Consider the following 72,089-nt stretch of genomic DNA (forward strand, 5'->3'; position numbering starts at 1 on the left):
AAGATGAGGAGAAAAGGATAGAAACCATGATTTAAAAAGTATGTCAGAAAACTTCCTGAACATGAAGAGAGAAAAAGTCTCACAAGTACAGAAAGCACAGAGGGTCCCAATGAAGATGAACCCAAAACAGCCAACTCTAAGGCTCATAATAATTAAAATGGCAACATTCAAGGACAAAGAGAGAATTCTAAAGGCAGCAAGAGAAAAAGAGCAAATAACATACAAGGGAGCTCTGAAAGGCTATCACCTGATTTCTCAATAGGAACACTACAAGCCAGACGGAATGGCAAAAAATATTTAAAGCACTGAAAAATAAAGGCCTACAACGAAGACTACTCTACCCAGCAAAGCTCTCCTACAAAATAGAAGGTGAAATAAGGACTTTCCTAGACAAAGAAAGATTAAAAGAATATATCTCTACCAAACCTGCATTCCAAGAGATGCTAAAAGGCCTGCTTTAAGAAGAAAAAGAAAAAGAGAGAGGGAGAGGAACAAAGGCACAAAGGAAAATTAATAAATGCCTGTCAATAATAACCTTAATGTTAATGGAATAAATGCTCCAATAAAAGGACATAAGATAATGGAAAGGATATGAAAACGAACCACGTATATGCTGTCAACAAAAGACCCACCTCTAAACAAAATATCTATGCAGACTGAAAGTAAAGGGATGGAAAAAATAATTTCAAGCAAATAAACATTTAAAAAAGCAGGGGCAGCAACACTTATATCAGACAAAACAGATTTCACAGCAAAGGCAATAAAAAGAGACAAAGAAGGACACTTCATAATACTTAATAAAAAATCCACCATGAAGATATAACCCTGGTAAACGTATATGCACCCAACATAGGAGCACCTGAATATATAAGAAAAATCTTGGAAGACTACAAGAAGTATATTGACAGCAACATAATCATGGTAGGGGACTTTAACACCCCATTGTTAAAATGGGCAGATCTTTGAAGCAAAGAAACACCAAGGATATTGAGACATTGATCAACACTCTAGATCAAATGGACTTAGTTGATATATATAGAAGTTTTCACGCAAAGAAGCAAAATAGATATTCTTTTCATACATTCTTGCATAAGGAACATTCTCAGATATAAGCCACATGGTAAGACACAAAACAAGCCTAAACAAATGCAAGAAAATTGAAATTATATCAAGCATCTTCTCAGATCACAATGGCTTGAAACTGAAAATCAACCTCAAGAAAAAAAAACCTCAAAAACATTCAAACTAATGAAGAATTAATAACATGTTATTAAATAATAAATAGGTTAACAATAACATCAAGGAAGAAATCAAAAAGTTTCTGGAAACAAATGATAACAAACACACAACAGCCCAAAACCTATGGGACACAGTGAAAGCAGTCTTGAGAGAAAAGTTCATAGCAATTCAGGCCTACCTAAAAGGAACAGAAAAAAATCAAATAAAAATCTAACCCTGCAGCTATGAGAACTAGAGGAACAACAACAAACAAAACCAGAGTGGGTGGAAGGAAGAAAATCATCAAGATCAGAGCAGAATGAAATGACATAGAGACTAAACAAACAATTCAAAAGATCAATAAAACCAGGAGATGGCTGTTTGAAAAGATAAACAAAATCAACAAGCCTTTAACGAGGATCCTCAGGATAAAAAGAGAAAAGACCCAAATAAACAAAATCAGAAAGGCAAGAGGGAAAATCAGAAACAAAAGAGGGGAAATCACAACCGATACCACAGAAATACAAAGGATTATAAGAAATTACTACAAATAATTGTACGGCAAGAAATTTGACAACCTAGATGAAATGGACAAATTTCTAGAAACATATAATCTTCCAAAACTAAATCAAGAAGAAGCAGAAAGCCTTATGATTGATAACAACTAATGAAATTAAGGCAGTAATCAAAAAACTCCTGGGACACAAAATCCCAGGCCAGGGTGGCTTCACAGATGAATTTTACAAAACATTTAAGGATGAACTAACTCCTATCCTTCTCAAACTATTCCAAAAAATCCAAGAAGTGGGAAGACTCCCAAACTATTTCTATGAAGCCAGTATGACCCTAATTCCAAAACCAGGTCAAGACACAACAAAGAAAGAAAACTACTGGCCAATATTGCTGATGAACATAGAGCTAAAATCCTCAACAAAATATTGGCAAACTGGATCCAGCAACTCATTAAAAAGATCATACACCATGATCACGTGGGATTCATTCCAAGGATGCAGATAGTTTAATATTTACAAATCAATAAACATAATATATCACATAAAAAATGAAAGACAAAAATCACACTATCATATCAATATATGTTAAAAAGCATCTGATAAAGTACAACACCCATTTATAATGAAAACACTCAGCAAAATGGGAACAGAGGGAGCATACCTCAACATAATAAAGGTCATACACGAGAAACCTGAAGTCAACATCATACTCAATCAGCAAAAACTGAAAGCATTCCCCCTGAGATCAGGAACAAGACAAGGATGTCCACTCCTATTCAACATAGACTTGGAAGTTCTAGCCATAGCAATCAGTCAAGAAAAAGAAATAAAAGGCATCAAAATTAGAAAAGAGGAAGTAAAACTGTCATTATTTGCAGATGCTATGATAGTGTACATAAACCACCCAATAACTCCACAGAAAAGCTACTCGACTTAATAAGTAAATTTGGTGAATTAGCAGGGTACGAGTCAATATTTAGAAACTGAAGACATTTTTGTACACCAACAATAAAATATCAGAGATAGAAACTAGAAAAAAAATTTCATTTACTGTAGCAAAAAGAAAAATAAAATACCTAGGAATAAACTTAACCCAGGAGATAACAGACCTGTACTTGGAAAACAATATAACACTAAAGAAAGAAATTAAGGAAGATACAAATAAATGGGAGCATATACTATGTTCATGGATGAGAAGAATCAACATCATTAAAATATCCCTACTACCCAAAGCAATTTATATTTCAATGCAGTCTCTATTAAAATACCAGTAACAAATTTCACAGACCTAGAACAAAAACTTCAAAAATTTATATGGAACCAAAAAAGACCCCAATAGCCACAGCAGTCTTGAGACAGAAGAACACAGTAGGAGGAATCACAATATCTGATACCAAACTATACTACAAAGTCACTGTTATCAAAACAGTTTGATACTGACATAAAAACAGACATATAGATCAATTGAACAGAATAGAGAGCCCAGAAATAAATCCAGGTCTATATGGTCAGCTAATATTTGACAAAGGGGGAGGGAACGTAAAATGCAATGAAAAGAGCCTCTTCAACAAATGGTGTTGGGAGAACTGGACAGGGACATGCAAAAAAAGGAAACTAGACCACCAGCTTACATCCTACATCAGAATAAATTCAAGATGGGTAAAAGACTAAATGTAAGCTGTGACATTATAAAAGTCCTAGAGAAAAACATAGGCAGAAAAATTTCATATTTATGTGGCACTATTTTCACCGATATATATCTTAAGGCAAGGGATATAAAGGAAAGAATAAGCAAATGGGACTACATCAAACTAAAGGGTTTCTGCTCAGCAAAATAAAACATCAGCAAGATAAAAAGTAAACCAACCATATGGGAAAACATATTTGTCAATGATATCTCAGAAAGGGGACTGATCTCTAAAATATATAAAGAGCTTATATGACTCAACATCAAGAATACAAACAACCCAATTAAAAAATGGGCAAAGGACCTGAACAAACACTTCTCCAAAGAGGATATACAGAGGGTCCATAGGCATGTGAAAGAATGCTCCACATCACTAGCCATCAGAGAGATGCAAATAAAAACCACAATGAAATATGACTTCACACCAGTCAAAACGGCCATCACCAACAAATCAACAAACAAGTGCTGGTGAGGATGTGGAGAAATGGGAACCCTAGTGCACTGTTGGTGGAGATGCAGACTGGTGCAGCCACTATGGAAAATAGTATGGAATTTCCTTAAACACTAAAAATGGAACTGCCTTTTGAACCAGCAATTCCATTGCTAGGATTATACCTGAAGAATCTTGAAACACCAATTCAAAAAACCTATGCACACCTATGTTCATAGCAGTGCTGTTTACAATAGCCAAGTACTGGAAACAGTCTAAGTCCTCATCTGTAGGTGAGTGGATTAAAAAACTGTGCTACATTTACACAATGAAATACTGTACAACAGAAAGAAAGAGGAAACTCCTACCATTTGCAACAATATGGATGGAACTAGAGCAAATTATGCTTAGTGAAATAAGCCAGGTAACAAAAAACAAAAACCACGTGATATCACCTAATACAGGAAACTAATGAAAAACACAAACAAAAGAGCAAAATTGAACCAGAGGCAAGTAAACAAAGAACAGACTTACAGTGACTAGGAGGGAGCGGGGAGGGAAAGATAATAAGTAAGGAAGGGTCTAGTCAAGGAACTAGTGTAAATGACCCATGGACATGGACAAAGAGATGGGGTTGGCTGTTGGAGAAGAGATGGGTGGGTGGGGTGGGGGGGCAATGGGGGAAAAAGTGGGACAACTGTAATAGAAAAACAAGTAAATAAATAAAAAGAGAAAAAAAAAGATTAGTTTCATGAGTCCTTTGTTTAAGGTTAATAACTGCTTTCACATGAAGCTTACTTTCAGAGACTATTTACAATGCACTTAGTTAAAGTAATAATTGGAAAAGTATAACATTTAAGATTCTCAAAACTGAAATGATAAATAATGATGTAAAAATTTCAGAATCAGCAAAAATAATAGACATATTGAGGCAAAGCTATTTTCATGTCAGTGAAATAAAGCTCAGTATGCTAAAAAATGTCACTGATTATATACATTTTTCAGATGCTTATAGGATGAAAATTTCTTTACTATAGACATTATATAGAGGGGCTTACACTTTGCCAAAACAAATGCATCTATGAGGACAGAAAAATAAGTGAAAGAAAAGTGACAGAAAACAGAATAACTCTGTTATAGTACCAAATCTGTAAACTCACTATCAGTCCACCACTGATTATGAACTTCTGTGCACATGTACTCATTAAATCCCCAGCTTCCTTAAGAGGATGCCTCCAAGAGATTATGTTTTTGTCCCAGGCTGTACACATTTGCAGTGGCAGAGACAAGATTGAAACTGGTTACCTGATTCTAAAGCTCACCTTCACCATAAAATACTTAAAGAAATAAACAGGAGGGTGAAGAAAGTGACAAAATGGAGAAAAAGAGCAGTTTTCCATTTCTAATAAAGTTTATGAATAAACAAATTTATGAAGAAATCAATGTTGAGAAGATTGAGTCAAATATGCAGTTATATTTATTTTTTAAATAATTTATTTATTTGTTTGTTTGTTTGTTTATTTTTAGAGAGAGGGGAAAAGAGAACGAGAGGGCGAGAAACATCACTGTGTGGTTGCCTCTCACTTGCGCCCCCAACTGGGGACCTGACGTGCAACTTAGTCATTTGCCCTGACTGGGAATCGAACCAGCGAAAATTGGTTCGCAGGCCGATGCTCAATCCACTGAGCCACAGCAGCCAGGGCTTGCAGTTATATTTCCTAAGTAATTAACATACTAATCAATAGCCATTCAATACCTAATATTTTTAAGACACAATGCCAGTCGTTTGGGAAGATACAATAAATATCTTTGACTTTATCTCTCGTGGGGGACTGCTCCTTGTGGTTTCAGGAATTGTAGCCCAAGCCATGAGCCAGGCAGCCTCCCCCCTGGCCCCCACTCCCCAGGGAAGCCCTCTAAATCTCAGGAAAAGACCAAAAGGCTGTGAGGCAGACAGGAAGGACCAAAGGCCACTCACAGGTTTCCCATGGGAACTGGATTTAAAGAATGCTTATTATGCTTTAGAGCTTGCTCCACTTTTCTTATCTCTTAGTTAACTATAAAAAATCTCTAGCAAGGAATTTATGAAACCTTGTACCTAATGCCTGTGTGGCATCAAGATGTTTAATAGACCCTGACGCAGACTGGTCACTGTGCCCTCTATATTGATACTTGTAATCTGTAATCCAGGCACCTAAAAGCTTATTGATGATTTATGAATTTTGACCTTGTATCTCCCCTGCATACCCTTCTCAATAAAAAGCATGGGGTATGGAGGTCTTGTGCTTTCTCCACTAGAGGGAACAGCCACCTCCTTCCCCCATCCCCAGAGAAAATACAGTGTCCTGGATAAATTTTTTCCGCCGTTGTTGTGAAACCTCTGCTAAACAGAGAAATTTCCATCCGAGCTTGGGTGTTGGAGGAACTTCAGCCTCAATCTCTCTTCTTGGGATCCCCAGTGGCTCCCTGATGCCTCAGGGAAAAAAAAGAAAAGAGAAAAAAACCGTGAATCCTTAATTTGGCATAAAGCCCCTGTTGTTATAGCCTCACCATCGACAATGTTCTTATAGCTTTTTCTCAAGTCATTCTGAAATAACCACAATCATCTCTCATGTCTCAGTGAATTTCCATAGGGTGTTCCCTCTAACAGAAACTCTCCCTTACATGCCATTCCTACCTAGGCATCCCTACTTTCTGTTCTCACAGCCAGTCACATTACCCTTTTCAGTTTATTTTTGTCTACCACTAAAATTTATAATTTTTTCAAGCAGGTATTATATACGATTCACTCCTTTGCTACCTGCACTAAGGTTGGCCATAAGAGCCATATAAAATATTTGAATTAATTAACAAAAGAATTCCAAATTTTAAATAGTGAATATATGATGCACACATAATAGATAATTGTCAAATTTTAAAAAGAAATAGAAAATCAAGGGAAGTAAAAAAAAAAAACAATATTTGAGTTATTCTTAAATTCCCCTTTCTGACTTCACAAAGGATTTGAAGGATCTTAGAAAAATGTTTCAATACAAAAGATAGAATATATAGTTAAGGGAATTACTACAGAGGGCAATCACATCTTGAGTTAGATACGCATGCTAAGAAAGCATTTCATATTATATGATAGAAGAGCCTGGCATGAGGGTCCACAAATATAGCTCCTAGTGACCAAAGCATGATTTGTTACCAGATTCACAAGGGCTATAATATAAAATCAAATCAGTCTTTCAGTAGAAGCAGAGCTCTTCTTTATTGGTAAACCTGAGGGAAATTTCTTCCTTGTTTTCTCATAAAGAGGACTCTGTGTGATAAAGAGCTTGATGTTTCCTGTGCTTCCTTATGTTTCCTATAATAATGCATTTTACACAGCTGCTTCAAATAACATCTTTCAATGTAGGTCAATGACCTAGCAGTAAAGTATAATTCAGTGAAAGTAAACCTAAGAGAGGTCAGAATAATACTCCCCAGCACCATATATTAGAACTATTATGATTGGACTTCATCCAAAGATAACATTTAGGACAGCCAGAGGAGCATATGTTGTATCACCTTTTGAGCAATTTCCCATTAATGTTATATCTCACAATGGGAATTTAATAATAATCTGACAGCAAGACTTTCAAGGTATTGTTTGGCAAGAATCTAGAGAAGAGAACTTCTCTTATTCTAATCAAAGCACATCCATATGCATTGCCAAACAATTGAGAAGAATAAATAGAAAATGAGGAGTCTAATGAAGATTTATGCCTGAGTGTATGACAAACCAACCATTTTAGAGGTTTATACTGAGTGAAGTTTGAACTTTTTATCCTTAAAAATCAGTCCTGGGTCTACACCAAGAAATAAGTAATTGGACAATTGATGGAAAAAGTTCTAGGACACAGCATCATCAATGTTACTTCACTCTAAAGGTTTCTTGAGGTTAGTATTATCAATATACAATCACATTCTTAAATTACAAAAAAGAGTGTGTGTGTATCTGTGTTTCAAGGAAGTCTACATGAAATTTTCTAACAAAATCTGTCTTCCTGGTATACTCTCCAAGATGAGTAAATTATAAATTAAAATAGTCTATTTGGGAATTATGTTTGAAAAGAATATCTGCAAAGTTAAGTTATTTTATTTTAAAACACCTAAAATTATGTCCATTATCGGTAAGGATATGAAAGTAATGAAAGAGTATCTTTGAAAACTAAGAACATTGGAGATATGCAGCTCTCTGTCCTCAGAAATGGAGTAGCCCAAGCTCAGTTTTATGATGAAAGTAATAGGTACAGCTTTTAGAAGCAAAGGACATAAAACCTGGGAATGTGCAAACAAAGATGGTAAATAAAATGTGTTGGAAGTTTATCAAAACATAAACAATATCTGTTACATTTAGATTATCATTATTATTTCATAGATGTGAAAACAATCAGAGAATTCTGCCAAAACATATAGGGTTGATAAGTGGCAGTACCATGAGCAGAAGTCAAGTGCAGTAAACATTTATTGGTTGTCTTCTCCAGTGTCTGTTCCCCCCCCCCTTACCTGACTTAAAAGGAATTTCACTTTCTCAAATATAACTCGTCAAAGCCAATCAGCATGTCACATTTCTCTGGCAACATTAACTGGTTCAGTATTGAATGCAATGGGCTACAAGAGAAGTAACCTCTCTGTACCGGGCAGAATTACAAGATAGCCCATTATCCCTATCCTCTTAGTTATTTCCATGACATTGTTACATTACGCAACAATATGTAACAATATAATTACTATTACTAATCAGATAAGCTTTAAGGTAGGGACCTTATCTAAGTGGACCAAACTTAATTACATAAGTTCTTTAAAGAAGAAAAGTTTTCTCAGGCTTAGGGTAGAAAAGAAAACCAGAGAATCGCAGGAAAGATTTGGCATGTGGTTGCTATCTTGAAGTTGGAGGACTAATATGGTAAAGAATGTGAATAAACTCTAATAAGATGGGACTAGTTTACATCCAGCAAGAAAATGGCAACCTCAAGTCCTATAACCATAGAGAACTGAAATCTTCCAACAAGTAGAAGCTTGAAGACTATTTTTTCCCCTAGAGTATTGTTTGTTTGTTTGTTTAATCCTCACCTGAAGATATGTTTATTTTTAATTTTTTATTTTTATTGTTTATGCTATGACATTGTCCCAATTTCCCCCTCTGTGCCCCTCTCCAACCAGCCCCCCCCACACTATTCTTCAGACAATCCCCACACCCTTGTCCATGGGTCATGAATATATGTTCTTTAGCTAATCCCTTCATCTTTTTTTCAACAAGTCCCCACCTCCCCCTTTTCCTTTTGTAGCTGTCAGTCTGTTCTATGTTTTTATGTCTCTAATTCTATTCTGCTCATTAATCTATTTTATTCATTAGATTCCATACGTAAGTGAGATTATATGGTATTAGTCTTTCACTAACTGGCTTATTTCACTTAGCAAAGTAGTTTCCAAGCCCATCCATTCTATCACAAAATGTAAGAATTCCTTCTTTTTTATAGCTACGTAGTATTCCATGGTGTACATACACAACACTTTTTTTTATCCACTCATCTACTGATGGACACTTAGACTGTTTCCAGATCTTGGCTATTGTAAAAAACACTGCTATGAACATTGGGGTGTATACTTGTACATTCTTTTGAATTGGTGTTCCAGGATTCTTAGGAATATATTCCCATATGTGGAGTGGCTGGGTAAAAAGGAAGCTCCGTTTTAAATTTTTTTGAGAAACTCCATACTATTTTCTACGGTGGATATACTAATCTGCATTCTCATCAACAGTGCACTAGGATTCTCTCTTCTCTACATCCTCACCGGTTACTTGTTGGTTGTTGATTTATAAACAATAGCCATTTTGGCAGGTGTGAGGTGGTATTTTATTGTAGTTTTGATTTGCATCTCTCTAATGGCCATTGATGTTGAGCATTTTTTCATGTCTGTGGGCCATCATTTGTATGTTCTCCTTGGTGAAGTATCAATTCAGGTCCTTTACCCATTTTTTAATTGGGTTGCTGTCTTCCTGGTGTTGAGTAATATAAATTCTTTATGTATTTTGGAAATTAAACCCTTATCTTATGTATCATTGGCAAAAATGTTCTCCCATACAGTGGGTTCCTTTTTCATTTTGATGCTGGTTTCTTTAGCTGTACAGGAGATTTTTAATCTGATATAAATATATAGATCAATGAAACAGAACAGAGAGCCCAGAAATAAACCCACATCTTTACAGTCAATTTATACTTGACAAAGGAGACAAGAGCATACAATGGAGCAAAAGACAGTCTCCAATAAATGGTGTTAGGAAAACTGGAGTGGTATAAGCAAAAGAATGAAACTAGACCATCAATTTACAACATACACCAGAATAAACTCAAAATGGATAAAAGATTTAAATATTAGTCATGATACCATAAAAATCCTAGAAGAAAACATGGGCAGTAAGATTTCAGATATCTCGCTTAGCAATATTTTTGTTGATATATCACTTAGGGCAAGGGAAATGAAAAAATAAACAAATGGGACTAAATCAGATTTTCCCTAGAGTTTACAGGTGGCAACTCAGTTCAACTAATATCTCAAGTTTATTCTTCTAAAGCTCTAATCAGAGAACATCTGACTTACAGAAACTGAGATAATTAATTTGTATTATGTAATTCATTAAGTCTGTGGTTATATTAATCAACAAATAAATTTCCAATGAAGTTTGACACACACCTACCTGATACCGACTCTTAGGGATATTTATTTAATAAAAATAAATATATATGTGCACAGTCTTTTATCACCGTATTAGTGATATTGCCAAATTGTAAACAATTCAAATATCTGTGAATAATAGATTTATTAAGTTACTTTGTAAAACTCATTACTCATAAATAAAAAAACAAGCTATAAAAAGTAAAAAAAGTGAATAAACTTCAAAAGTTAATTTTAGTGAAAGAAGTCAAACACAAAAGAATATGTACTGTTCTGTTCACATCAAGTTCAAGAATAAGTAGAATTAAAATTTTTATGATAGCCCTCAGAATAGTTGTCACCTCTGAGAGAAGATATTGAAAAGATAAGGAGATATGGGAGTTTAAATACAGGTAAAAACATATTTCAAAATCCATTTTGCTTTACATTAAGATTTATGTTATAAATTAATTATATCTTAATAAAATACATTCAATAATAAAAATATAGCTGATAGGTCCAATTGTTAGTTTAAAACAGATCAATAAACAATTTTACCAATGTAGAAATAATTACTTCCCTTAATAGTCCTTATATAACCATGTCATTTAAAAACAAAAAATTAAGATGATGGTAAAACCAATGAGATTAAAATACAATTTTAAAGGAAAAAAATTGCAAAAATATATCCCTTTATTATAATACAGCTATGTTATAGAGTATAACCCTTAAGTTTCTACTGGATTCAATTTTACTTAAGTCTTAGTATTCAGAAATCAATAATGACTTCTTATACAGTGGCACATAACTAGTTCTTTTTCACTGTGTCAAAGTCTAAAAACAAAGTAAGTTAACAAACAAAACATAGATACAGAGAACAAACTGATGCCACCAGATTGGAGAGGGTATGTGGGTTAAAAATATGAAAGGGATGAAGAAGTACAAATTGTGAGTTATTGAAATAGTCATGGGGATATAAAATACAGCATAGGGAATATAGCCAATAATATAATAACTATTAATGGTGGCAAATGGGTAAAAGACTTACTGGGGTGATCACTTCATAAGTTATATAAATTTCTAATCATTATGCTGTACACCTGAAACTAATATAATACTGTATGTCAACTGTAACTGAAAAATAAATTAAAAAAAAACATAAGAATCAATAAAAATTAGAAAATAAGTTATATTGAATGTACATAAATAAATTAGTCATAAATACCAGTATTTTAAATAATAAACTGTAAAATGTACTGGCAACAAAGAATAAGAGGGAGAAGTAATCATCTACATGTTTCTGATTAAAAAATTAAAACAGTTGAGATTACAATAAAAAGCAAAGTTCATTTCAACAAATGACTACAGGAAATTCCTCAGGTGAAATTTTATGTCAGGTTGCTGTGCGGTATCATAATATAAACTATGGCCCTATAATATTTGTGCAACAAGTATACTATCAATATATTTTCTACAGTGTTCCCTGATGAAAGCTTTAACATGACATTACCAAACATACTCTCAAGAGCAATTGTGAAGGACTCAAGATAAATATCATCTAAGAATACGGAGAGTCAATCTCAAAATAAAATTTAGACTATCTACGAAGAGTGGACGCTAGCATACCAATTTTACCTGCATATAGAAATATCAAAATAGAGAGGAAAAATAATGTATTTTTGGGATGTCACATTAAGATAACACAGAATGAATTATATGAAAGTTATTTATACAGGAAGTGCATTTGTGTGCAAATAATCCACTTCTGCAACTGAAATATAGCCACTAAAATAAATAGAACATACTATGCTTTCATATCTTCAACAAATGTATATACCGTCTGTTCCTGGATTCCTGAAGCTCCTGAACTATCTTCAAACCAGCAAGTAGTTGTCATGGTTTATGAAATGTAGCAACTGCAAATTGCCAAACCTTTTAAGTACAAAATGGATTTTAGTTGCAGTCTTTAGACCAGAGATTTTGCCTTAACTATATCAATCACATTAACAACTTCAGGAATGAGTCAAGGCTCTCTGTTCATATAAAAAAAATTGAGAGAATGAGACAAGAAGAGTTGTCTCCCTCTATTATATTACAGTATAATGTATAAAAATAGTGCTTATGAAATGGAATCTGTGCTTTCTAGATATATGTGTTATATGCGATGTGTCTAACAGGTTGTCTATAATTTCAGATGACATTTTTTATGATACTTTTCAAAACAGGGAAATAAAAGTTACTACAATTATTAGCTGAAAATCTTGAAAACCTAGTAGTATTACAAATACACAGGTGAGTATGAAACTTGTGAGCTCTGTGTCTTCCATTATCCATGTGTATTTGTGTATTTGTGTGAAAAAGTATGTACATGTGGCTTCTTGTTCTGGTAGCTATTATCATAAAACCACCACAGAATGTTAGCTAATTTCTATAGTCAGACACACCTTAACTATTCAATGAAGTATTTTTTTGTGAAGAAAATAGGGTTTTATTTTGCGTGTAATCCATAGATTTTTGTCTCTGAGTATTTTCCCTGTACTATAAGTGTTCTCTATTCCATATAGTTTTACTAAGATGATAAGTATACAGTAGTCCCTCTCTATAATGTGGTTACTTATCACAGCCTCACTGTATCACGGAATTTTTAAAAACATTGTATTTAATTATTTATCGTGGATTTTTTACTATATTGTGGGATTTTGTGGTACTGTATACATATGTAGTTAAAGTTACATAGGTTTAAGAGTGTAGAATAAATGTAAGGTTCCTACTTTGTGGGGGGTCTAGAACATAATATCCGCAATAAGTGAGGGAATACTGTAATTTTGTCAATTACTGTTCACTCTCAAGAAAGGTCAAAGGGGTTACAGAATGTTCTATAAAAATAAAGTAGCATTATTTTCTATCCAACAAAAAGTATATCTAACTTTATATTTGTTCCTTTTTGAGAGAAGACTCAACATCGCTCACACACACACAAATAAAATACTGTTGAATTTTCTTGCAATATTAGTCAAATAATAAAAGATATCTTTATCCCCCCCCCTCACCTTCAAAGTGTGATTAGCAGTTCAACTATTAGGGCTCTATTATAGACAGTCTATGCAGTGGGATGCATAAATACAAATATTGGTATCATGGCAGCCACTATTGCAGAGTTTTTGTCTATTTTAAGAATCACCACAGAAATGTGTAGGTTAACTAAAAAACTCTCTGGAGATAAGGTAATGTCACTGTAGTTTTGTTGCTCTAAAGTGAATGTTAAAGTCATACTAGACATATTATGAGAAAAAAATTGAAATTAGTTAGTTTTATGAATCTATGGCAATTAAGAAAAGATAAAAACACAAATAAATATTTATTGTAGATAAAATTACATAAAGCTAATGGAAATTTATTATAAAAAGGTTATCAAAGATAAGTTTAACAGTAAAAACTAAAAATACAATGTAGACAATGATTTGTAGTAGGCAGAGTTTCAAAATATATTATTAAACATTCATAACAATGTACCATGGATAAAACAAGCCACACTAATTAGTGACTTTATATATATATATATATATATATATATATGCATATATATGCATATGTATATGTGTGTATGTGTGTGTGTATATATAAGCATATATATATATATATACAATCTGTCCTGAAGGTATCCAGTTATGTAACATGAAAAATTGAGACACTTACTGAAAAAGATACAAGATACAAAAAAACATCGTTCATAGGACAATGATGGTTCACTCAGTTCCCTTCAAAGTAGGCAAGTTGAGACCTCACATGGTTCTCCCAATCACCATCAGCTGACCCATCCTATTTTCCTGAGTGTCATTGATGGTCTGAAATCTCTTCCCTTTCAAAAGTGTTTTAGTTTTTGGAAAACTCAGAAGTTGCAGGGTGCCAAATCTGGGCTGTAGTGGAACTGAGTCACCTGGGTAATTTGATGTTTCTCCAAAAATACTCTGCAGGAGATAAGTTTCATGAGAGGGAGCATTGTTATGATGAAGCTGCCAATCACCAGTTGCCATAGCTACGACCTTCTGAATCATCTGAACAGTTTTCATGGAGGAATGTTCAAACTTAATGCAAAATCTGATGTTGATTCATTGCCCTACTTGTTCTTTTTGAATGCAATGGCCACACTGTATACATGCTCACTCAATGGCATCTACTACCCCTATTGACTAGTACAGTAAAGTTGTCATTGTTCACATATGTGCATTCCAGTCCACTTTCCTTGGCTGCCAGGTTACACTAATGTTGCACAAACCATTCTTGTTACACAATGACTGGACTTTTTCTGGACAGGTCTTGTATATAATATCCCAAAATGCTTTATGAGCATTTAATTAAAATATGGCAGTAATAAAATATTTTTATGCACACAAACTGCTACCCACAGTCATAAATTAGTTGCAAGTATGTCAGTTATCTGCTCACAACAGGTAAGAAATTAGTATTAAACAAAAGCTATTTAAAACCACCATAAGAAAATAATAAAATCAGCTTATAAAATGTAGTATTTCATTAATGAATTAAAATTATTCATTCTTAAAAATATAATTAACTTATTTCATTTTAATAGAAATCATTTATGTTTGTAAAGTGCTGCAGATTTTGGAAAGAGTGACCTGTACCAAATGCAAATAAGATAGCTCCATATCCTATTTTATAAATTTGCAAATTGTAGAACTGAAAACACTTGATATCAGTATACATTTGAGGTGTAGTAGTTTGTGAAAAGCTATTTAAAGCTATATAGAAAACAATTGACATATGTAAACCCTGTGAAACTAACCCTGCAATCAAGATATGGACATATTACTCCTCACGGAAGTTTCATAGTGTCCCTATGTAATAATCACTCCCTTATTCTACTACCCAGGCAACCACTCACTGATCTATCACTATAGACTCGTTTACATATTCTAGAAGTGCATCTACAGGGAAGCATATGGTACCTGTTCTTTGTCTAGTTTCAATCCACAAAACTATTTTGATATCCATTTATATTATTGCTTGTGTAGATAGGTTGATTTGTTATGTTTTGCTTTTTTCCTATGTAACACTGCCTTATATGTGTATACCAGAACTTGTTTACCCATCCACTTGTGTACATTTAAATTGTTTCTAGTTTTGGCTATTGCAAATTAAGTTGCTATTAATTTGTTTTCAATTAGTATAGACATAGGTTTCATTTCTATTGGGTAAACTCCTAGGAGCAGAAAAATTGGATCATATAACATTTTAAGAGGCTGTCAATCCATTTTCCTAAAAAATAGTACCATTTCACTTTCTTAGCTGTATTATATGAGAGTTCCAATTGTTCTACATCATTACAAACAAATACTACAATGGCATAGTAACTGTTCACAAATATGTGAAACAACTACAAGCTTTGATGTTGTGTCCATTTCACTTAAGCTGATAAATTTTGGGCATAAACTGGTTCAAGATATTCCTTTATTTTTCCTTTAATATTTGTAGAATCTCTACTACTATAAATTTTCTCATTCTTTATACTACTAATTTGTCATTTTTCCTCTAATATTTTACTAGTTTTATTGATCTTATAAAACCAGCTTTTAGTTTCTTTGATATTTCTCTACTGTTTGCATGTTTCTATTTTAAAATCTTCATCCCTGGCAATACCTTTTTTCTATAAAATCTACTTTATTTGATATTAATATAGTTCCTCTGGATTTCTTTTGATTAGTGTCAGATAGAATTTATCTGATTTGTATTTTTTAATCCTCAACTGTGGACATGCTTATTAATTTTACAGAGGGAAGAAGAAAGAGAAAGAAAGAAAAAGGCATCAATGTGAGAGAGATGTATCAATCAGTTGCCTCTTATTCATGTGGAAATGGAGACTGTACATGCCCTAACCAGGGACAGAACCCACAACCTAGGTATGTGCCCTAACCAGGGATCAAAATTATGGCCTTTTTGATATTCAGGACAATGCTCCAACCAACTGAGCCACCCAGCTAGGGCCAGATGGTATTTATTTTTATCTATTTATTTTTACCTATTTCTTGTTTATACAGGTGTATATTTTTTGTAGACAGATTTTATCCAATTGATAATTTCTGACTTTTATCTTTGTTCTCTTCTTCCTCTCTACTCTAACAAGAAGTGGGGGAAGGCAGAAGAGGGTACAAGGGGGATAAATGGAGATGAAAGGAGAATTGAGGTGGTGAACACACAACACAATATACAAATGATGTATTATAGAAATGTACACTCGAAACCTATATAATTTTATTAAGCAACGTCACTCCAATAAATTCAATAAAAAAGAAAATTAAAGATAAATAAAGTTTTCAATTCTATTTTCCCTCCCTTGGTTTAGTATATAGAATTCTTTGTTTTTTATGCTAGTTGTAGCTTTAGTATTTATATTTTATACATTTTACTTAGCACAATCTATTTTCAAATTATACCACTTGACATATAACACAAGAATTTTACAATACTTCATTTCTTCAGTCCAGATCTTTGTGCTCCTTCTGTCATATATTTTATATTTACATGTATTATGAACTCCATAATACACTGTTATTTTATTTATAGTTGTACATATATTTTAAAGTTATTTAAATATAAGAAATCGTCGGTCGTCGTCGTCGTCGTCGGCAGCCGTCCGTCTCGAGAGACGATGGTGTAGCTTCTTAAGAGTCTATCTGCACTGCCGAGAATGGCTGTGCAGTTCGACTCAGGAGTGACATGGTATCTGTCTCCTCTCGTGTTGAATCGACATCTTGCGATGACGCTGGAGTGTCCTCTCCAGTGAAGCTGAAGCTACAGAGCCTGGGCAGGGTGATATGGAGGGTCTGCTGTTGCCCATGCAGCAGACCCACCCTCTCTTCGCAGCTGAAGGGTCCAAGGGAAAGACGGAGTCAATACAGCTTGGCTTCAGGTGCGCCGCAGGAGTTGCCGGTGTTGACTACAACGTCAAACCGCCTTAGGGACTCCGGCTCCGGATTTTCTGTTGGGGTTTACTCCCTTAGCCTTTCCCCTGAAGAGGTATGCCGCAAGGCAGCGGAGGTTTTTTGGAGTCAGAGTTTTCCTTCTCTGTAAATATAAGAAATAACTATATATTAACATATATAGTTACCATTGTCAGAATGCTTTCCTTTGTGTATATGTTCCAGTATTATTCCCCCTCTGCTTAAATAACTTCCTTTAGTTATTTCAGTGTTTCTATTTCTGAAAATATCTTCATTTTGTCTTTTTTCTGAAATACGTTTTTGTGAGTATAAAAATTTAAGTTCACAGATTTTTTTCCCTCGGTAATTTAAAATATTGCTCCACTTTCCTCTCCCTTTCATTGTTTCAACCAGAAATATGGCATTCTTATATTTGGTCCTCTGTACATATCTTCAAATATATATGTATATGCAACATATATCAAATATATATTTAATACATATGTTATATTTTAAATACATTTCAAACACATACACATTATATGACATATTTATATATAATATATACATCTGTATATAAAACCTGTATTATATATACAAACAGCTTACACAATTTCCATATTTATACCCTCTCTCTATTATTTCCTAGTTTCATGGATATTGAGGATTGCTCTGAACATATGGAATTCAATTATAATGACAGTTTCAATATTCTTGTTTGCAAATCCTAACATCTGTATTAGTTCTGTCAGTTTTAAATGATTGATTTTTCCCCCTTACTATTAATCATGGTTTCCAGCTCTCTTATTTACCTGCTAATTTTTGACTTCCAGACACTAAGAATTTTACTTTTTTAATGTGTGTGGGATATGTTTATATTTCTGTAGATATTTTTGAACTTTGTTAAGAAATATAATTTGCTTACCTAAAAACTCTTGTTACTTCTGAAAATTTCTTTACAGTTGGTTAGATAAGACTAGAGCTGTGCTCAGTCTGAGTAATCCATTTAAATTCCCTATAAATCCTGAGGTTTTTAGTCTGGCTAATAGGAACAGAGACTATTCCTAACACGTGTGTGAGCATAGAGCACTGTTTCCACCTCCTTTATAGTGTGCTTTTCCCCCAACCTTATGTAAATTCCTTACAGGCATGTGCTAGTTAGCACTCCATTGAATCCCTACATATGGCCCTCTGCTAAACTCTAAAGTGTATGTGTAGCTTTTCCTCTCCAGTATCCTTATCTGTAAAATTTAGCTTCCTTATTTACTTCAGACTCCCCTAAAGTCTCCCTTTTTAACTTCTGGATTCTGTCAGGTTCCACCTAGATTATCTCTTTGAGAGGACATACTGAAGATGATATCAAATCAGTAAATGGCCACCTCATTTTTTTTTCTACCTGTCTGTTATAGCTGTCTTTCATTACCTGAAGTCTAGTCTCTTAAAAGTCATTGTTTTGTATATATTTGCTTATTTTAAATGTTTTTAACAGAGAATAACTTTGAAAACTTTACCACAACTTAGCTGGAAGTGGAATACTCATTATGTTTTATGAATTTTAGCAATATTAGTGGAGAAGATTAAGATCACCTTTTAAATATACACATAGAGAGATCAAAAAATTTCCCACCAGATATTAAGAGTAAAGAAAGAAAATCATTACTGACTCACATATGCTTCATCAAACTAGATGATAATTTTCTGCCAAAAATTTTATTCTGGGTTTTTTGTCATCTATTTCTCCTTTTTAGGACATTCAGAATTTCTCTGCTACCAGAAGATTAATCATTTGCATTCAAAAGATCTTGTAATATCATTCATTAATTAAATTATATACATTTCAGTGTTCCTCTGAAGGTTTTGAAATTTTATTCTTGTTAGTTTTGTTTCATTTTTATAATTTCACATTTCAGATTATACAAACTACAGTATTCCCTCACTTATTACGAGTATCACGTTCTAGACCCCCCCGCGACAGGTGAAAATCTGCAAAGTAGGAAGCTTAGATTTATTTTTATAATTCATATATATTTTAAGGCTTTATAAACCCTTCCCACACACTTATAAACCATTTCCAGTCCCTTATTAACCTTTCCCACCCCCTTATTAACCTTTTCCACACTTTTATAAACACTACTTATGTTCTTAAACATATTCTACACTCTTAAATCTACATAAATTTAACAACATACATATACAGTACAACTAAATCCCATGATATAGCAAAAAATCTGTGATAAATAATTAAATGTAATGTTTTAAAAATCCCGCAATACAGTGAGGCTGCGATAAGTGAACCGTGATATAGAGAGGGACTACTGTAAATCCAAATGGTCATTAGGAGGCCCATCTTCTAGCTTCCATAGGACTCCTCAAGGTTATTTAATTTCTAAGGTCATTTTTACCATTTTGTCTAAAAATGAGTAAACTTCTAATGACATTTTTACATAATAACTTAGCTAGTTAAATAATTTGCTGTATGCAGCAGCAAAATAATTTTGTCCCAACATTTATCTCTATTTAGTAGTCATTTATTTATTTAAGTGTTCTGGCACATGGTGTTATTTTTCCTAATTGCATAACTTAATGTTTAATTTAATAAGTGTAAAATAGAAAATTGGAAAAAATAATACAGCATTTGTTTCACTTGCAGTGTTTTAACAAGATGGGTTTTACATTTTATTCAGTCTATCTGGTTCTGTTGTTTAGATTTATGCAAATATGACCCTTTAAAATTAATTTAATTTGCTTCAATTTTGGAAATATTAATATTTATAGCCATATATATTTCCAAATATCAAATGCAAGATGCTCTTTAATATGTATTTAAACAGAATTAAAAACTTAATTTCTCTCTGTGAGACAAATTGTATGTCCTACATAAGGAGACAGACCAATAGAATTAACTTGGAAATAATCAGGAAAATACTGTTTAATATTTACCTTTTAAAATTTACCTAATATATAATTTTTATAACTTAATGGCTATTATAATTAAATATTATACATAAATATATAATGTTAACATCTCAACACTTCATGACTGAAATTTCCTTAATCTTTCAAGTTATAGTCATTTATTCTGTTTATAATCCACACCATCTTGAAATACTTGTCTAAACTGGAATTACAAAAACTCCAAATGTATTATAAGCATTTATTTGGTGAACATTCACTTGATAAAGATACAATATAAATTAATGCTTCCTTGATCTCAGAAAATATTTTGAGTTATACCTTAAATTAGCAGCCATCATTATATTTCTCGTTTGAAAGTATATATAGAAAAGTATTTGATTATAGCAAAAATGTAGGAGTTGAGGGGAACAGGGTAGAGACAGTATACTCTGTAAGAGAGTGATTTGTGTAAACACAGCAAAATTTTAATTTATTACCCTAGAATGCAGCGTATAATTATGAGAAGAATGTGTGGCTATGAAGAGAACCTCTATTTTTTTTTACTTTATTTTTATTATTAACATTATTAAAGATGTCCCCATTTTCTCCGTTTTGCCCACCTCTACCCAGCTCCTGTGCTCCACCCCTTCCTTCTATCAGCACATTGTTGTCCATGTCTATATTCTTTGGCTAATTTCTTTACCTCTTTCATTCAGTCCTCCCCTCAACCTCTGACATCTGTCAGTCTGTTCAAGGTATTCATGTCTCTGTTTTTTTGTTCATTTATTTTGTTCACTAGGTTTCACATATAAATGAAATCATGTTATTCATCTTTCTCTTACTTATTTCAGTTAGCACTGTATTTTCTAGGTCCATCCATGCTCTTGTTGCAAAAGGTAATATTTTATTTTTTATGGCCACAGAGTATTCACTTGTGTAAATGTACCACAGCATTTTTATCCACTCATCTACTGTTATTTATTTTTCTAATGTTTTATTTCATACTCTTCTTCAAATTCACTTCAGCTTGAAGCAGTCACCAGCCAGACTTACTGAATGTTTACTATTTTCCAGGTAACACTAACCACTTACAAGCTCTACTAACTAAATTAATTCTGACAATTCTGTGAGGTATTAATTAAGTCTATTTACAGAAGCATAAAAAGGGTAAGTAATTTGCCCTTTATATAACTTAACAAGATTATTAAGTGATAGAACTAAGGTTTGATACCCAATATTCCTAAATCTGCCTGTAAATACTATATGGTCCTGAGTTTGTGACTCATCCTTAAAGCCTGAAATGCTAAATTAAGATGACATTAAAAATAAACTCATGGCTTGTCTTGAAGTTTTATTATAATGTCATCTTAACATGTCATTAACAAGTGTTGGAAAGGTTGTGTAAAAAAAGAAACCCTCATTCACTTCTGGAGAGAAGGTAAACTGGCACAGCCACCATGGAAAACAGTATGGATTTTCCTCAAAAAATTAAAAATAGAGTTACCATATGACCTAGAAATCCTTCTTCTGGGTACTACTTGATAAAATTGGAAAAAAAATTGCAAAGATACATACACCCCTATGTTTCTTGTAGCATCATTCATGATGGCTAAGACATGGAAACAACTAAAGTGTCCTTTGATAGATGTTTGGGTAAACAAGATGAGGTCCATATACACAATGGAATATTATTCAGCTGCAAGGAAAGATGAATTACTGCCACTGGCGACAATATGAATAGAACCTTGAGAATATCATGCTAAGTAAAATAAGTCAGACAGAAAAGGTTAAGAACAATATAAATTAATTCATAGGTGAAATATAAAACTGAAAGCAACAAATGTACAACCAAGAAAAACAAACAAACAAAACCTCGTAGACATAGACAAGAGTATGATGGTTATCAGGGGGAAGAGAGCTTGGGAGGAAGTAAAGGGTAAAGTGGGTTAACATATGGTGCTCAAAGATGACTTTATATTAGGTGAGTGGCACACAATGCAAGATGAAGATCATGTGCTACATCTACAACTTCATCATAAAAAAAAAAAATCCAGATACTTTCTAACAATTTTTAAAATTATACTGATGGAACAAGGAAGTAAACAGAATGAGTAAACTTTTTTTTCTATACCGAAAATGTGTCCTTATCCAGACTACTTTAAATGTGATCATGCTCTATGTTTTAAAGGTAAACAGAAATGGTTTACTAGGGGGGAGAAGATGGCGGAGGATTGAGGAGGGGAGGCTGCACTTTCTGGCTCCTGAGACTCGTCTGTAGTTTGGATTAATTGCAGACAACATCCCAGTGAGCAGCTGGACACTGGCAGGAGTCAAGCCTTGGCACTGCTGGATTAGAGAAAACCATCTGGAATGACTTGTTTGGTGAGGATAGCTGAGGAAAAAGGGACGAGACAGGATTTCTGACTGGTGTGGCTACCAAGCTGTGGCTGAAAATACACAAAGGCTTTTTGGTGACCACAGTCTTCCCCAGAGAGGAATCAGGAGGAGAGAGAATCTCTGCCCGCTGGCAGAGACAGAACTGGACCAGGTGGCATTGGTGCTGAAGAACAATAAATAGCATACTGCTGTGCACGTGAGAAAGTGATTTTCCTTTATATTTTTCTCTTGTAAACCTGCGGAGAGAGGAGGAAAGGTTGGGGGTGATAGGACCTTCTTGAGGAGGGGAGGTGCAGAAGTGTGCTCGCCCAAGCCCCAACCCTCCCCTTGGGTTGCGCGGGCAAGCACAGGGAAGTGCCCTCATTCACTGGCCCAGGTGTGCGGGGCCGCGCATCCAGGTACCCCTCAGACACACCCCAACAGACATAAGATCAGTACCCCAATGGACACAGGGAGGGCCCGCTGGGCACGCAGAAGACCCTGCACAGAGACCCCTGGACAGCTACAGTGGGCACAAGGCTGGAGCGCAGACCCCTTCCTCAGGTTCTGCTCATGCCTGCCCAGGCAGGTGCAGGAAGGTGGGCGACTGCAGTGTGAGAACAGGCAGTCAGTGGTGACTCACAGATGCTCATTTCCACTGTGCACAAGAGACTGTGGGCAACCAAGGGACGAGAGACCAACTCCTGGAGCACGGCTCAGCAGGCCTGAGACTAGCGCTCAGGCCACCTTGCGAGCGTGCACAGGCGTGCCCGCAAAGGCACCATAGCCTGCTCCAACAGGCCCTAAATGAATGCACCGGCCACCGCAGGTGCACACCGCTGCTGCAAGGAAGGGGAACCTCTGGCCTGCCTCATTAGACCAGCTGTGGATCGAGAAAAAAAAGATGACACACAAAGGCTGAACTGAGTAAAAACTTTGCTTTTGTATATTTTTTAAATATTTATTTCTATTTTAGTTTTTTATTTGTATTTTATTATAATTTTTTAAATTTCTTATTTTAAATTTAAATTTAAATATTTAATTTTTAAAAAATTTTTTTCCTTAAAAAACTGTATCTTTAATTTGTTTCATACCATCTCTCCTTATCATTCTTCCTCTTTAATTTTTGCTTATTTGTTTGCCTAGTTTAGCCTCCCTTTCACACTAAATAGAATATAACTACTATATAAATCTAATATTATACAATCCCACCTTCTTACTATATTCTGCATTCTTCCCTCCTTTTCTTCTATTGTTATTAACATACAATGTAAATATTACCTACTCTCTTGCATAGTATCAACACTACTTGCGGATATTATTAATCTACCATCCCCTCTCTCAAAAATCATATTTTTCCTCCTTAAAAACAACGCTTATCTATTCTTTCTATAGTATAAAAGCTCTAACCTCTCTACATTTATATTAATACTGCCTCATTGGCTGACGATAGTGAAATAGAGGGTGGGGGATATTTTTGAGGGTGTGAGTTTCCTGCCTGGGCTGTGTGTTTATGTTTTTAACAGCATCTCCACAAAAGAGCTCAAGACAAAGTGGATAGAGTGACTCTCAACAACTAGTCAGAGGGAAAATCCTAACAAAGAGCATCTGAAATATAATGAGACAGCATAAACAAATGACATAAAGGGTACCCCAAGAACATCAGGCTCAGGAGATCAAAGAAACTGCACCATTGAAACCCCCAATCTCCTATGAAGAATCTCATACCACAAAGGTGGCAAGTCAAAGCAGACATATCCAAAAAACAAAAACAAACAAGAAGAATCCAACATAGTAAGATGCAGAAATAAACTCTCAATGAAAACAAAAGAGGAATCTCCAGAAAGAGAGGTAGATAGAATAGATATAGCCCAAATGTCAGACATGGAATTCAAAACAATGGTGGTGAAGAAGCTCAATATACTTGACAACTTCAAAAACAACTATGGCAACCTCCAAGAAAGTTACCAAGAGCTCCAAGAAAATTAAAGGGAACTTGCAGAGAACTACACCAGCATAAAAAAGGACATAGAAACTATTAACAAGGACGAGGAAGAAATGAAGAATACAATCTCTGAATTAAAAAACAGTAGAATCCATCAAAAGCAGGCTAAATGAAGCAGAGGATCAGATCAGTGAGTTAGAGGACAATGTAGAAAAAAATTCCCAGACAATAAAACAAAATGAAAAAAGTTTGAAAAAATATGAACAAGATGTAAGGGAATTACAGGATAGCATGAGAAGAAACAATATGAGGATCATCGGAATAAGACAGGGAGAAGAGGAGCGTGGAATATAAAAGCTGATAGAAGAAGTATTGACAGAAAATTTTCCGAACCTGATGAAAGAAAAAGTCATGCAAGTTCAAGAAGCACAGAGTCCAAGTGAAGAGGAACCAAAAAAACCCAACTCCAAGGCACATCATAATTAAAATGGAAACATTCAAAGACAAAGAGAGTATCCTAAAAGCAGCAAAAGAAAAACAGCAAATAGCATACGGGGAGCTCCGATAAGGCTATCGACCGATTACGCAACAGAAACACTGCAAGATAGAAGGGAATGGTTAAAAATATTTCAAGCAATGAAAAACAAAGGCCTACAACCAAGAATACTTTACCCAGCAAGACTCTCATTCAAATTGGAAGGCGAAAAAAAGTTTCCCAGACAAAGGAAGACTAAAAAATACATCTCCACCAAACCAGCACTGCAAGAGATGCTAAAGGGAATGTTTTAAGAAAAAGAAGAAAAAAAGAGGAGAGGAACACAGGTACAAAGGGAAATGAATAAATACATGTCAATAATAACCTTAAATGTAAATGGTTTTAAATGCTCCAATTAAAGGACTAGGGTAACAAAATGGATAAGAAAACAAGACCCACATATTTACTGTCTACAAGAAACACACCTGAAAACAAAAGATTTACACAGACTGAAAGTAAAGGGATATAAAAAAATATTCAAAGCAAATGGACATGAAAAAAAAGCTGGAGTAGCAGTCCTCATATCAGACAAAACAGATTTCAAAGCAAGGGCAATTAAAAGAGACAAAAAAGGACATTTCATAATACTTAAGGGAACAACTCATAAAGAAGATATGACACTGATAAACGTATATGCACCCAACATAGAAGCACCCAAATACATAAAGCAAATACTAGAAGACCACAAGAAGGATATTAACAGCAACACACTCATAGTAGGGGACTTTAACAATCCGTTATCAACAATAGACAGATCTTCAAAGCAAAGGAACACAAAGGATATACAGGCATTGAACAACACACTAAACAACATGGAGTTAACTGATATATACAGAACTTTCCACTCCCAAGAAGCAAAGTATACATTATTCTCAAATGCACATACGACATTTTCAAAGATAGACCACATGATAGGACACGAAACAAGCCTCAACAAATTCAAGAAAATTGAAATCATATCAGCATCTTCTCAGACCACAACGCTTTGAAAATAGAAATTAACCTCAGAGAAAAAAATGAAACACCCAAACTCATGGAGATTGAATAACATGCTATTAAATAATGAATGGGTGAACAATGACATCGAAGAAGAAATCAAGAAATTTCTAGAAACTAATGATAATGAACACACAACAGCCCCAAACCAATGGGACACAGCAAAAGCAGTCCTAAAAGGAAAGTTCATAACAATACAGGCATATCTGAAAAGGATAGAAGAATCTCTAATAAAAAATTTAACTCTACAGCTACAAGAATTAAAACAACAACAAACAGAGCCTAGGACAAGAAGAAGGAAGGAAATCATCAAGATCAGAGCAGAATTACATGACATAGAGACCAAACAAACAATTCAAAAGATCAACAAAACTAGGAGGTGATTTTTCAAAAAAAATAAACAAAATCGACAAGTCTCTAGCCAGACAAATAAAGAAAAAAAGAGAGAAGTCCCAAATAAATAAAATCAGAAATGAAAGAGGGGAAATCACGACTAATACCACAGAAATACAAACGATTGTAAGAAATTGCTACGAACAACTGTATGGCAAGAAATTTGACAATCTAGAACAAATGGACAAATTACTAGAAACATATAACCTTCCAAAACTGAATAAAGAAGAAGTGGAAAGTCTCAACAGACCAATAACAAAGAATGAAATTGAAATGGTAATCAAAAATCTCCCAGCACACAAAAGCCCTAGAACGGATGAATTCACAGGCACATTTCACAAAACCTTTAGGGAAGAACTAACTCCTACCATCCCCAAACTATTCCAAAAAATCCAAGAAGAGGGAAAAATCCCAAACTCTTTCTATGAAGCCAGTATTACCCTAATTCCAAAAACAGGTCAAGACACAACAAAGAAAGAAAACTACAGGCCAATATCACTGATGAACATAGATGCTAAAATCCTCAACAAAATACTGGCAAACAGGATCAAGCACACATCAAAAAGATCATACACCACGATCAATTGGGATTCATCCCAGGGATGCAAGGATGGTTTAATATTCGCTAATCAATAAATGTAATACATTAAAAAAAATGAAAGACAAAAACCACTTGATCCTATCAGTAGATGCAGACAAAGCATTTGATAAAGTACAATGGCCATTTATGATAAAAACACTCAGCAAAATGGGAATAGAGGAAGCATAACTTACCATAATTAAGCCTATATATGAGAAACCTAAAGCCAACATTATACTCAATGGACAAAAACTGAAAGCATTTCCCCGAAATCATGAACAAGACAAGGCTGCTCCCTCTCTCCACTCCTATTCAACATAGTCTTGTAAGTCTTGGCCACAGCAATCATACAAGAAGAAGAAAAAGGCATCCAATTTGGGAAAGAAGAAGTAAAACTATCATTATATGCAGATGACATGATAGTATACAAAGAAAACCGTATAGACTCCACTAAAAAACTATTTGATATAATAAGCGAATTTAGCAAAATAGCCGGGTACAAAATAAATATACAGAAACCTAAGGCATTTCAGTACACATACAATAAAGTATCAGAGATAGAAACAAAAAAGGAAATAACATTTACTATAGCAACAAAAAAAATAAAGTACCTAGGAATAAACTTAACCAAAGAGACAAAAGACCTGTACTCTAAAAATTATGTAACATTGAAAAAAGAAATTAAGGAAGATACAAATAAATGGAAGCAAATACCATGTTCTAGGATGGGAAGACTCAACATCACCAAAATGGCCATACTACCCAAAGCAATTTACAGATTCAATGCAATCCCTATTAAAATACCAATGACATATTTCAAAGACCTAGAACAAATACTCCAAAAATTCATATGGAACCAAAAAAGATCCCAGATAGCAAAAGCAATCTTGATAAAGAAGAACACAGTAGGAGGAATCACAACACCAGATATCAAACAATACTACAAAGCCACTGTGATCAAAACAGTCTGGTACTGGCATAAGAACAGACATATAGATTAGTGTAACAGATTAGAGAGCCCAGAAATAAACCCAGGCCTCTATGATCAACTAATATTTGATAAAGGAGGAAGGAACATAAAATGGAGTGAGAAGAGCCTCTTTAACAAATGGTGCTGGGAGAACTGAACAGGAACATGCAAAAAAATGAAACTAGACCACCAACTTACACCACACAGGAGAATAAACTCAAGATGGATCAAAGACTTAAATGTAAGCCATGACACCATAAAAGTCCTAGAGGAAAACATAAGCAGGAAAATTTTAGATGTTCCACATTACAATATTTTTACAGATACATCTCCTAAGGCAAGAGAATTAAAGGAAAAAATTAACAAATGAGACTACATCAAACTAAAGAGTTTCTGCTCAGCAAAAGAAAACATCAGCAAGATGAAAAGGAAACCAACCATATGGGAAAACATATTTGCCAATGATATTTCAGACAGGGGACTGATCTACAAAACATATAAAGAGCTTATATAACTCAACATCAGGAAAACAAAGAACCCAATAAAAAAATGTCCAAAGGACCTGAACAAACACTTCTCAGAAGAGTACATACAGAAGGTCCATAGGCACATGAAGACATGCTCAATATCAATAACCATCAGAGAGATGCAAATAAAAACCACAATGAGATACCACTTTACACATGTTAGAATGGCCACCATCAACAAATAAACAAACAACAAGTGCTGGCGAGGATGTAGAGAAATGGGAACACTACTGCACTGTTGGTGGGAATGCAGACTGGTGCAGCCACTATGGAAAACAGTATAAAATTACCTCAAGACACTACAAATGGAACTGCCTTTTGAACCAGTGATTCCACTGCTAGGATTATATCTGAAAAATCCTAAAACACTAATTCAAAATAACTTATCCACCCCTATGTTCATAGCAGCACTGTTTACAACAGCTAAGTGCTGGAAACAGCCTAAGTTCCCATCTGTAGATGAGTGGATCAAAAAACTGGTACATTTACACAATGGAATACCATGTAGAAGAGAGAAGAAAGAAACTCTTGCCATTTGCGACAACATGGATGGAACTAGACAGAATTATGCTTAGTGAAATAAGCGAGGCAAAGAAAGAAAAATACCATATGATATCACCTAATACAGGAAACTAAAGAACAACATAAACAAACAAACTAAATAGGACAAGGAGCAGAATAGTAGTCAATAGGGGGGAGGGGAGTGGCATAGAAGGAGGATGAGTAAGGGAAGGGTTTAGTCAAGGAATGTGTATAAATGACTCATGGACGTGGACAACAGGGAGGGATATGATTGTGGGGGAAGGGGTGGACTGGGTGGGGGAGAGCAATGGGGGAAAAATGGGATAACTGTAATTGAAAAACCATAAAATAAAGTAAAATAAAATAAAAACAGAAATGGTTTTCTAATATTATTTTCAAGTTTTCTTCATTTTCCAATCAAAGTCAATGAACCAAGAGAATCTTATAAACTTTTTTCTATTTATTTTGTTTTTATATCTTATTCCTTTTTGTTTTATTATAAGATTATTAAAATTATTATAAAAATTCAAACAATATGGAAGAATGAAAAGTAAAAAGATAAGAAATCCTTTCCTTTTCTTTCCACAGTTAATCCCTGCTAAGACTTTCTAGTTTTTATTTTTTATTTTTTTATTTTTTTATTTTTGGTTTTTCAATTACAGTTGTCCCCCTTTTCCCCAATTTCTCTCCCCCACCCAACCCACCCCCTCTCTCGCAATCATATCCCTCCCCGTTGTCCATGTCCATGAGTCATTTATGCGGGTTCTTTGACTAAACCCTTCCCTTACTTATCCTCCTTCTCTCCCTCTCCCCTCCCCCCCCATTGACTGCTATTCTGCTCTTTGTTCTATTTAGTTCCTTTGTTTGTGTTGTTCTTTAGTTTCCTGTATTAGGTGATATCATATGGTATTTTTCTTTCTTCGCCTGGCTTATTTCACTAAGCATAATTCTCTGTAGTTCCATCCATGTTGTTGCAAATGGCAGGAGTTCCTTCTTCTTTTCTGCTACATAGTATTCCATTGTGTAAATGTACCACCATTTTTTGATCCACTCATATACAGATGGGCACTTAGGTTGTTTCCAGCACTTAGCTATTGTAAACAGTGCTTCATTGAACATAGGGGTGCATAAGATTTTTTGAATTGGTGTTTCAAGATTCTTTGGGTATAATCCTAGTAGTGGAGTCATTGGTTCAAAAGGCAATTCCATTTTTAATCTTTTGAGGTAATTCCATAATGTTCTCCATAGTGGCTGCACCAGTCTGCATTCTCACCAACAGTGCACTAAAATTCCTGTTTCTCCACATCCTCGCCAGCACTTGTTGTTTGTTGATTTGTTGATGATGGCCATTCTGACTGGTGTAAAATGGTATCTCATTGTGGTTTTTATTTGCATCTCCCTGATGGCTAATGATGTTGAGCATTTTTTCATGTGTCTATGGACCTTCTCTATGTCCTCTTCAGAGAAGTGTTTGTTCAGGTCCTTTGGACATTTTTTTTATTGGGTTCTTTGTTTTCTTGATGTTGAGTTATATAAGCTCTTTATATATTTTGGAAATCAGTCCCCTGTCTGTGATGTCATTGGCAAATATATTTTCCCATATGGTTGGTTTCCTTTTCATCTTGCTGATGTTTTCTTTTCATGAGCAGAAACTCTTTAGTTTGATGTAATCCCATTTATTTATTTTTTTCCTTTATTTCTCTTGCTTTAGGAGATGTATCCGTGAAGAAATTGTTACATGAGTTTTCTGATATTTTCTTGCCTATGTTTTCCTCTAGGACTTTTATGGTGTCATGGCTTAGATTTAAGTCTTTGATCCATCTTGAGTTTATTCTCCTGTGTGGTGTAAGTTGGTGGTCTAGTTTCATTTTTTTGCAGGTCTCTATCCAATTCTCCCAACACCATTTGTTAAAGAGGCTCTTCTCACTCCATTTTATGTTCCTTCCTCCTTTATCAAATATTAGTTGACCATAGAGGCCTGGGTTTATTTCTGGACTCTCTATTCTGTTCCACTGATCTGTATGTCTGTTCTTATGCCAGTACCAAACTGTTTTGATCACAGTGGCTTTGTAGTATTGTTTGATATCTGGTGTTGTGATTCCTCCTGCTGTGTTCTTCTGTCTCAAGATTGCTTTTGCTATTCGGGGTCTTTTTTGGTTCCATATGAATTTATGGAGTATTTGTTCTAGGTCTGTGAAATATGTCATTGTTATTTTAATAGGGATTGCATTGAATCTGTAAATTGCTTTGGGTAGTATGGACATTTTGATGATGTTGATTCTTCCCATCCAAGAACATGGTATTTGCTTCCATTTATTTGTATCTTCCTTAATTTCTTTTTTCAATGTTACATAATTTTTAGAGTACAGGTCTTTTGTCTCTTTGGTTAAGTTTATTCCTAGGTACTTTATTTTTTTTTGTTTCTATAGTAAATGGTATTTCCTTTTTTGTTTCTATCTCTGATACTTTATTGTATGTGTACTGAAATGCCTTAGATTTCTGTATATTTAATTTGTACCCTGCGATTTTGGCAAATTCACTTATTATATCAAGTAGTCTTTTAGTGGAGTTTATAGGATTTTCTAGGTATAGTATCATGTCATCTGCATATAATGAAAGTTTTACTTCCTCTTTCCCAATTTGGATGCCTTTTATTTCTTTTTCTTGTCTGATTGCTGTGGCTAGGACTTCCAACACTATGTCGAAAAGGAGTGGAGGGAGTGGACAACCTTGTCTAGTTCCTGAGTTCAGGGGGAATGCTTTCAGTTTTTGTCCATTGAGTAGGATGTTGGCCTCAGGCTTCTCATATATAGCCTTAATTATGTTAAGGTATGCTCCCTCTATTTCCATTTTGCTGAGTGTTTTCATCATAAATGGGTGTTGTACTTTATCAAATGCTTTTTCTGCATCTATTGATATGATCATATGGTTTTTGTCTTTCATTTTGTTTTGGTGATGTATTATATTTATTGATTTGCGAATATTAAACCATCCTTGTATCCCTGGAATGAAGCCCACTTGATCATGACGTATGATCTTTTTGATGTATTGTTGGATCCTGTTTGCCAATATTTTATTGGGGATTTTAGCATCTATGTTCATTAGTGATATTGGCCTGTAGTTTTCTTTCTTTGTTGTGTCTTAACCTGGCTTGGGGATTAGGATAATACTGGCTTCATAGAAAGAGTTCGGGATTTTCCCCTCTTCTTGGATTTTTTGGAACAGTTTGAGGAGGATAAGAGTTAGTTCTTCCCTGAATGTTTTGTAGAATTCGCCTGTGAAGCCATCCGGTCCAGGGCTTTTGTGTGCCGGGAGATTTTGGATTACTGTTTCAATTTCCTTCTTTGTTATTGGTCTGTTGAGACTTTCCACTTCTTCTTGATTCAGTTTTGGAAGGTTGTATGTTTCTAGAAATTTGTCCATTTGTTCTAGATTGTCAAATTTTTTGCCATACATTTGTCTGTAGTAATTTCTAACTATCATTTGTATTTCTGTGGTGTCAGTCGTGATTTCTCCTCTTTCATTTCTGATTTTGTTTATTTGGGACTTCTCTCCTTTTTTCTTGATTAGACTGGCTAGAAGCTTGTCAATTTTGTTTATTTTTTCAAAGAACCAGCTCCTAGTTTTGTTGATCTTTTGGATTGTTTGTTTGGTCTCTATGTCATTTAGTTCTTCTCTGATCTTGATGATTTCCTTCCTTCTTCTTGCCCTAGGCTCTGTTTGTTGTTTTTGTTCTAGTTCTTGTAGCTTTATGGTTAGGTTTTTTATTTGAGATTCTTCTATCCTTTTCAGATATGCCTGTATTGCTATGAACTTCCCTCTCAGGACTGCTTTTGCTGTATCCCACAGGTTTGGGGCTGTTGTGTGCTCATTATCATTAGTTTCTAGAAATTTCTTGATTTCTTCTTTGATGTCATTGCTAACCCATTCATTATTTAATAGCATGTTATTCAATCTCCATGAGTTTGGGTGTCTTTCATTTTTTTCTCTGAGGTTGATTTCTAGTTTCAAGGCATTGTGATCTGAAAAGATGCTTGATATGATTTCAATTTTCTTGAATTTGTTGAGGCTTGTTTCGTGTCCTATCATGTGGTCTATCTTTGAAAATGTCCCATGAGCATTTGAAAAGAATGTATATTTTGCTTCTTTGAGGTGGAAAGTTCTATATATATCAGTTAGATCCATGTTGTTTAGTGTGTTGTTCAATGCCTGTATATCCTTGGTGTTCCTTTGCTTTGAAGATCTGTCTATTATTGATAATGGAGTGTTAAAGTCCCCTACTATGAGTGTGTTGTTTTTGATATCCTTCTTGTGGTCTGCTAGTATTTGCTTTATGTATTTGGGTGCTTCTATGTTGGGTGCATATATGTTTATCAAAGTCATATCTTCTTGATGGATTGTTCCTTTAAGTATTATGAAATGTCCTCCTTTGTCTCTTTTTATTGTCCTTGCTTTGAAATCTGTTATGTCTGATATGAGGACTGCTACCCCAGCTTTTTTTTCCGGTCCGTTTACTTGGAATATTTTTTTATATCCCTTTACTTTCAGTCTGTGTAAATCTTTTGTTTTCAGGTGTGTTTCTTGTAGACAGCAAATATGTGGGTCCTGTTTTCTTATCCATTCCGTCACCCTATGTCTTTTAATTGGAGCATTGAATCCGTTTACATTTAAGGTTATTATTGATGTGTATTCATTCATTGCCCTTTGTACCTCTGTTCCTCTCCTCTCTTGTTCTTTTCTTCTTTTTTCTTAGAACACTCCCTTTAGCATCTCTTGCAATGCTGGTTTGATGGAGATGTATTCTTTCAGTCTTCCTTTGTCTGAGAAACTCCTTATTTCACCTTCTATTTTGAATGAGAGCCTTGCTGGGTAGAGTATTCTTGGTTGAAGGCCTTTGTTTTTCATTGTTTGAAATATTTTTGACCATTCCCTTCTGGCTTGTAATGTTTCTGTTGAGAAATCAGTTGATAGCCTTATTGGAGCTCCCTTGTATTTATTTGCTGTTTTTCTCTTGCTGCTTTTATGATTCTCTCTTTGTCTTGAAATGTTGCCATTTTAATTATGATGTGCCTTGGAGTGTGTTTTTGGGTGTTCCTCTTCATTGGAACTCTCTGTGCTTCCTGAACTTGTATAACTTTTTCTCTCATCAGGTTCAGAAAATTTTCTGTCACTATTTCTCCTGTCAGTTTTTCAATTCCATGGTCCTTTTCTTCTCCCTCTCTAATTCCTATGATCCTGATATAATTCTTATCATGCTATCCTGTAATTCCCTTACATCTTGTTCATATTTTTTCAATCTTTTTTCATTTTGCTGTATTGTTTGGGAGTTTTTCTCTACATTATCTTCTAACTCACTAATCTGATCCTCTGCTTCGTTTAGTCTGCTTTTGACTGATTCTACTGTGTTTTTCAGTTCAGAGATTGAGTTCTTCAGTTCTTCCTGGTTCTTGTTAACAGTTTCTATGTCTTTTTTTATGCTGGTGTAGTTCTCTGCAAGTTCTCTGTAATTTTCTTGGAGCTGCTGGTAACTTCCTTGGAGGTTGTCATAGTTGATTTTAAGGATGTCGAGTATATTGAGCTTCTTTACCACCATTGTTTGGAATTCCATGTCTGACATTTGGGCTATGTCTATTTCATCTATCTCTCTTTCTGAGGATTCCTCTTTTCTCTTTATTGAGGGGTTATTTTTGCATCTTACCATGTTGGATTCTTTTTGTTTGTTTGAATTTATTCATTTATTTGTTTTTTTTTTGGGTGTTGGTCTGCTTTGACTTCCCTCCTTTGTGGTCTGAGATTCTTTATCGGAGATCTGGAGGTTTCAGAGGTGCAGTCTCTTTGATATCCTGAGCCTGATGTTCTTGAGTTACCCTTTATCTCATTTGTTTATGCTGTTTGGTTATATTCCAGAAGTTTTTTGGTAGGATCTTCCTTCTGGCTAGTTGATTTAGAGTCACTCTATCCACTTTGTCTTGAGCTCTTTTGTGGATATGCTGTTAAAAACATAAACACACAGCCCTGGCAGGAGGCCCACACCTTCAAAAAGTATCCCCTTCTCTCTATCCCGCTATCGTCAGCCAACGAGCCCGTATTAATATAAATGTAAAGAGATTAGAGCTTTTATACTATAAGGAGAATAGATAAGAGTTGTTTTGGGGAGGAAAAATATAATTTTTGATGGTGTGATAGATTAATAATAGTTGAGGCTATGCAAGTCAGTAGGTAATATTTACATTGTATGTTAATAAAAATAGAAGAAAAGGATGGAAAAATGCATAATATAGTAAGAAAGTGGGATTGTATTGTATTGGACTTATATAGTAATTATATTCTATTATTTAGAGTGATAGGGGTGCTAAACTAGACACACAAAAAAATAAACAATGATTAAAGAGAAAGGATGAGAAGGAGAGGTTATATGCAACACGTTAGCGATAGTTTGTTTTTCTTTTTGGAAGGGGAGGAAACCCCCCCCAAAAAAAAAACCCAAGAAAAGAAGGAAGAAAGGAAGAAAGAAAAGAAATAAGAAAAAAGAAAGAAAGAAAGAAGAAAGAGAGAAAAAAAATTGAAAAAAAAAAAAAAGGGATGTTTTTGCTCCATTTTAGCCTTGGTGTGTCGCCTTCTTTTTCTGTGTCCGCAGCTGGTCTAGTGTGGCGGTTCGGAGGTTCTTGTTTCTTGCAGCACTGGTGTGCGCCCGCGGTTGCCGCAATGGTGTGCACCCGTGGTTGCTGGCACATCGCGCTCCCTTGCTGCCTGTTGGAGCTGGTTGAGGTGTCCTTGCATGCGAGCCCCTGCACCGGCGGGGCGGCCCTAGAATTTTCCCCGCGGTTGGCACCTACTGTTTCTGGGCCGAGGTGTTTCTGCGTTCGCACCGAGGTGTCCCTGCCCGCGCGTCCCTGCACGGGCGGGGCGGCCGAGAGCTTGCTCCGCGATTGGCGCCTATTGTCCCCGGGCTGAGGTGTTTTCACGCTCACGTGCCCATGCCCTTAGTCCCGCTGAGCCGAGCTCCAGGAGTTGGTCTCTTGCCTCTTAGGGCGGGGCCCTGGACACTTGTGTTCAGTGGAAGTGAGCATCTGTGAGTCGCTGCTGCCCGCTGTTCCGGTGCTGCAGCCGCCCGCCTTCCCTCACCCGTCTGGGCCGGCAGGAACAGAGGCTGTGCTAGTGGTCTGCTTTCTGGCCTGGGGCCAGGCGCCCACGGGAGCTGTCTAGGGGTATCTGCGCACGGTCCTCTGTGTGTTCAGTGGGCCCTCCCCGTGCCCGTTGGGGCACTGATCTTATGTCCGTTGGGGAGTGTCCGAGGGATGCCTGTACTCACGGCCCCGCACACCTGGGCCAGTGAGTGAGAGCACTTCCCTATGCACACCCCCGCGACTGAAGGGTAGTGTTGGGGAGTGGATGAGCGCACCACTGTGCCTGCGCTCCTCAAGAATGGCCTACCACCTCCAAACTTTCCTCCCCTCTCCACCGTCCACTAGAGAAAAATATAAAGGAGAATTATGTTCTCACTTGCCCGGCAGCACGCTGTCTCCTGTCCTTCAGCGCCAATGCCTCTTGGTCGAGTTCCGTCTCTGCCAGCGGGCAGAGATCCGCTCTCCTCCCGACACCTCTCTGGGATAGCCTGTGGTCCCCCAAAAGCCTTTGTGTATTTCCAGCCGCAGCTCAGGCAGCCGACCCAGTCAGGAATCCCGTTTCGTCCCCTTTTCCTCCGCTATCCTCACTAAACAGGTTGTTCCCAGATGGATTTTCTCTAATCCAGCAGTGCCTTGGCTCAACTCCTGCCAGTGTCCAGCTGCTCACTGAGATGTTCTGTCTGCAATTAGCCCAAACTGCAGCTGGGTCTCGGGAGCCTGAAACCGCAGCCTCTCCTCACTCCTCTGCCATCTTCCCAATCTGACTTTCTAGTTTTTATTGAAACTTTTAAACTAGAAAGTAGCTAAAACCAAACATTTGGTTTTGTTTATTGGTTTAGGTGTCTCCTTCTCAGAAATATAACAAATTCATTGTTAAGGAAAGATATAAGTAAGGAGGCAATGATTGAAATTTATATTATGCTCCTTTCCAAATGTATGGTAGTGAATAGGAATAAGATGAAAATATTTTCTATGTTCTCAAGTCCATCACTTTATTTTTTTTTAATTACACAGGATCAATTCCTTTTAAGCAATATTGTTTTGGCAAGAGAAATCCCATCTTCAGCTTCCAGACAGACATTGACCATTCCATACCTGTGATAATTATCTCATTATGAATACATGACTTATTTTCTGACCTTGGACTTCTGTTGAACCGACCATACTAGAGTGATTATGAGAATTACTTAAGGTACAGAACATATCCAGATTTAAGACTTTCCTCTGCCTGATATTAATTTAAAATTATTCCTAACATGCCACCTCTTGGATGGCTTGCCTTTAGCTCCACAACTTTTGGCTCAGGCTTCTGCACCCAAATACCCAATTTCCTGGGTAATACTTTGCTTGAGATGTGGTAACAAAACTACATCTCTAAGTTAATGTTTTTGACATGAACTGAAATTGCACTTTATAGCTTTCTTCCAGAGTTCTATTTTGAGACATATCTGAACATTTTTGACACGTATGGGAAAAATATAAAATTGATTACAGTGATGATGTAATAACAAGAAATAAAAGTGGATAAAGACCAACCTATTATGATAAATACACACCAAATATCTAAAATAAAGTTAGAGTATAGATAACTGTGAACATATAAAAAATAAATACATTAAGATTTTATTTCAACTCACAGTGACAGAATATTGTTTGTTCCATTTTATAGGCAGACACATTATAGAACAAAAATTTACTGACCATGCTGGCTAGCAGTAGAGACATAAACCAAACTCAAATATGCAGCTAAGTACAAGGACAAAAAAATGATATAATCATCATTTCCACATAACCTTCCTTTTAATCATCACATAGAGAGAATTCTAAACCTTGCGAGTCATTTAAAAATTTTAAAACCACAGTGTTTCCCATCAAATGGCAAAGCCATTTACATTCAAGTCAGCTGGAGGTTTTTTTTTTTTTTTTTTTGCGCACATGGCCTTATGACAGAGCTTCTATTATTTCTGTTCCAGAAGAATGCAATAAATATGTCTAGAGACAAGGGACAAACTTAATAAAAGCCTGTCCTTTCCTTTGCCTAAGACCTTGGTTTAAAATGAGCTATTTTCCCTCAACACCATATATTAATTGGATGGCTTCAGCTTTAGCCACAGACAAAAGCAGTCCAGATCATGATTATTTGCAATATAACTTTTCTTGATATGATGAGCAGCCACTGAGCATAGATACTAAAAAGTAAACTTCAGCCCTGGCTGCTGTGGCTTAGTGGATTGAAAGTCGGCCTGCAAGCCAAGTGTCGCTGGTTCGATTCTCAGTCAGGGCACATGACTAGGTTGCAAGTCAGGTCTCCAGTTGGGGGCACAAGTGAGAGGCAACCACACAGTGATGTTTCTCTCCCTCTCTTTCGCCTTTCCTCTCTCTATAAAAATAAATAAACAAATAAATAAATAAATAATTTTAAAAAGTAAACTTCTTCCATGTTAAGAAAGATACCAACATCTTAGTAGATAAGTCAGTTAGAGGACCACCACTAATATAATTCCTTACATATCTGTATCCCAAAGATTATGAATATTATGCAGTCATATAGCCTTCAGAAATATTTATCTACTAATTGATTCAATTTTTAGAAAATGAATTGTTTTAATAAGTGCTTTTTTGTTTGTTTATACTATGTATTCACAATCATCCATTATGATTTCTACTAGGTATATACACCCTGGACAGGGTGGACAATGTTTAGTAGATAGCAGACTCTGGAGGTGTTTGCTTATTTTAATTAAACAAAGTACTCTATAATTTTCTATTTTTTGTGTATAGTTTGTAAAATTCAAATCATCTAGCTAGTTTTCTAATATCATATGAAGGTAATAGTCTTAAGCCCTTTGCTTAAAACACTAAAGTAGTTTCTGAATCTAAATTAGACATGTTTCAACTTTTAATTTTAGAGAGTTTCTGAAATCCAAATTTCATAATGATCCAAAGACTTGAAAATGGTTAAGCATTCATAGCACCTTACATGCTGAATTTGGGGGGTTTATTTTAATCTTCTAAATAACTTGGTTGATAACCCAGGCACCAGTTGATAATCAGATAATCAAATAGCAATATAACCCCTCCTCTCATTATCACCCACCCCTTTAAAAAATTGATAGTCAAATATATAGGTGTTTTTTCTCAACTGTAGTTTGCTACTCTGGGAATATTTAGCAATGTCTAGAGACATTTTTAGTTATCACTACTGGGGGGTGTACTTATGGGTAGAGACCAGAGATGCTGCTAAACAACATACTCAGAATAGCTCCCAATAACAAAAATGATCTGACCCAAATTTTCAGTAGTGTAACTTTGAGAGACCCTGATGTAAGATTTTTTAAAGTAAGAGATGGTATACAGTTAGACTATGTTATGCTAAATTCTATCGTTCAAGCCTAAAATAACTGTTTACTTAGCTTTATTCTTTTTTAAATTCAAATAGTTTTAATTTCAAATATCCATTCAGGCATCCAGACATTGATGCATTCATTCATTGCCTCATCAAAAGAAGAAAGAAAGGAAGAAAGAAGGAAGGAAAGAAAGGAAGGAAGGAAGGGAGGAAGGAAGGAAGGAAAGGGAAAGAAAGGGAAGGGAAGGAAAGGAAAGAAGAAAAATGTAAAGGAGTTTCTAAAATCCCAATTCAATAAATATTTGAAATAGATCTGATATTAAGGACAAACCAGAGCAGAAGTATGAAGCTAGATGAAAACATATAAATGTACAGATGAGATCTGAGAAAAATGTAGTTGTCTGATCATTGGATATTATGTCTTAGACTTTATGCTAAGGCAAAATGGAAATCTTTGAAAGAATTTAAACAAGACAATGGGCTTAACAAGATTTGTGTTTAGGAAGATAACTCATATTGTATTGGAAGAGTTCCTATAAAGCAATACGCAGAAACGGAGTCCAAATAGGAGGTTGTTATGCTCCAGGCAAAAGAATTTGATGGTTTGGCATAAAATATTATCTATGGAATGAAGAAATGAGAAGATTGTAGAAAATGGTTAGAAAATGGGATTGGATACAACTATACCAAAAGGAGCTGTGAAATTACAAAGATGAGGACCAGTCAAGGGTTATGGATAAATTTCTTTTGGTTTAAACAATGAGGTAGTACCACAATAGTGTGGTATCTAAAGAGGTGAAATAGCAGAAAGTGTGTTGGGCGGTGTGGTAGAAATATAATAATCTCAATTTTGATATCTGAAACTGTGCAACACCTGTGAAAATGTACTTACACAGTTGGTTAGTGATATTAAAAATTCTGGAGTAGTCCCTGGCTGGGTAGTTCACTTGGCTAAAGCATCATCCCCAATATGGCAAGGTTGTGGGTTCAGTCCTCAGGGCACATTCAAGAATCAACCAATGAATAGATAAATAAGTGGAACAACACATCAGTGTTTCTCTTTCTCTCTCCCTCTATCTCTAAAATCAATTTTAAAAGTTATTGACTAAAATCTGGACTGGAAATTGAGAATTCTTTAAAAGATATTAAGGTGGTAGAACTGTGGTTTGGGCAGATTCATGGGTACACAGAAGTTACAAAAGAGGAAGGCCTGGGTATCAGGGCAAGTTGTTTAATCAGACTCAATAAGCTCATCAGGTATGAAGAGGTAGTTCCTCAGTCAAGAAAAAATAATGAAAAAAAAAAGTGTTTATAAGAGATGCAAAGTCTAACTTGAAATTGAGAAAATTAAATATAGTTACTTTTATAACTGACATTTTTTTCAGTGTTTTAAAATTTGCAAGGTGCTTTCATGGGAAAACCTTATTTAATTCATACAAACTGAGTGCAGGAGGACAGGAATTATTCTTGTTTCCATTCTGTAGATATGGTTACCAAGGCAATAAAAGATTAGAGTGTATTTCTCAGTATCATGTAAAATATAAGTGCCATCACTGAATTTTGAGCCAAGTTTTGTCATCTTAACTTCCATGTATTTTTCAGCATGCACACACACACCACAATGCCTCAGTATGAATAAAAATTAAAAATGCTTAGAAAATAGCTTTCCTTTGTAAGGATTACATATATATACATTGAAAACAAATCTGGAACATTTTAAGAGGCTGTGGCTTAATATTAAAATGTATTTTTCTATCAATTATCTAAACCAAGTAGTAATTTTAATATGTATAATTAACATATATAGTGTTATTTGAAAAGATTACTGCCCTCAATAGTAAGTGGTCATACACAGCCTACATGCCTAAATAAAATTTTAGCATGTTTCCATGATACACAGCTCATTTTACAATTTATTGCTAAATTTGAAATATATATTTTAAATGACCTTGGATGGCAAATTTGAATGGCAATGGTTTCTTGAAGTAGGAAATTCAGAGGTTGAGAGAGGAAGTTGAACATGTGCTCAGGTTTCCATGGTGCACTATCTTGTATAAAAATTGATAATGACTCCAGGACTGCAAATTGTTATCAGTCCCAGAGGCTTAGTCACCTTACACCAGATGCTGGAAGTTGACTGTATTCATTAATATCCTTCACTGAGGTCACCTGTAGAGAGAGAAGGAGCTCCAGGGGGGATAGCTAGTGAAATGAAAGGGAAGAACATAGAGTATTGTGTAGTGAAGGAAGGATGCAGGTTTATAAAGTTCACGTTGTCTCAAGTATATAAGTAAGTTGAAAGCTGAGTCTACTGAAAGGAACACTTTGTTACTTGAGTCTTCCACATTACTGTTCCATCAAGGATAAGTAACACCTTTCACAGTAACTATTGTTTCTTATTTCTCTTTCTCTCTAGTCTACTATTTAAAAAAAAAAAGAACCAAGGAAATAATTGTTCTGACTTTGTTACCTTGTTATTATTTTTGTCTTGGTGAAAATTAGAATTAAAACATGTGGTATTCTTTTATGACACTTTCTCCTTCAGCGTGGTTCTCAGAATTGAGCTTAACCGATTCAAGTCAATCTGTGTGCTGAAGTGACTCCTGAGGGAAAATACAAATCCTTTGAAAGGATTGCTACACAGCTTCAGCAACAAGCATTGAAACCTCCTTATCCAGCCTAACCCTGCTTACATATTTCAGAACTGAACCTCAATCTTCATGCCTGCACAGCATTTCCCTGGTGATTTGAGCAAGCCTTGTTAACAGTTTCATCTAACAGGCTCAGCAGGTTCAACATTTGATTATCTTTCCCTCAGGTTCACGATCAAGTCTTTTTCCTTCGTTATGCACTGACAGAAACACTGTGCTCAGACTCTATGTATGGGTAGCTTCAGATACTGAACGTGCAGAAAATGCAGAATGGACAATCTGGATAACTCTCTCATTCAAGGAATTTAATTGTATTATTGAAATTCAGGGCTATGCCCTTGAGACATTGATCCGGTATTGTCAGTTTCAATCCTAGGTGCACTAGCAGCATGATGATGTGTTCATGGAATTTGCAATTGAGATAATGAGGAATCAAAGCTTGCGACAGGATCGCTAACTGACAGAAAGCAGGGGAACCAACTCAAATCAATACAGACCGGCCCTTCAGAGCCTGGCAGCCTGCAGTGTTGGCAAATCTCCTCAGGTTCCAATTTAAGAATAGATTCAGGACTTCGGAGTGGGGCACAGTTGGATGTGCAGACTGAGGTAACACTTTTGCTCTCCAAGACACAGAGAGTGCTTGCACATAAACTTTCAGTGCCAAAGGCAAGACTCTCTGGCTTCAGCAGCCAAATAAAACAAAGGGGGATTGAAACAAAGCAGTGGAATACAAAATGTAAGAAAAAAACAGAAAAAGACTTGTGACGAATGGCTGTTTTTTTTTTTTGTTTGTTTGTTTTTTTACTCTTCCGGAAGTTAGATGTACTCTATGCTGTTGGGAGCTTCTTAAACACTTTAAAAGGAGGTGAAAGCTCACATTATTATAAAGAGGATACATTTTAATCATAAAGCTGGAAATTTCTGAAACTTTGTGTACTTCAGAACTGAGTAACAGAGGGCAATTGTCATGTCAGTGTGATGAAAGCCAGTGTGAGGTGTTTGTTAGGCTAAATCAAAATGAACTATTGTAGAACATCTGCTCTTTCATTCTGTAACCCATTCTCCCTCTCAGATTACAGATGTCCTGGGAAGACTGAGCTACAATAACAAAAGTGGAGAAAGGAATCATCTAGGATTGATATTTCCAGCCAATTTTATATCTGGTTCCTGGACACTTACTCTAGTGGGGTAATTATTTAATTACATGGAAGTTCCTCACTTCTACAAAATATAGGGTTGGGGTACACCTCCTCAGGATGGTCTTGATTTGTATTTGTTATTGTAGCATAATTATCAAAAGCACACTCTTTTTTCTCAAAATATCTTGGTTTGGATTTTAAAAATATGATAATATATGGTCACCCTGAAAACCTAAGAAAGTTATGAGTTCAAAAGAAGAGAAATGTTCTTGTTACCAGACGGCATTTACTGTACCATCTGATAACACAAATGTTGTAGCTCAATGACTAATTGGGAAAAAATATACATCTTACTGCCTCTGTTTCTTCTAAAGTTAGAGAATTAATACTCTCTTAAAGACTTTAGGGAAAAAATAATTTTGCTTGACTGAATTTTATTGGTACCTAAATTATTCTTTAGCATAATTACGTACTTAGAAGGTACGAGGATACACATGTGAAAACCAGTGCATTTCATCACTGCCTGAGAAACCACTGGACAGTTGCTCTATAACTTTCAGAGTGAACTTCCTTAACTATATTCCCACAACAATAAAAATGCTTCATTTTGTGATTAAATACAAAGAAAGCTAGTCAAATAGAGACATCAGTTTAAATTATTCAGCATTAGCCTTTTAGATAAATAACTACTGAAGTGTATTTATCTTAACCATTTTGGATTAAAAACCACCTCTAAAATGCATAGGAACTTCCCAGACCTGATGATTAGAGCACCCCGAGTAGTTTAATGTTGTCTAAATTAGTGGAAAGCAATTGGTACTGACCAATATCAGGAAATACCTTGGCACTTCCTTCCCTAAATTGATATCATATCAGTTTGATGTCACTTACATTTTTCTGTGTATTACAATGAGTGAAAATGGTGAGAGATTAATTTTACTGGTATATAACAAAAGTGCCCTTCTATAAAATTGACCACTCAATGAAGGCTAAAGCAGGTTTATTTTAAATGTTTTTTATGTATATTAATTATTTGCAGGGTTCTAATAAATATCCTTGGGAGTTTTTAAAAATAATATTCTTTCATTCCAGCATCTTTAACTACACCAATCTCCTAAAATCAGCTTCAGCTCATTCTCACAATGACTTCTACTAACTTTGAAAGAGAAACATCACATTTTATAAAACTTTAAAATAGTGCTAACAAATGACAGTAAGACCATTTTCCCTTTAAAAATCTATTGAATAGCTTCTTTTGAACTGGTGTTTCAGGATTTTTAAAGGATCCATGGACATGGACAATAGAGCGGAGATTGACTGTGGGAGTAGGGGGCTGGGCAGGGTGGGGGAGAGCAACTGGGGAAAAATTGAGACAACTGTAACTGAACGACAATAAATAAAATAATATTTAAAAATCTACCAAATAAAGATTCACTGTATTATCTTTTCCATTTTAAAACAATCAAGTTTCATTCTTTTGAAGTAGGAAAATTAAAATATTTTGAAATTCAATAATTTTGTTTAACATGCTTATTAATCTAATAATTGGACACAAAGAAACTTGTCTTTTGAATTGAGAAGGGAAAAACACTAAAATTTAATCTGATGTAGCTATTGATTGACTCATTCATTTACTCATAAATAATTGCTCATTGCCTACTATCTGCTAGACACTTAAGAGCACATTGAGGAACCTGACAGGAATACGAAGACAATCCCTGCCCTTATTTGGGAGGCTAAAATACAGGCAAATAAAAGGTATGACTAATTGTTCTATTTCCCATCCTGCCATCCTACACATAGGTCATTCAAACATAAAGAACTCTTTATTCTTTATACATATTTCCAGGGGCTTCTACTAAATATTACTCCCCCCGCCCTCCCAAAAAAAGCACAGAAGAAATTTGAAGTTTTCAGTGGATCGAGCCCTATCCTGTGAACAGAAAGTTCACCGGTTTGGTTCCCAGTCAGGGCACATGTCTGGGCTGCAGACAAGGTCCCCAACTGGGGGCGAGGCAATCGATTGATATATCGCTCACACATTGACTTTCCTCTTTCTCCCTCCCTTACACTCTCTCTAAAAATAAATTTTAAAAAAATTTTAAAGATAAAAAAAAAATTAAAACCTTAAAAATCCTTATCCCTTGTTTTGCTTCTAAGTCTAGTTTTGTTTTGTTTTTTCCTCTACCAATCATTGTTCACTATTCATTCTACCATGGAGAAATTATTATCGCATTGCATAAATTACTGTCACTCCAAAATGACATGATTAGAAATTTTCAGCTAATTAGTAAGTGGTCTGTAGTATCATCCCCGTTCATCAGTGATACTAAAGGGGAAGATGTCAAGAAAGGGGAGCAATGGTCTATTAAGCATTGTCTATTAAGGAATGAAAAATTGAGAAAAGAATTAGAATTATTTTCTTTCAGCCATTTATAGAGAAGAAGTTGCTATAGTTAATAGAAATTATGTGAAATATTATCGGTAACGAAGAAGCTTAAATAAACTTTGCAGTCCTCAACACAAATAGAAAATAAAAAGCAATTTGAGTGTAATATCACAATTTGCATTTAAGATTATGAGAAAACTCAGTGTTTGAACTGACTCAGCCTATTAGGTTATAACAATTTCAGCAATTATATATGTTAATAATAATTATAATAATGCTCTGTGATTAATTTCCTTTAGTTTGATCAGCATAGTTTACTAATATTTTCAAATAAACTAAAAGTGCCACCTAAATCTCATACTTAAATTTTTAAGGGGGATACAAACACCATGGAAGTAGGAGTTAAGCCATTAATGCTTTAGAATGTATCCTTTTAACTATATTGTCTTATTGTAATTTAATTTGTTTTGTATGTCATTTACTTATATATGTAATTTTTCAGATTTCTACTAATCGAAGATATAGTCTCTCATGTTTATACATGCTATAGATCATATGATGGTGGATTTTAACTCTCCATTATCCCTGTGCATGTTTCCTGAATTCTCAGCCACTTAATCAAAAGCCTGCTCTCTAGTGTCTGGTGGTCTTTGGAAGAGTGAATCCATCAAGAAGTACCCACTATAGGGAGACCACAAGAGGCTCTCAATGGACCAGTGATGACATAATTTTTTCACAATGTTAGCAATTTTGGATAAAAGTTTAGTTAAACTATGCAATACCTGAATGCCAATTAAGATAACATCAATGTACCAGTTGTCAACTATTTTCGGGTTAGACTCTTCCTAGTTTACTAAAATAATAAAGTTTGTAAAACAAATAATCTTGAGATACATGATTAGAACTGTGTGAAAACACACACAGAAAAAGAAGAGAAAGAACTCAGAAGTCTAAAGTTTTTCTCTAAATGGCACAATTCTATCTCATGTATTTTCCTTGTTTTTGCTTTTATCGTGACAATATAGTCTTCATAGAAATATTTTATTATATTTAAAAACTTAGCAGTCCACTTTCAAAACTTTCACATATACTTCAGAAAAAAATATATTCTGAGCACTGTCAAATACTAAATTGTTTCTGCAATTATTGTCTTGTATTTTGCCTTCTAAAACAAATGCTTCTATCAACCTAAGGTATATGGAGGAGAAAAATAATCTCTCATACTTTTTTAAATTTAAACTTATTATCATCTCTATTAAAGGTTGGTCAAATGTACTTACATCATCAAAGGCGTACAAAATTTTGGATTTTTTTCTCCTACTTCATTAAACTATGAGTAGGCAGAGTTGACATATGTAAAAAAATCACCCAACCTGACTTTTTCTGGAAAGAATTATTGCCAGTTTAAGAAAGTTTTCAGTCTTCCCAGGATTTCTCAAGGTGTTTTGCTGTTTTTGTGGTGTTTTACTTTTTGGATTCCATGATTCATCCACACTAGCTTCTATGGTTAATCTGAGGGGAGAAAAACAGAAGACTAAGCTTATTTTGTTGCTTGAGTAGTCCATTTAAACAGAGATTTTGCTTTAGCAAGTTGTTATCTAGTTCCAGCTAAAAGTTTACTTTCATTATTATACAAATTGTTCTTTTAGATTAGTAAAATGAGCATTGTTAAGGGTTTGTTGCCTAAAGAAATGAGAAAAATACATGAGAATTCATTTAATGTAGTTACATAGGGGGTTAACTGAAAAGTTATTACATCGTAAGTACAGTTCAACTTATTAGAACTATATATGGAATATTTTGTACTTTTTTTATTAAAGAAAACAAGAATAGATTTGCAGAAATGTCCAAAAAAATTAAAATGTGTAAACATAAATCTAAAGGGCTCAACAACTCAACCTATAGGTAACTCAAGCATGTAAAAATTCAGAAAATTAAGCATAATCCTAACTTTCCAAAAGTTTGAAATTAAAATAAGGGACAGTCCAAGATGAAATAAATTACTGCCCATTTAAATTAACAATATATAAGGGAATTGATTTTATAGTTATTTTGCAGAAACTGTCATCACCATTATCCTGCTTTATAATTCTATTTCTAAACCATAACTTGATTTGGTCTACTCCACTTAATTTTTCCTGTCTTCTGCTTAGTTGAAGTATCTATCCTGGCCCAACCACTGTAGTTGGCTCCTCGCAGAACTCCTTGCTCACTTACTGTATTTTACTGTATTTAATCTCTTCTTTCAATTGCCTGCCTACCTTTAGTATGTAAAAATGTTCCTGTCCCCTCCAGTGTATTATTTTTGACTCTCTCTCTCTCTCTCTCTCTCATCCTGTCTTCACAGTCATAGGCTCTAAAACCATATTAGTACTTTTTTTCTGTACTTCTTCAATGTTTTTCTACTCTTAATTCATAGTAAAATTAATTCATAATTCTACTATAATACTCAGTTAGAAATGTACTTCCTGAGATCATCATGAACCACCTAACTGTCAGGCCCAATTTGACCTTTCTGCGGTATTCGACACTGTTGACCATTTCTAGCTTTTGGGAATTCTTTCACATTTGCCTTTCATGGCACGTTTCTTCTTTGTGCATCTCTGCTTATGTGCCAGGCAGGGTCACGACAGGAAATGGATGGAGCACTGAAGTAGGGTAATTTGGGATTTTAAATGCAGGGACTGTTCACAAAAACGTGAGCAAAGAAGATAGGTAAGATAGTGCAGTTCCCTAGGTTAAATGTCTGTGGAGTCACCACTCGTAGACATAAAGTGCAATCAGAGGAAGGGACTACCAGGACATGGAGACAGAGAGAATTTTGTGGATTATGACAGGAAATGTGAATTTAAGACATGAGACATGTCAATGTTTTGAGAACCCACAAGGATGGTGGTAGGGGAATAAAACCTCTGAACTCACTTTTTTTCCTTCTGATTTTTTGTTTTGCAAGTGCCTACTCCTCAACTGGGTGAACAACACCTAATGCTAGAGGGCAAGGGAGTCATTTTCTGTGGTCCAAACAGGTCAGCTTCTCAGGGTGGAGGGGAGTGAAGAGTGGATCTGAAAGGGCTAACAAAAGACACACTGCCTGTTTATTTTTTAAGTGGTGGGTTTTTTACAGGGTTTCACTTTGGATCCTCCTTCTTATTTTCCATCTAGGCCCATATTACAACTTTTATGCAAGTGGTTCCCCAATCTGTATTTCTATTACAAATATATTTTCTTAGACCTCACACTTTCCACTTTTTAAAAAGCATCTCTTTCTTGAATTCAACATCACAAAATCTGAACTCAATTTCTTCTTATATAACTTTTTATTCATATTATCTCTCTTTGAAATGGAAGGTCACCCAAGTCCAACAAATTCCTGAAGTCAAACACCCAGAATTACCCTTGACTAATTTTTACTCACTAGCTATAGCCAGTTAGTCACAATGCTTTATAGTCTATCTCCTAAAATATATTAAAATCACCTGCTCCTGTGCACTATCACCATAACTATCTTAGTGGGTATGAAAAAAAAAAAAACACATACCAGGACTTATAGAAATTGATTACACAAACTGTTTAGCTAATCTTGGGAGTAAGGTAAATTCTTCCAAAGGAAAGTATATGTTAGCTAAGTCCTGAGGGATGTACAAAAAGTGCCTGTGTAGATGGTGAGAAAAGTGTTAAATGCATAAGAATTAGCCTATGCTAAGTTTCCTAAAGAAAAGAAAAAATTAAATATTTGAGAAACTAAAATAAGGCAAGTATACGTGGAGAGTGGAGAGTAAGGAAAGGAGAATATCTTAAAATTTCTTCAACTGAGACTGGAGAATTAGGAGAATGGAAGATTGCAGAGGGCTTTGAGAGTAGTATTGTGGATTTTGTACTCAAGTTGATAGAAGAAGTAGTGAATTAAAGAATATACTCTAGAAAAATTACCCCTGTTTAATGTCTTACAGTCTTAGAGTAGGAGTACATATCAAATCAGGTGATAAAAGATAATATGATCAAAGGTAACTGGTAAAGAAACTATTACAGAGCAGCACATCTTGTTTACTACTCACCTATACTCTCCAAACATGACTCATCTTTGTGCTGCAAACATCTGTGCATATTCAACATTTTTCAGATTATGTAAGTCAGGAATTCTTTGAAGGGAATTCGTTTACATTTACAATTTGTTCCAAATCTTAGAACTTAATATGACTGTCATAACTGTCTTCTAAGAGTAAGGTTGGAAAGATCATTTAATTATGACAGACTTAAAAAACTTTAGATATTATATTATTGTTGTTATTATTTGTTAATCATAACTTTTCAGATTTCTGATAACTAGGGAAAGCCACTCAAACCCCATGGTTTTATTTCTTCTCTTCTAAAAATAAGAGTAATATTTGAATACAATAATTACAAAAAGCCTTTCAAGGCCTAGAAATTTATGAATCAAAATAAACCAGTAACATGAAAATGTATGAAGTGATCCTTTTAAGATTACCTCCAAACCTCCAAGCCCTATAATAAATAACATACAATAAAGGAAATGGACAATCATCAAAAATCATTATGTATTTCCAAGTAAAATTAACATTTATTCATGTAGAATAAATTCATTTAATAAATTCATTTAATTAGTAATTAGAGAGCAGATATGTTCCAAGTTAATGCACTGAGGCAATTCATCTGGCTCCTAGATGAATCTATACATTACCATATACACACAAATACAAACAATATTTGTTAGAAGCTAGACTAGAAAGTAACATGTTGACATAATGGTAATGTATTGATAAGACTTTGATGAAATGACATTACAGAAAACAAATAGCAAAACTGAACTAAACTAAAATAGATAATAAAAAATGAAGAAGGGCATAGACTATATTTCTACAGAAAATTATAAATAATAAGAATAAAAATGATAGAAAAAATAAATAATGAAATGAGAGAAAAGTACATTATATTTTTTGTTTTTACATCTTAAACTGTTTTAAGTAATAACTCCTGACTTTACTCTTAATTTTCTTTTATCACCTCTTGACTTCAACTTGACACTGTCCAGTGGAGAATTATTAATCTCCTAAATGATCCTAAGGTTTAATTAATATAGGAACCAGCCAAAGGAATAAAGCTAGAGATATCAGAAGCAATTACAATTTAATGAAACAAGAATGAACAAATTACCACAAAGTCCAGTAGCCTATTAAGTGATCTGAAATGAAAATTTGGTCGTTACACTGATCACCTCTCTTTTTACCTCTCTTCCTAAAATACCATTTCCCTTCACTCTTCCCCATTCTATTATCTTCACATTTTGTAGAATGTGTGACATGATAATAGTTATGATTACAAATAAAAATAATAAAAACATTATATATCATGTCCTCAACATGAACTCACATATGGAAATGGAAACAGTGAGGCATGGTCTGTAAGGGGAATTACTATTCAACTTCAATAAAGTAACTTAGAGTCAGATTTAACTAAAGGCCTATTTGAGTGAAAGTTCATTTTATTTCTGTAATACCATACACTTTTTGGAATATTTAGCCTGTTTCAAGGATTACTCATTAATGTCTCCCTAGCACCGTTTCCAGGGTAGTCTTCAGCCCAGAAAGTTCTCGCAGCACCACAGCACATCTTAGCTGTTTAAATTCAGCCTCAAAAAATGTTTGGAATAGAGGGAATGTTTGCAGAGCTGTGCTGTTCATTTTGAGAAAAACAATCTCTTTTTACACCAAGGAGGGAAAGAAAAGGGACCAAAAACGAAATATTTGTTTTAAGTCAGTTGCTATCAAATGTTAAGAACTGAAAAGGGAAAATTAACTCCCATCGCTCTCCCAAGCAACAAGCAGTAGCAGGATTAAATTAACTGGGAAGGCAATCACTGTCCTCTTCATACTTCTGCTGACGCTGATATGAAAGCCTATTCCTGAGTCCACTTTAGCTCCTCTCCCAGAAATGCCGAACCTCTCCAACACTAGTCAAGATGTCTAACTTTGCTGTATGCTATGAAATATTTCAATTTGGGAGGACTGCGACCTGGGTGAACAAAAATCTAGCCAATAGGAGAAAAAGTATCCAAAGCAGACTATGGCATTCTTTGTTATAAAACTGGATATTAGTGAGAAAAGTATTTCCATCTATCAGCAAGCACAGGGACAATTTAATTTTGAATTTTTTAATGTTTAACAGTTCATTGCATTTATGGACAGATAAGACTTTCACAAATAAGGAAACCGAGGCAATTAAGTGGGGGGTTTAAATTTTACCTCAAATTTCTCAACTGTCTAACAACTTGTAGTCTAATAAACTAATTTGCGTCCAAAAGAACAGTTATTTACTTATACAATATTTTCTTCTGATGATAGCTAGTTTTAGAAATACACTGAAAGTAACTATCTAATCACATCTTTGAAGAATTATATTTATTACATAGATAAATGGTGCTAAATTCTGGCAGGTTTGATAATAATGGGGAGAAAAATTAGGTTGAATTGAGTCAGAAAGATGCTCAATATGTATAATAACTTAAATACAAAAAAATAAAATGAAAATATATTTGTGTGTATACCAATGTGTTATGACTATGATGGAAACTGTTGTGATGCCAAGAAGAAAGAATGATTAGGTAAAGCACTTTATTAATAATATCTTTAACAACAAGATTATTTAAGGTGAAATACAAAATTCACTTAAAGACATAAGCTATCAAGAAGGAGTTCATAGATATAGCTTCCAAAGTATAGGAAAGGACACTTAAGACCAATTGTAAAGTATTTTATATATGTATATAAACCTATACATTTTATATATTACATAAATGCAGCAAGGATTTGCAATGAACAAATAGTAATATCAATGGGAATCACTGTGCAACTACACAATAAAATATGTTTTCATATTTTATGTTAAATTATCCTCGTGTAGGCATATGGCCAGATGGAAGCTAATGGCTGCTATGTCAATACCTACCGAACATTGATGTCTTCTTAGCTAGTCCAAATAGAACCATTCCATCTGCCATAAACAGTGGGCCCAAAGGCCACATTTACAGATTTCAATAAAAAAGTTATAATTATTTTTACAGTGAAAGCATTTTTATAGGTTGAGGGAAAAGGGAACTCTATATGTATTCCAAAATACCTATTATCTGGTGATTGTGAGTGCATTTTTATGTACATTATAGAGAGAAATCCCTGGCTGGTTTAGCTCAGTGGATTGAGCGTCGGCCTGCAAGCTAAGTGTCGCTGGTTCGATCTTCCAGTCAGGGTACATCAGAGAAGGAAAACTCTGACTCCAAAAAACCTCCACTGCCTTGTGGCATACCTCTTCAGGGGAAAGGCTAAGGGAGTAAACCCCGACAGAAAATCCAGAGCCGGAGTCCCTAAGGCGGTTTGACGTTGTAGTCAACACCGGCAACTCCTGCGGCGCACCTGAACCCAAGCTGTATCGACTCCGTCTTTCCCTTGGACCCTTCAGCTGCGAAGAGAGGGGAGGGTCTGCTGCATGGGCAACAGCAGACCCTCCATATTACCCTGCCCAGGCTCTGTGGCTTCAGCGTCATCGCAAGATGTCGATTCAACACGGGAGGAGACAGATACTACCATGTCACTCCCGAGTCGGACTGCACAGCCATTCTCGGCGGTGGAGATAGACTCTTAAGAAGCTACACCATCGTCTCTCGAGACGGACGGCTGCCGACGACGGGATAGAGAGAAATAATAAAATAACCTTAATAGGATATTTTCATGAATGCAAGCATTAAATTAACTTTGCACTAGTATTGTTTCCCTGAGTGTGAGATTGTACTGATTTTAGTTTCTGTATCTTCAGTTTTCCCATGATGATGATTGGATTTATTCTCTTTTTTTCCCTTAAGCACTTGATGGAATCCTTCTCCAGCTGGAACATATAAGGTATGTCCTTGTCAAACTGGAAGTAGTCAAGCAGAAGACAATGGACCAACCAAATTCAGTGAGAATTTTAAGTTGTTTCCTTTCAAAACAAGATTTTTCACAGTACATGAAAATGCCAAGAAATCCTGCATCCAGTTCATAGAGCCTATTAAAAACCCAAAAGATCTAAAGAAAAAGGTTGCTATTAGTCATTAACTGTCTCAAAACCTACTTTGTTGTAATGTACCCAACCTTTAGGGGAGAGTAGGCACCACTGCTCCATGCACTTGTTGCCATTTGAGGTGAAGCCATGGACACAGGCACCGTATACATACTCAGCAGCTATCTGTAAAATATAACATAACTGGAGGAAATCTCTTTGATATTAGCATATGATAGCAATCAAGCAGAAGTCATAAATCTTTGCTCACATTTTTAATCTTTCATTCAGTGCTACAGAATTTCACATTACAAATATCAGACCTAAATTTATTTAATTTGATTTCTGTGAAAGAGAGAAGCATACATAATTAAAATGAAGAGTAAATAAGAAACCAAGAGGATTATTGAAAACTCCTATATTATAAAAAGGCATTGGATACTAGGTAATGTTCTTCTAGACTCATGCCAGACTCCACAAGAAGAGTAAAGAAGACAAATCTGCTCTGGTGTCATCTTTCTCTCCATCTAAATTTCAGTGTGTGGTCCTTTATTCTGGGTGGGTATGTTTGTATGAATCAAATTAAATAATCCATTTGAAGAAATCTGAAAGTCTCAAGTGCTATAAAAATAAATTGGATGGAAAACAATTTTAAATATTTTATTACCATAAAAAGGTAAGCTATTCATGAGTATTCTAACTGTACTCAGTATAAAATGATGGAGAAAAAAAAGGAAAATGAACTGCCGGTCCAGACAAGTAAGCTGAAGTAGTCTTGCAGGGATGAAATCAGCAGAAAAAGATGCCAGACCTGTGTCACGCTTTGTGGTACATGTGTTCATTAACCTTCCAAACCATTCCCTGTTATCAGAAAGATCATCACCCAAAGCTGCTGGAATAAAAAGTCTAGGTATCAAGTGACTAAAGCCAATTGGTGTGGAGCTGTGATCAAACTCAAAAAAATTCAGGTAGGTTCTCATTTCCAAAAATTTGGAATTAGAATGTTAAAAAATTAAATCTGTTAAATAATAGTATATCTCTAACTGAAAGATTGTGTTGTCATAGCCAAAGGTAGAGCCATGGTCAGTCAATGCCATGTATAAGCTGAAATTCTAAGAAAAGGGGAAAAATCTAACTTCAGAGAGGTGGGACAGGGGAAAAGGAGACAATAGAGAAGCAAAGAACATGACCACAGTGTTCTATGAAAAAGGAAAAACAGAGTTTCAGTTTCTAACTTCCTACTTCCAGTCTTACTACAACATGGCTAACTTCATTCTTGGCTTTGTAATTAATTGTTGTTGGCTTAAAGTAAGTACTCTTTTTTATAAACCATTTAAAATTATTTTATTATATATGCCACCTATATAATATGTGCACATCTTTTTCTTAATGCTCTTTGCACAGCTATACCACCCTATCAAGTGTGTGCAAAATATTGCAGTCCAGCTCTTTCATGTCTGTTCACATTGGTTTTAACTTTTTAAAAGAAAGAACTATGCATTCTATATTTGAATATATACTACAGATCCTGGCATTCTTCTGGAGAAACTAGTGACATAATGCATACAGATTCATTTGAATATTATCTCTGTTCAATTCTTTTCAGTCAATGGCAGTTGCTAGCTATAAGGGAAATATCCTAGCATAAACATTCTTTCAGTCTAGAGTTCCTCTAAAACATAAATTATACTTGAGATTGGATAAATGCTGACAGCCTAGTAGCTATAACTTACTGCTCCACCTCAATGGCATCTTTATACATACATCTAATAAAAAAGAATTTCATTAAGGAAGAGCCCACATTAGTAGGAGAAACACCACAGGAAGGATCTGTCTTGAAGAATTAAAGAATTAAGACTAATTAAATAATTAAGACTAAAATAGATAATCTAAGAAAGCCTACAGATATAAACTAGTATATAAACTTTGAAAGATTTTTAAATGCTTTGTAACTTGGTTATATTCATTCTTTGCATTGCTTACATTTTGTTCATAGAAATTAAAGGTCAAGCTCTTACAGGCAAAAAAAGTCTACATGCTTTTCAACAATAAAAAGAAAGGAGCAATGCTGGGCAAGATCAATAATTTTTTAAAGTCATATTTTATTTAAAAAAAAACTACAAAGCACAGGTTAAATGGTGTCTGGGACATGTGTCTGAAGCAGGGAGAGAGAGAGAGAAATGTGGAGGGGGTGAAAGGAAGAGAGACCCTCTGAGGCCCCTGTCACAGCTCATTTTATCAAGATCTTCAGGATGCCTAGAAGCTCCATGATTATCCAGGAAGTTCAGGTCACCCTCTTCTCCCTGTTTTCCCAAGAAAAAGGTACTTTTTTAATCCTTAGAAAAATTTCAGACAGTCTCCAAATCCTTATTATAAAATAATTCTGTAGGAAATTTATCCATTTGTCCCTGGAACTACCTAAGTATAATGAGTATATGTTTGAAATGTAGGAGATTTAATTTTAAGCCTGTCAATGAGTATTAATGTGCTTTAAATATTCCTGAAGAAAAATTATTAAATTCAAGTTGTAACTGATAAAGGTCAAATGCCCTCTTTACATATACAACATAGAGTATTTTTGTGCTGCTATCTTGAGAACACCAGAGTTTAGGGAAAAGCTAGGAACAGTGGTTTCACTATGGGTAAAAACAGCCTGACTTCATGACAGCCAAATTTATATAAAATTTACAAGCTTTCCCCCAAAGACAATCTATTGAAAACATCTATATATATGGGAGAAATATTTTACATTCTGTTGTTATTTTATAATACAACTGCCCAACATTGAGTCACAAAAATCTTTCCAAACCAAGTCTTTGTTAGAGGAAAATATTTTGTAACCTTCTCTTGTTTCCTTGAAATGCGATTTTCCTTAATCATTCCTGCCCTCCAAACTTATATATCTTCATCTTCCCATGAAGGTGGAGTTAGGGGACAATTGGTCTACGTTTCTCTTCTAGGAGAAGTTAACCTGTCAAAAATCCTGAGCACAGAGATCTCCTTCTTGGCCTTCCCCTCTAATTGGCCCAGCAAGAGGCAAGGACATAGACTGATGTCGCTGCTCTGACAATGCAAATTTTCTATGCCAATTTGGACAGTGGGAGAAATAGAGTGAAGAGAGGTCCATGGTAGCAGTCTCCCTACTGTTCTCCAGTTTACCCTTTTACAGGCAATCAAGGTGATGTTTGGTCAATTCATTTGCTAACTTGTTTTTTTTCAAAAAGAAAAGGGGCCAGTTTGTTCAACCCTGCTGTCTATAGCGGCAAGAAAGGTGTATTTTTATATAAATTTCAAAACTTGATTTTATATTACCAATTAAATTGACAAAATACATTTATAATATATAGGAAGAAATAAATCACTGATTATTCATAAAGAACATTAACTAGTTAAGCTAATATGCTTCCAAAATTATTTTTAAAAACAACAGAAATTCATACATAATTATTTGAGATTAAGAAATAGATACTCTATAACATTTGGTGCAGTCAAACATAAAGTCATATTTAAGTCCAGAATTATAATTTCAATTAATAATTAAAGGATAATGCGCATAGGAAAGGTATATATAAAACAGTAAATAGTTTTTTCAGGTAATTAAATATCTAAATGATGTTTCACAGTAAAGAAAAAAGAAAGTTTATTGTGACTGTATTCCAGAGTTTGAATAAATAGCCTCCAACACAATAAGAACATAATTCAATGAGACTAAAATAGCAGAAGGGGGAGTGGAGTTCCTTTTGCTCATGGAGCTCTGAATGGCTGGCCTGAGTGCTTTCTCCAATGTACCAGGGATATCAAGTGACTGCAAGTAAGACTTGAGTAAAAGAATGAAGTGAGGGCAGGTATGAAAATGTACTAATTATGAGAGTCTGTATTTTAAAATGTGCATAATTTGCAGCCAAAATGATCTGTATAGAATGGCAGTTATATAATCAGACCTTTTAAAGCCAATAAGAATTTCAGAGTCATTTGTGAGTGGGAGAATGTTTGGATTTTAAGCTAGCATTAGCTAAATCCTTCTCTTGAAAAAGCACAGCAATTATCCTCCCATGAGCCTTTCTAGTATACAAATTGGACAGTGTACAGGACATTACTGATAAATGTGAATGTGCTGTTCAGTGATGAAATGTTTTCATAGAAACAAAATTAAGTAGATAGAGAAAGGTACTTTTATCAACTCTAAAGAGATAAACCCAAAGATAATGCACATACTACAAAAGCTTTGAAAAGAGGTGTTTCAGTAATGTGGTCATAAAAGGTCATTTATACAGACTTTTAAAAAGTTCTTATTATAACATAAAGTAGATTATATATAACAAACAATAAAGAGACATTATTGATTTTCAAGGCAATGTGCATGCTAAATTATGAATTTCTACTCTTTTTAAGACGTTAACTTTAAAAAATCCCTACAATTGGATATTTAAAGTTTACATTAAAAGATCTTGTTGTATCTAATGGAAATTAAACACTAAGTTTCTTTCTGTTCCAATAAATCTTTTTTTTCTGTTTTTTTTTTTTTCCTTCTATTTATCACATTTATTGTGATGGCATTGGTTAACAAAATTAAACAGGTTTCAGGTGCAAGATTCCAAAACACATCATTGCACTGTATTGTGTGTTCACCACTCCAAGTCAAGGCTACTTCAATCACCATTTATAATTCCTGTACCTTCCACCACTTCTCCCCATTGCCCGCCCCCAAGCAGTCACCACATTGTTGTTTATGTCCATGAGTTTTTTCCTTTTTTTCCCTCAATCCCTCCTCTCCCCCAACTGAGTGCCCCAAACATCTTCCTGACAACTGTCAACTGCTCACTATCTGTGAGTCCATCTCTATTTTGCCTCGTAGTTCATCTTGTTTATTAACTTTTACGTATGAGTGAAATCACATGGTACTTGCTTTTCTCTGACTGGCTTATTTCATTGAATATAATGCTCTCCAGATCTATACATGCTGTAGCAAAAAGTAAAATTTTCTTCTTTTTTATAGCCAAGTAGTATTCCATTGAGTAAATGTACCACTATTTTTTTATCCACTCATTTAATGATGGACTTTCAGGATGCTTACAAATCTTGGCTATTGTAAATAATGTTGCAATGAACATAGGGATGAATATATTCTTTCAAATTAGTGTTTCTGATTTCTTTGGGTAAATTCGAAGAATAGAATTGCTGAGTCACAAATCAGTTTCATTATTTATTTTTGAGGCAATTCCTTATTGCTTTCACAGTGGCTGCACCAATCTGCATCCCCACCAACAGTGCAAAAGTGTTCCCCTTTCTTCATATCCTTGCCAGCACCTGTTGTTTGTTAATTTGTTGATGACTGCCATTCTGACAGATGTGAGGTCTCGTTGTGGTTTTAATTTGTATTTCTCTGATGATTAGTGATGAGCAGATGAATATCTTTTCACATGTCTATTGGCCATCTGTATATCCTCTTTGGAAAAGTGGCAGTTCAGGCCCTTTGTTCAATTTTTAATAAATCATTTGATTTTTTTTAGATCTTCATAAATTTTGTATACTAATGCATTATCAGGTGTATCATTAACAAATATGTTCTTTTATTCATTGGGTTGTCTTTTTATTTTGTTTATTATTTCCTTTGCTGTGCAAAAACTTTTGAGGTTGATGTGGTCCCATTTGTTTATTTCTTCATTTGTTTCCCTTGTACAAAGCGACATATCAGAAAAAAACATTGCTACAAGATGTCCAAGATTTTACTATCTATGTTTTCTTTTAGGATTTTTATGGATTTGAATCTAACATATAAGTCTTTAATCTATTTTAAGTTCATTTATGTGAATGGTGTAAGAAGGATATGTAGTTTAATTTTTCTGCCCATATCTGTCCAATTTTCCCAACACCATTTATTAAAGACTATCTTTAGCCCATTATATATTTTTGCTTCCTTTGTCAAACACTAACTATTAAGGTGTGGGTTTATTTCTGGGCTTCTATTCTTTTCCATTGATTTATATGTCAGTTTTTACATCAGTACCATGTTGTTCTGATTACCATAGATTTATAATATAGATTGATAGCAAATAGCACAATTTCTCCAACTTTGTTCTCTATTGGGGACTCCCAACCTGCAGAGATCCCCATTGTCGTGGATGAAATGACTTCCCAGGCAGCTTGTGCTAGGGAAGAGAAGGCCAGCAAATGTCTGAGAGACAAATAACTCGATTGCCTTCCTCCAAGGTCTTTTATTGAGTGCAGTAAGCTTAAGGGCATATAGCATGCACATAAAGCTCATCAATCAATGTTAAACAGTGCTGATTACAGAAAACAGATATTGTTCAGGGATAACAATTGAAGGAACGTTGAGATCTCCCTCATGTCAGGGTGTGTTGGACACAAAGAGTTCAGATGGCCATAAAATAGGGAGGGCGAATTCATTATGAGTTAAAGTTAAAACTCCAGCTGCTGATACAATAAAGTTATCAAGCAAGGTAAGGGAATAGGGCAAGCTTCAAAGGACATAAAGCATTTTCTCATGGCCCAATGTCCACTGGGGCCCACTGGCTATAGCATCAAGGCATGTATGCACCAGCTTTCCTGGTTTTCTAGCCAGGTCTTACAGGCTTTCTTTCTTTTGCCTGGTGCACAAGGCTCCAAGTCTCAATACTTTCCCAGGGTGACACGGACAGTTCTTCCTTTTCAAGATTTCTGTAACTAAGCAAGGCTTTTTTTGGTTCCATATAAATCTTTAAAATGTTTGTTCCACTTATGTGAAATATACCATTGGTATCTTGATAAAAATTACTTTGAATATATAGATTGCTTTGGGTAGTATGGACATTTTCATGATGTTAATTCTTCCTACCTATGAGTATTGTATACTTCTACTTATTTGTAACTTCTTCAATTTCTTCTGTGTCATAATTTTCTGAGTACAGGTTTTTATATTCTTAGTTAAATTTATTCCTAAGTATTTTTGAAGTAATTATTCATGGGATTGTTTTCTTAGTTTGCCTTGTTCTGTAAATCACCAGTTTTGGTAAGTTGTTTTTAAGGTTTTACTTCTTTATTTTAGAAAGAGGGGAATGGAGGGAGAAAGAGGTAGAGAAACATGGATGTGTAAGAGATACATATAACAGTTGCCTTTAGCATACCACCAATTGGGGACCCAACCCACAGTCCAGGCATGATAGTTCATTATTGGTGCAAAAACTGCAACTGATTTTGGGATATTTATTTTGTATCTTGCTACTTTACTGAATTCATCTATCAGTTCTAATAGTTTTTCAGTGCAATCTTTAAGTTTCTTTTTTTTATTATTTATTTATTATTTTTCTATTACAGTTGTTTCACTTTTCCCCTCATTGCTCCTCCTGACCCCACCCTCCCCTATTCCTGTCAGTTCCCCCCATTGTCTATGTCCATGAGTCATTTATACACGTTCTTTGACTAGACCCTTCCCTTACTTATCTCCCTTCTCTCCCTCCCCCCTCTCCCCTATTGACTGCTATTCTACTCTTTGTCCTGTTTAGTTCGATTGTTTGTGTTCTTTAGTTTCCTGTATTAGGTGATATCATATGGTATTTTTCTTTCTTTGCCTGGCTTATTTCGCTAACCATAATTCTTTCCAGTTCCATCCATGTTGTCGCAAATGGTAGGCGTTCCCTCTTTCTTTCTGATAAATAGTACTCCATTGTGTAAATGTACCACAGTTTTTTGATCCACTCATCTACAGATGGGCAGTTAGCAGTTCCCAGCACTTGGCTATTATAAGTAGAGCTGCTATGAACATAGGGATGCATAGGTTATTTTTGAATTGGTATTTAGGATTCTTTGGGTATAATCTTAGCAGTGGAATTGCTGACTCAAAAGGCAGTTCCATTTTTAGTTTTTTGAGGTAATTCCATAGTGGCTGCACCAGTCTGCATTCCCACCAACAGTGCAGTAGGGTTCCCCTTTCTCCACATCCTCACCAGCACTTGTTGTTAATTTGTTGATGATTGCCATTCTGAGAGGTGTAAAGTGGTATCTCATTGTGGTTTTTATTTGCATCTCTCTGATGGTTAATGATGTTGAGCATTCTTTCATGTGTCTATGGGCCCTCTTTGTATCCTTCTTGGAGAAGTGTTTGTTCAGGTCTTCTGCCCATTTTTAAATTGGCCTGTTTGTCTTCGTGGTGTTCAGATGTGTAAGTTCTTTATCTATTTTGGAGATCAATTTCTTGTCTGAGATATCATGGAAAATATGTTTTCCTATATGTTTGGTTTCCTTTTCATCTTGCTAATGTTTTCTTTTGCTGAGCAGATACTCTTTAGTTTGATGTAGTCCCATTTGTTTATTTTTTCCTTTATTTCTCTTGCCTTAGGAGATATATCGGTGAAAATATTGCTAGGCGGGATATCTAAAATTTTCCTGCCTGTGTTTTCCTCTAACTTTTATGGTGTCACAACTTACATTTAAGTCTTTGATCCATCTTGAGTTTATTCTGATGTGTGGTGTAAGTTGGTGGTCTAGTTTCTTTTTTTTTTTTTTTTGCATGTCCCTCTCCAGTTCTCCCAACCATTTGTTGAAGAGGCTCTTCTCACTCCATTTTATGCTCCTTTCCCTTTTGTCAAATATTAATTGACAATATAGTCCTGGGTTTATTTCTGGGTTCTCTATTCTGTTCCATTGATCTATATGTCTGTTCTTATGCCAGTACCAGACTGTTTTGATCACAGTGGCTTCATAGTATAGTTTGATGTCTGGTATTGTGATTCCTCCTGCTGTGTTATTCTGTCTCAGATTGCTTTGAATATTCAGGGTCTTTTTTGGTTCTAAATAAATTTTTGAAGTATTCTAGGTCTGTGAAATATGTCATTGGTATTTTAATAGGGATTGCATTGAATCTGTAAATTGGTTTGGGGAGTATGGACATTTTAATGATGTTGATTCTTTGCCTCCATGAACATGGTATTTGCTTCCATTTATTTGTATCTTCCTGAATTTCTTTCTTCAGTGTACATAGTTTTTAAAGTAAAGGTCTTTTATCTCTTTGGTTAAGTTTATTCCTAGGTACTTTATTTTTGTTATTGCTATAGTAAATGGATACTTTTTTTTGTTTCTTCTATGATATTTTATTGCTGCTATACAGAAATGCCATAGATTTCTCTATATTTACTTTGTACCCTGCTATTTTGCAAAATTCGCTTATTATGTTGAATAGTTTTTTAGTGGAGTCTATAGGGTTTTCTATGTACACTACCATGTCATCTGCAAATAATAACAGTTTTATTTCCTCTTTCCCAATTTGGATGCCTTTTATTTCTTTTTCTTGCCTGATTGCTGTAGCTAGAACTTCCAACACTAATTGAATAGGAATAGAGAGAGTGGACATCCTTGCTTTGTTCCTGACATCAGTGGGAATGCTTTCAGTTTTTGTTCATTGAGTATGATGTTGGCTTCAGGTTTCTCACATATATCCTTAATTATGTTGAGGTATGCTCCTTCTATTCCCATTTTGCTGAGTGTTTTCATCATAAATGGGTGTTGTATTTTATCAAATGTCTTTCTGCATCTATCAATATGATCATTTTGTTTAGGTGGTGTATTATATTTATTGATTTGTGAATATTAAACCATCCTTGCATCCTTGGGATGAATCCCACTTGATCATGGTGTATGATCTTTTTGATGTATTGCTGGATCCTGTTTGCCAATATTTTGTTGAGGATTTTAGCATCTATGTTCATCCGTGATATTGGCTTGTCGTTTTCTTTCTTTGTTGTATCTCGACCTGGTTTTGGAATAAGGGTAATACTGGCTTCATAGAAAGAATTTGGGATATTTTTCTTTTCTTGGATTTTTTAGAATAGTTTGAGAAAGATAGGAGTTAATTCTCCCTAAATGTTTTGTAAAATTCACCCGTGAAGCCATCCAGTCTAGGGCTTTTGTGTGCTGGGAGATTTTTGATTACTGTTTCAATTTTATTCTTTGTTATTAATCTGTTCAGGCTTTCTACTTATTCTTCAGTTCTGGAAGATTATATCTTTCTAGAAATTTGTCCATTTCATCTAGATTGTCAAATTTCTTGCCATACAGTTGTTTGTAGTAATTTCTTACAATCCTTTGTATTTTTATATCAATCGTGATTTCTCCTCTTTTGTTTCTGATTTTGGTTATTCGGGTCCTCTACCTTTTTTCTTGATGAGCCTGGCTAAAGGCTTGTTCGTTTTGTTTATTTTTTCAAAGAACCAGCTCTTACTTTTATTGATCTTTTGACTTGTTTGTTTAGTCTCTATGTCATTTAATTCTGCTCTGATTTTGATGATTTTCTTCCTTCTACTTGTCCTGGGTTTTGTTTGTTGTTGTTCTAGATCTTGTAGCTGTAGGGTTAGATTTTTTATCTTGGATTCTTCTATCTTTTTCAGGTAGGCCTGTATTGCTATGAACTTTCCTTTCAGGACTGCTTTTGCTGTGTCCCATAGGTTTTGGGCTGTTGTGTGTTCATTATCATTTGTTTCCAGAAAATTCTTGATTTGTTCTTTGATGTCATTGTTAACCCATGCATTATTTAATAGCATGTTATTCAATCTCCATGAGTTTGGGTGTTTGATTTTTTTCTCTGAGGTTGATTTCTAGTTTCAAGACATTGTGGTCTGAAAAGATGCTTGTTATGATTTCAATTTTCTTGAATTTGTTGAGGCTTGTTTTGTGTCCTATCATGTGGTCTATCTTTGAAAATGTCTTATGTGCATTTGAAAAGATTGTATATTTTGCTTCTTGGGGGTGGAAAGTTCTGTATATATCAGTTAACTCCATGTGGTTTAGTGTGTTGTTCAATGCCTGTATATCCTTGGTGTTTCTTTGCTTCAAGGATCTGTCTATTGTTGATAATGGAGTGTTAAAGTCCCCTACAATGAGTGTGTTGTTGTTAATATCCTTCTTGTGGTCTTCTAGTATTTTCTTTATGTATTTGGGTGCTCCTATGTTGGGTGCATATATATTTACCAGGGTTACATCTTCTTGATGGATTGTTCCCTTAAGTATTATAAAATGTCTTTTTTTGACTCTTTTTATGGCCCTTGCTGTGAAATCCGTTTTGTCTGATAGGAGTATTGCTACCCTAGCTTCTTTTTATGTCCATTTGCTTGAAATACTTTTTTCCATCCCTTCACTTTCAGTCTGTGTAAATCTTTTGTTTTGAGGTGTGTTTCCTGTAGACAGCATATATGTGGGTCATGTTTTTGTATCCATTCTGCTACCCTATGTCTTTTAATTTGGCATTTAATCCATTTACATTTAAGGTTATTAATGACAGGTATTTATTTATTTCCCTTTGTACTTGTGTTCCTCTCCTTCTCTCTTTTTTTTTTCTTCTTAAAGCAGGCCTTTTAGCATCTCTTGGAATGCAGGTTTGGTAGAGATATATTCTTTTAGTCTTTCTTTGTCTAGGAAAGTCCTTATTTCACCTTCTATTTTGAAAGAGAGCTTTGCTGGGTAGAGTAGTCTTCGTTGTAGGCCTTTATTTTTCAGTGCTTTAAATATTTTTTTTTTGCCATCGCCTCTGGCTTGTAGTCTTTCTGTTGAGAAATCGGTTGATAGCCTTATCAGAGCTCCCTTGTATGTTATTTACTGTTTTTCTCTTGCTGCTTTTGGGATTCTCACTTTGTCTTTGAATGTTGCCATTTTAAATATGATGCAACTTGGAGATGGCCTTTTTGGGTTCATTTTCATTGGGACCCTCTGTGCTTTCTGGAATTGCATGACTTTTTCTCTCATTAGGTTAGGAAATTTTTCTCTCGTTACTTTTTCTATCAGGTTTTCTATCCCTTGCTCTTCCTCTTCTCCTTCTTTTATCCTTATAATTCTAATGTTGTTTAGTCCCATGTTGTCCTCTAGTTCTCTTAAACCCTCTTCGTTTTTTTTTGTTGTTGTTGTTTTGTTTTGTTTTATCTTTTTTCATGTTGTTGTACTGTCTGGGAATTTTTTTCTACATTGTCCTCTAACTCACTGATCCAATCCTCTGCTTCATTTAGCCTGCTTTTGATTGATTCTACTGTGTTCTTCAGTTCAGAAATTGTATTCTTCATTTCTTCCTGGTTCTTATTAATATTTTCTATGTCCTTTTTTTAATGCTGGTGTAGTTTTCTGTAGCTTCCCTGCAATTCTTTGTAGTTTCCTTGGAGTTCCTTGTAATTTCCCTGGAGTTTGTTATAGTTTTCTTTGAGATTGTCAAGTACATTGAGCTTCTTTATTACCATTCTTTTGAGTTCCATGTCTGATATTTGGTTTATGTCTATTCCATCTATCTCTCTTTCTGGAGATTCCTCTTTTCCTTTCATTGGGATGTTGTTTCTGTGTCTTCCCATGTTGGATTCTTCTTGTTTGTTTTTGTTTACTAGATTTGTCTGCTTTGATTTCCTGCCTTTGTGGTATGAGACTTTTTATAGGAGACCTGGGGGATTCAGTGGTGCAGTCCCTTTGATCTCCTGAGCCTGACACTCTTGGGATGCCCTTTATGCCATTTGTTTATGCCATTTGGTTCTATTTTAGTTACTCTTTGGTGGATCCTTCCCTCTAGCTAGTTGATTGAGAGTCACTCTGCCCACCTTTTCTTGAGTTCTTTTGTGGAGATGCTGTTAAAACATAAACACACAACCGAGGCAAAAAACACGCCCTCAAAAATATCCTCCACCCACAGTCCCATTATCGGCAGCAAATGAGCCAGTATTAATATAAATGTAGAGAGGTTAAGACTATTATACTATAGGAGAAACAGATAAGAATCATTTAAATGAAAGAAAGATAATTTTTGAGAGGGAACATGATAGAATAATCATAGTAGCAAGTAGGGTCAAGACTATGAGAGACAGTAAGGAATATTTACATTGTATTTTTAAAAATAGAGAGGGAAGAATGCAGAATAAAGTGAGAAAGTGGAAGTGTATAGTATTAGGTTTATATAGCAGTTCTATGCTATATGTTTAGTGTGAAAGGGAGGCTAAACAAAACAGACAAACAAAGAAACAAAATTAAAGAAGAAGGATGGGAGGGAAAGAAGATAAGAAACAGATAAAGAAAGTTTTTTAAAAAGGAAGAGAAAAAAAGGGGGAAAAAAGGAAGAAAGAAAAGAAAAGAAAGAGTGTTTACTCAGTTCAACCTTTGGGCACAGTCTTCTTTTTCTGGATCCACACCTGGTCAAAATTCCATGAGTTTCAAATCTTTTCTGGCTGGCTGGCTGTGAGGAGATCTGGCTGGTTTCTGTGGCTGCTTTTCTCTCACTTGCGGGCCTGCTGCAGCTCTTTGCTGTGAGTCACACTGAGTTGGGTCCCTCCCCACTTGTCCTGCAGCACCCTTCAGCAATCCTCAGGCTTCTCTAGCAACATTGTTCTGCTGGCAAGCCAGTGCTCATGTTCCATGTCCCTAGTACCCACCCAGCCTTGGGTCCTGTCTTCGCTCCTCTTCCCAAGAAGTCTCTGTGCTCCAAGCAGCAGCACCAGGCTGCATCTGTCCCTGGCCGACAGTGTCTCACTATTCACCTGTGCATACTACTTGCCTGCCTGGGGCCGCCACTGAGTCTGCGTTTCTACTGCAGCTCTCCTGTATGAGCCCCTTTCCCGAGCTCAGTTCCACTTTTTTTGTATGTTTAGTGGTGCCATAATGCGCATACCCGAGGTGCAGGGTGCCAGCCCAGATTTGCCAACCCAGGGAGTACCCACCTAGACTCAGTTCATACAGCTTCCCACAGTCTGGGCTGTTCTCTTTCTTCCCACACCTCTGGCTATTTCAAGGAAACCTTCCCATTGTCTCCCTCGGGGACTCTGTTGGTTCCAGTGCCTGTGGCAGGCGGCAGTTTACAAGCAGATCCTGGCCAATGAGCCGGTCTGCAGCTGCCCCTCTGGGGTGCAGTGTGGCAGTGGTACTGGGCTGGGGGGCCCAGCGACTCCTTTCGAGAGCATGGGTGAGCTTTCTGTCCTCTTACTCTGCTCCCACACTCCCTTCCCTACTCGCACTATCTGAAATCCGCGCTCACTCACTCCTCTCAGTGTTTGTACTCAAAGCCTTTCCTCAATGGGAGCAAGCAGACAACATTGCTACCTACTCTGCCATCATCTTTCTAATTTTTCAATCATGTGGTTTTTATACTTCATTTTGTTCATGTGGTGTATTATATTTATTGATTTGCAGATATTGTACCCACCTTGCATCCCAGGAACAAATATCAGTTGATTATTGTGTATGTTCTCTTAAATGTATTCCATACCTGGTTTGCTAATATTTTGTTGAGAATTTTAACATGTATATTTGTCAGAAATATCGGATATCTCTGTAGTGTGTTCATCTCATCTTGGAATTAGGATAACACTGGTCTCATAAAATGAGTTTGGGAGTCTTCCTGTTACCAAATGGGGTTGTCCAAAAACCCCCAGAGCTTGCGGCTGGGGGATGGGGAGAAGGAAGCAGCTTTCAGGATGCCTTCACATGCCTGAGACTAGGGGCTAGTGTCTTTGTTATGCAAATGGGTTTAATGCATCCAAGGCCCGGGAAGATGGGAGGGGTCTTAGACCGAAGGATGGTATGGAAAAAGCACACAGAACCTGCATGAGGTTCTGTGAATGGTCAGAATTGGGGACCATGCTGACTGCATCACAGGACGCAGTCTGGGATTTAAAAATAAGCGTCAGACATTTTAACGGGACTGACCATGTGGTTTTGAGAAGTTCTCCATGAGGATTACAAAGGAGGGCACACCTTGCAGCTTGGAGAAGAAAGAATACCTTTGTGGTTTTGGAAAAGAGGCTTGGAATTCACACGGCTCTGAATTAAAAACTGGTGGACACCATAACACAGACAAGGCCTTCCCAATCATAATTGAATGATTTGGCAGCTACCGGTAAAGCTGAACTGTGTCTAGGAAGTAGGGAAACAGTTTCTCTAACTTTTCTAAAACTAGCCTGGTTTGGTAGGGGGAGGCAGAAATATGTGTTTGTGGGTATTTTATAGAACATAAGACTTAATGGCAAAAATCCACAAATAATCTAAATCTATATAACTGTTAAATAAACAGTTCTTTTTCTTTTCACTAAACTCCAGTATTGAGAGTTATAATTTTGGCGGTGGGCATTCGGGCCCCTAACTAAACAGCTCGTGGGTTCTGTTTCAATCAGAGCAACCCAGGGGTTCTGTTACATTCTGCCCCATTGAATTTTTTGGAATAGTTGGAGGAAGAGAGGTGTAAGTTCTTTGAATGTTTGGTAAAATTCACCTGTGAAGCCATCAGGCACAGGACTTTTGTTTGTTGGGAGATTTTTTTATTATTTCTTCAATTTCAGTAATTGTAAGCTGCCTATTCAGATTCTCTGGCTCTTCCTGATTCAGTTTTGGAAGATTTCATGTTTCTAGGAATTCACCCATGTCAGCCATATTGTCCAGTTTTTTGGTATATAGTGTTGGTTCTGGGTATTTTGGCAGGGACTCTGTTGCAGACCAATGTAAGATGCTGTCTGTGGCTGGCTCTTGGTAACCTGTTTGGAGCTACAAGTGACCCACAGTTTGTGGATGCTTTTGCTGGGCCTCTATGTATGCAGGTTAGACCAAAGTGCACACCAACGCCAGCTTTACCAACACCAGACCTGGGTGCAGGTCAGCAAAAGTCCCAAGCCACTTCGAGCCTACCTCTGCCTATCTCCACCTGTTCCTACCTCTTAGGGTCCATCAATGAACTGGCTGTACTCAAGTTGTATGAGGTAGGTTCACAGTGAGTCACCAGGTAAGGGCAAGTGCTATTCACCAGATTAATAGTTTCAAACTTGGCACCAGTGCTGGGTCTGAGGCCACTCAGCAAATGTCCCCTTGTATAAATGCCTCCTGCTAAGTGCTCATACACCTTTCTCTTGGAATGAGGTGTCAGGGAGTTGTCAGAGTGAGGATAGCAGGTTTTTCATGCTCAAACAGACTAAGGTTTGACCATGTGAAGGGAAGTCTTCACTCTGGTCAGGGATGTGAGGAAAAAATGGCCCCTGTTCTAGATCCATGCAGCTCAGCCTGTCCCAGATTCTGCCAGCAGGAGATGGAGCTCAGCATGGTGGAGCCACAAGTTCAGAAGATAGGCTAGTGGATTTCTCAGGAGGAGAGGTGCCAATCAGGCTTCAGGGAAGATAGAGAGTGTGGCCTCCACCTCAGAGCCACACAACTCAGTCTGGCCCAGATCTTGCTAATCCTCAACGGGTGAGAGCCACTAGGAGTCAGGTGGGTGGGGCCTTCGGAGCCAGAGCCAGAGCCCAGAGAGTGGGTCTGCCAGAAGCCCAGAGGTTGGTTCTAGCAGATCTCCCTCAAGAAAGAAGCTTCAGTCAGGCTCATGGGAAAGTAGGGGAATTACCCCTACCCCAAAGTCACATAACTCAGTAACTGACACCCCCTGAGTCTTCCCAGACCTCTATAACCAGAAGAAACTGAATCTTCTACAGGGCTTAAGTTCCACAGCATGTGGCAAAGAGTCCAAATGATGGGGCTATTGCTTTCCCCCCAGCTGATGCTGCAGAGGAAGGAGTAGTTCACCCAAGAAAGATGATATCTTCAATATGGATGAGTGACTCAGTACAGGGATTCTGGCAGCTGTCCTTTCAGCTCTCTCTCTCCAGAGCCACAAAACAGAGACACCACTCATATGACTCTAGTATGCTCTAACCTCCCTCATTTGGAACCCAGGGTGAGTGGCTGCAAATGATGCCTGTGTCTCCAGCAGACTTCCATCTCTCCCTGGTGGACAGAAACTCTGCTGCTTTTCTTAGCCAGATACTATGTGGGTGCCTCTTCCTGGCTCTGGTGCTCTGAGCTAGGGGGGTCTTGCTTGGGATTCAGACTGCACACTTCTTATAGGAAACCCCCTGTAGTTGGGATATTTCTCTGGAATATCAGCTACCACCTATGGGAAAGAGGCCAGCCTTTTTCATGTCTCACCCTTCTTACCAGTCTCAATGTGGCTTCTGTAAACCCTTTGTTATGAGTCTTCTCTTATTCAGCATAGTTGTTCAATAATGTGGTAATAACTCCAGTTTGTCCTAAGAAAAGATGAGTGTAGCTTTCACCTACTCCACTGCTATCTTGGATCTCATAATAGCCTTTTTAAAAGGTGTGTTTAATTTCATTACAATTTCCTTGCAAAACATCTATATAGGGTTGGACAAAAGTAGATTTACAGTTGCTAGATAGAAAGTACAATAATTAATAAATAATAATACAAAAATTAACTTTTATACTCACAACTGTAATCCTAATTTTGTTCACCCTTGTATATTCTCAGGCAGATACAGATACAGATATATATAATTTAAAAACATTGTTATTTGGTCTACCATCCTTGCTTGACATTGTTTATTTTTTCTTTTTGTAAGCATTTATTTTTTAATTGATTGGATTTATTAGGGTGACATTGTTTAATAAAATTAAATAAGTTTCAGGAATATGATTCTGTAACATATATCTTATACTGTATTGTGTGTTCACCACCCAAGTCAAGCTTCCTTCCATCACCATGTATCCCTCCTTACCCTCTTGTACTATTGCTTCTAAATCTTCAGTGCATTCTCTTCTCTCAGCCTTGTAATTTCACAATTCTCATATGTTGTACCTTCAGAGAGCTTCACCACACTCAATGAAAGAAAAGAACCCTGAATTTTGGAACCTTTCTGCCAAAATGACAGCGCATGTTCAAGAATTAAAATGAGTTTTTTGCATTGACCTAAACCCTGTGCACTCTTCAAAGAAATATAAATATAAATTACAGTCCAGAAGATGAGGCATGTTCTACAATTAAGGTTTATGTCACAAAATGCTAAATTATTTACTATTTGATATGCCACTTTAATAATATATTAAATCAACTTCAGAAATATGCTAATGCCTCAGCCACTCTCTTTCTCAGAGCTTTGGTTGTTATTTCAATGAGAGAGCAATCAGGAAATAAAAGGAGTGGAACTTCTAGAAATATCACAAACACATAAAAAGTTCTACAGAATATTTCTCTACCCCTATCAAGATAAATTACCTTAGAGAATTTAATGTTTCTTGACCTCTTTTTGATTGTTGTGGGAATTAAATGAGATTTTAATATATATTTAATTAGAATGCACAGCAACTTGCCTTAGCTTTCATAGTTTTTTCTAAGAGCTGTGGATGTTAGGCTCACTATTAAAGTGTGTTTCATCTCTTGCTATAAGTGCATTCATAGTT

This window comes from Furipterus horrens, unplaced genomic scaffold, assembly GCF_987537825.1.
Source record: "Furipterus horrens unplaced genomic scaffold, mFurHor1.1.pri manual_scaffold_12, whole genome shotgun sequence".
NCBI classification, from domain to species: domain Eukaryota; kingdom Metazoa; phylum Chordata; class Mammalia; order Chiroptera; family Furipteridae; genus Furipterus; species Furipterus horrens.